Here is a 63266-nt window from a genome sequence, read left to right as displayed (position 1 = left end):
CTTTTTTATTTTGTTTTGTTTTGTTTTTAGTGAATATTGCCTTTAATTAAAAAAAAAAAAAAAAAACACCTAAACGCACATTTCATTATTTTATCGCTTATTGGAGCTACTACTAAGTTTTCCCAAATATATCCATTCTTAATTCTATCATTCATTGTATTGTCTATTATACATCCTTATATCATCATTTTAAATATAATCATTTTATATGCATGTATTGTTTATTGACCACCCAATATTCCATCCTATAAGGTATTATTGGTCTTACAACCATCTTATAAAAATTTATCCATTTATTTCATTCTTATGCAACAATCACAAAAAGGCTCCAAAAGTATATCTCCACTTCATCCAACTGGCTCTAAATCTGCGAGCAACATCTTATTCAATCTCTCATTTTTCGTTGATTGTCGACTAGAGATATTGAAAATAATATATTTTAGATGCTTTTTGCCTATTAATATTGACTAATTTCTAATCTCAACCTTTATACTAAACTTGCATACTATGTATTTTGTCAGTCCAACTAATTTTAAAACATAAAGTTTATATAAGATTGCAACTTTATTTGTAGAAACAAGGTCTCAATAATCTGAACTGCCTATACATTTGGACGGTGTAGATGAGACAGTACCTCTAAACTTTTCAATCAATTATTTAAATAGAAAAATAACTTCAATGATTGACCTCTCTAATAAAAAATAGTGGCAAATCTACAAGGTCCACTTCAAGATAAAGTCATGCAAGCTCTTTCAAGTTTGAATAGATAAATAAATATATATAGAGAGCAGATTGAATTGCAAGAAGCCACCCTACACACGAGAACAAAAATAAGAGAGAAGATGATCCCATCACACACTCCAAAATAGTAGACAGAGTGGAATACTAGAGATAGAGAGACACATCCTTCAAAAGAGAGAAATGGAATGAAATATTTGCTAAAGAGAGACCTACACTGCTGGTTACACCATCCATACTTTAAGAGAGTGAAATGGAGGGAGAATGTAATGTTGGGGGCTACGTTATCATACTACTATACAAAGTTATATCACTTCAAGAGATGGATTTAGGCCATTAACAAGTCGGGTCCGGCCGAGGTCTGTCTTGAGCGGGCCCAGGTCTGTCCTGAGCGGGGCCCAAATTCATGATACCAAGGGCCGAGCCATTCCCAGTTAAAACAAATTTTCTTGCCTCGGGCCAGACATTATATAAGTATTTAAAAATTTACTTTTTATTTACATTTCAAATATTTTCTGTCTAAGGCCAAGCTAGCCCGGACTTGGCTCACAAATATATTGGTCTGAAATATCCTACGAGGCCCCTGTATGTGGCCTTTAACGCATAGCCCATACTTGCCCTAGCCCGGCCTGACACTTTATAACAATTCTGAATGAAGTGTTAGAGAGAGAGAACCACACCAATAAAGGTTATAGAATTTAGATAAATTATCATAAATATATTTTAATTTTAGCCAATTGGAAAAATAACTTCAATATTGGTAAATCTCGTTTACACTATTTTTCATCATTTTTGTTTTTTTTTTACTAAAATAACTTTCACGGTAGTCGTACTACTATAATACATATCACATTTTATACAATATTTTAAATACATTAATAACTTGAAGTAATACTACAGTACTTTAAGTACCGCACAAATCTAACCATGTTATATGGTATTTTTATTACCGTAAGAAGTTGAATTTGTATTATGGCGTTCGAAATGCCGTAATACTATCGACTCTTATAAACCCTAATATGAACCCATTTTCTCCTTTACGGTTATGTTTCTACCGTTTTAGGGCTCTATTATTCCTGCTCACCTCAACATCTATGGCGTACAATCTCTCACGGGGTATCTTTCTCCCTCATTTTCGTCACCTGATCACATATTTGAGATGATAAATATTTCTCAATTTTTTTTTTGTGGAGTATTTTGTAGCATTTCAACCAATTTAGGGTAAATACATAATAAATTGTCTTGATACTTGGGGTATAATTTGACACTTTTGACAAGTGATCATTTAATTGGTCAAATGATGGATCCCCTTAAAAAATATAACTTATATGTCCCTACTTTCATAGAAAGTATGTCAATCATTAAATTTCCTCTCGAAAAAATCACCAAATTGTAAAACAATTTTCATTTTGTTGTCACCTATTATTGTTGCGTACAAGCTCAATCGATGAGAGAGAGGAGAGACTGAGAAAGATTAGAATAAAACAATCATGAAAATATAGTTTTATGATAAATAAATTGCAAAAAAAGGACAGAAAATAATTATGACAGTTTGAGTACCATAACAAAGATTCATGATATTATGGTATTAAAAGTGCAGTATAGAATGCCTATAAAATTATGGTACTTAAAGTACCGGATAAAATACGATATTGATGGTATTTAAAATATTATATAAAATATACTAAACATCATGATACTTAGGGCGTGTTTGATAAGTAGAAGTTTCTGAAAATAGGAGTTAAATGTCCTACTTCCATGTTTGATATTACTGTGTGGAAGCAGTAAAGTGGAAGGGTGATCTTTCATGTAGTTTCTTTTAATGTTCAAATGTGTTCATTTTTAGAAGACCCCTTTTCCATAAAAAAATTAATAGAAGAAGCAATCTTTTATAATTTGCGGAAGAGTCCTTTCCACTCTCAAAAACTCCATGTGTCTTCTACACGATAGGTTATTTTAATAATATATATATATATATAAAATAAGAAAAAAAAAGGTGCACGAGTTTTTTTTTCAATTAAACTAAATTTAAGTTATATTTATGATAATTTATTTAGAATCTAAACCCAAAAATATCACTTCAAGAGAAAGAATATGGATCAATTTTTTAGAGAGAAAAAATGGAGTGAAATGCTGTTGAGATAGAGAAGGTCACAGGGAGATACCAAGTAGTATCCACACTCAAAGATACATCCACCGTCAAAATTAGGGCTAACGCCCATACCACAGTTATCCATTACACCACCATTGTCTCAAATAAATTGTTGAAAGTGGCAAAACCATAACTATATTTAGCCCTGGTTTTTTGATTTTCAACATTAGAATTAGATCGATCTCTCTCTCCTTTCTCTTCCCATTTTCACATTATTTGTCACTCTTAGACATCTTTGCACGTCAATGGTCTAAAGCACTTGGGCGCCCTTCCAGGGCAATTGTGTCTTTCCTTTTCTGTTCCTCTCTTTCCCGCGAAAGTGTTTCCCTCTCTAGGCTTCTGATTTCACCCGAATGACCTCCTCCCGCACATTATTTCACCGTCTAGTTCATCCGTTAACCAGAGAAAACAGCCCTCTCTCTCTCTCTCCTGTACCCATCAACTGTTTATCTGGAGGTATCTCTTCCATCTCCAGTTTCCTGTGCTTATCAGAGATCTAGCACTTTTTAAGCTGCTATAACCTCACTCTCTTTTTTTCTCTCTCTCTACAAGCTATCTATCGAGATCTTGGTTTACTATGCGGGCATCTAAATTGGGTTCGTTTCTCTCTCTCTAACCTGTATGACTTCTCTCTCCCTGTAAACTAGGTCTTCTTCCATTTACTTAAACTGCTTGCCAATATCTTCCTGCATCAAAATTGAGCCATTTAAACCTCTTTTGAGAATGGGTTATGACTGTTGTTCTCTCTAAACTCATTTATCTCCTTTCTTATAGACATTGGATTCCCTCTATCAGTTGACTGGTTCTTCTCTCTCTGTATTTGATGGGTTTCTGCAATGGGTTGTCTCTGGTTGAAATTCGAGTATCTTATGACCCTGTGCTGGGTTTTTTCACGCACCCATGAAAAACCAATGCGCTCATTTTGTTGAATTATGATATATTTGGAGGACCCATATGGAAATCATTGCCTGATTAGGTCATTTCTGCGGTTCTTCCACTGGGTTAGGGTTTTAAGGGTAATTTTTGGGTTATACCCGCCATGTCCGAGGATGTGCTAATGCATTTGTCTTCAAATTCGAACCAGTCTGATCCTTCTTTGCCCACAAAGCTTGCAAAACTCGAAGCTAGAATGGCAGGGAAGGGCGCAACAGTTCAGGTGCCATGGCACTCTGCTTCTTCGGCTAAATCTGGGACCAATGAAGAAATAGCCGAAACTTCAACTTCCACTGATTCAGACGATGACGTGAGTTATCTAATTGCTTGAATGTTATTTTTTTTCAGCTCGATCATTTGGGTTTTGAGGTTTTATCTTAGTTTTGTTGATTGACTCCTTTGTTTATATGGATAACTGTTTTGACAAATATGCCAATATTAATTTTTATTGCAACGGTAAACATAGAGCTTTTCTCTCGTGGGTGCAAATTGTCTTTAGTCCAATTATGTTTAATTGTCCATAGAACATTGTCTTGTATCTTCTTAATCTATATTTGATTGTAATTTGACGCAAGGTTCTGATAACCATTGATTCAGTGATTATGGCGATTTATGTCTTGTTGGGTATGACAATGTACTTTTCTTTTGGACCTCTAACATCATTTTTCTTGTATTGAGCTTTTATTCTTGGCCTTCTGATGATATAAATTATATTTCCAGGTTGGTGATGAATATTTAATACAACCTAACATTCAGAAGAGGCAGAGATGCAATGATGAGGAGCAACCATCCTCTTCTCATCAATCAGAGGCACGTTATCTAGTCTATTCTGTTTAAATTTTTCATTAAGCAACCATGTATGTTTGCATACATGCATGTATGTATGTACGTGCTTTTATTTTTATGCTTATTCATGCAAATATATATATGTTTGTCTGGATTGATATGATTGGAACAATGGGTGTGCGTAATGGGATTTATGTAGATTGCATGAATTGATGGTGCTACCATTTTTTATGTCATTTTGACTACTTATTTACCTTTTGCTCCTACATTAGAGGCCATTACTTTGTATGACTTTTTATTGGATGAACACACATATATGCACACGGACTTCACTAAAGATTTCCTTCGGTCACATTGATCATTCATCCGATAGAACAGAGGCTTTTATCGACCCTGCATTTTCAATTGCATTTATGGTCATTAGGGGCCACAGGGTTGCATAAAATGTCTTGAAGAAAACCTTAATTGTGATTTTTGATTAAAATGTAGACATTGATGAGTTGTTTTGTGCTGATCCAATGCTGCACATTTTACTGAGAAGTTACTCCATGTTTCATTAAAATCGAAGCAGATTATTGTATATTCGTGTAGTATTGGCCTCCTGGCATGATTGTTATGGTGCCGTGAATTGCACTGCTATGTCCCGGGATTGATTCCATCCTGACCTATGATGCAAAGTCGGAAGTCATCCTTTTTTCTCTTTCTGCTTATTGCTACTAAAGCCTATCAATTTATCCCTTATCATGTATAGTAAAGGTTGATTTTTTTTTTTTTTGTCGTTCCATTGTATATCATTGATCAGGGAGTAGTAGATGGTAGAACAAAGATCATGGATACCATGGACCTACAAATAGCTGTGGAAGAATCAAACCGTAAGAAAAATGGTCGTGGCCGGGGTCGCAGTGCGGCAGGGAGGGGGCGTGCTTCAAGGGCAAATGATACAAGCCGTGCAGTTGGGGCTTCTCCAATAACTACATTATCAAATGGCCAAAGCGAGAAATTAGCACATATGGTGAGATAACGAAGGGGACTCAAATGCACCATTATATAGAGTCAGCTCTTGTTTCTCCCTTGATTTCTACCCTTAACATGTCTTCTCCTTCAAAGGAAGTTATATGCGGATTAGGCGATGGGCGGGGAAAAAGATGTATCCCTCTAAAATGTTAGGAATTGACAATAGTTTGTGCATAAAATGAAAAGAATGTTCTATTTTAGTTATTTCTAAATGGTTAAGACTCACCTTTTATGTTTTCTAATAACTCTGAAATGAGAAAGATATTGAAAACCAGACAACACTTACTATGCTATGGGTTTCAGATTCTCTTTCTTGTGTTTTCTTCCTTTTAAATAAGCCTGCATGAACTTTCATTTTTATGCACTCGGATTGGGTTTTGTTGTGAAATCAGGCGATTCAATTTTTTGAACATTTTGTGTTTCATTTGCAGGAGAACTGGTCTAGAGAACAGTTTGACAAGGACGAGAAGGCTTCTTTACATGTATGCCATTTCACCTGAAATTTAAAGTTAATAATATTGTTGAAGATGGGATTTTTCTTTCTTAGAATATATTTGGATGGTTATGCACCTGACACAAGCAGCGCTCTGCTCTCAAATAGACTCGAAATAGTTTTTATGGAAGGATTTGATAATTCATGTCATTCTTTATTGTAAGGATTTCACAACCATTATCATCTTTGAAAACATCCCCACCACCTTTTTGCAATGTGCACTTTTCGATTGAAGTTAAAGCCTTTGATCATTCGCATTGTTTCTTCCTCTTGAGCTGTTATTAGGAGGAGCTGGCATCCTTGAGAGCCAAAAATGCATCCCTAGAAGAAGAACTTCCTAGAGCACGCCAAGAATCAGCTGAGCATCAACAAACATGCTGGCAATTAGAAAAGGTAATGATCAGCATTTGCTCTCCTCTTACTTATTTGGTTATGCTTCAAATGTCCAAAAATTTATTGAAGCAGCATTTTTGGTAGCTCAGCTGAGTGTTATGGTTTTTTCTGTCATATGTACAGGAACTGAGGGAGATAAAAGACCAGGAGCAGCAGATGAAGCCAAAGGTGTTCTAATCCTTGTCCTATACACTTATGCAAAACACTATACGTCTTTTTCCTTCCCCTATTGAATATTTTGAATTTATAAATTGGACATATGAAATACTTTGGCTCCGTTTCAGCTCAGAGTTCATTATCTTGAACGATATTTTTATGTGCATTCTGTGATTGGCTTTTTGTAACTTAACCTGCTTTTCTCAGTTCTTAATCAGATTGTTGCTTGGGACATGATTTAGATCTCTCTCTCTCTCTAGTTTTCTCTTTGGTACTTTTCTTTATTGATAGCGATCGGAAAATGGGTATTCTTATGAATACTTTCAGGTGGGTATTCTTATGAATACTTTCAGGTGTTGTCCTTTGTTCCATCTGTCGAGGTTTCACTGGGGTTTCCCATGATCATGGGCTTCATTTTTAATTTGATCCCTGGCTTTATTGTCATTGATCCCGGTTGTACTTTATAATTAACCGTTGTGTTCTTCCAATTTGTATAACTTTAATTTGCTCGCTTTTTCAGCGAATAAAAGTATTGTCTGATCTGCTGATAGCTGTTGCGAAAGCGGAGAGGCAGGAAGCAAGAATGAAGATACGCCAGGATTCCTTAAGGCTGGGAAATGTTGGCATATTGAGGTATACATATAATGTAATGCACTTTTAAAAGTTCACGATATTTCAGCACAATGATAAGCTTTCACATAGGGAGTTTATTTTGTAATTTTTTTTGACATTTTGGGGCTTGGGGAATTGTCCTCACTTATTCTCCAAGTTTCAGCTATCATATTTGAAAATAGTAAGTTATCTACATTTCCATCTGCATGTAAGAAAACTGCTATATGATCAATTTGTGATTTATGTTTTTTTTGATCATTTTATAAGTTATGAAGAAAGTTTCTAAAGGTTCACTCAATCTGACAGAGCTGGTACTGTTCTATCGGAGACATGGGAGGATGGTCAAGCGCTCAAAGATGTTCAAGCTCATCTTGTATGCTTCTTTTAGTTCTCCTTTTCTTGTGTCCATTCCATCCACTTTTGAAGCTCCCTTGTTTGGAAAAGCATACCATATATTGCATAGTGTATGGTACTCCTAAGTGTCATCTGCTATTCCTGACGAAGGAGATTAACCATACCTGGGTGAATGCCCAGTGGGCCCCACAATGGTTATTTTCGACTGTCAGTTCGCAGGGATGAATGGTCGATAGCTTCTAGGAGTACCATAAGGGCTTAATACTCTTCGAAGTATGGTGTACCTTCCCTCCTCTATTGCATGCTTTTAGGTGAATAATGTTAAGTGCATCATGTGATCTTGCAGCAAAGAGATTCTGGGAATGGTAATCTGTAATTCTTTAACTGAATTTAGCAGCCTAGTGGCATCTATGCTCTGTAATCAAAGTTTTTTGGTTAGTTATGGAGAAAGAAAAGTAGCCTCTGTTCAAGTGGTAGAAAACATCAGATATAGCATCATGAGTAACCATTTTTATGAGCTACCCAAAGAAAAAAATATGTACATTCATGTTGTTTCAACTCATGGTATTCTTGCTTTTTCAGCCACATATTCTTGCTGCAATTGTCACATTATTGATTCATTTACTATATTTTGATTTGGAATGCTAGTTTTGTAACTCAAGTGTAAGGGGCTGTGGAACTAATTTTGTTGCATATCCAATAGAGGTACTTATTGGAAACGAAGGAGGCTATTGAGAGGCACCGGAAATCATTGAAGAAACGACAATCTGGTAAGAATAGGCTCTTCTTATTAGCCTTTATCAATTTAAACTTCATATTTCCATGTCAAATTTGTTCATTGATGCTCACAGGACCATCTCATTGAATGTGGATACTGCTGAATTGGAAAGGACTATTTTTTTTTGATGAAGTTAACATTGTATTAAAGAGAAGGAGAATTGGAAAGGACTATTGTCGATGTGTCCATAAATAAAACAAGTTATGATTCACTAATGGTAATGGTAGCAAAAAACTAACCCTAAAATATGGCAATATAAATCAACTATACATTGTTTTCTCTTTTGGGTAGTTCAGCGGTTGGAAATCAAACTTGGATTGTAAATAGCAAAAGTCAAGAAAAACAAATCAAGCCCAGGCCCAATTCCTAACTATAAATTGCTAAACAGTGTTTTATTTTATTGCATTGTTATTTACAATGTTCATTTTCATTATGAAAATAATTATATATTTAGTGCTATAAGGACACAACTCTTGTCAGTCGCTTGGAGTTCCTACCATGTCATTTCTGCTACCATTTCTGGCATGAGTAGGAATAACCCGAATTTCCAGAATTGGACTATTTATGAATCGTGAATGAGTTATCACTTTACTCCATTAGAGTTTACCTCTCTCAAGATAAAAAAAGAAATGTCTGCTGGTTTATCTTTGCAACGGCATGCTGCTTGTTAATAATTAGTATTTTCCTGTTGACTTAGTGTCCCTGGTTGCTAATGATAGTCATATTTATTTCATGATGATATAACCTATAGATAAGAGTGATGGAAGTGATCATGATGGAGGAGTACCGGAAGAAGACTTTCTTATTCAAGATGAGATATGCAAGTCTCGGCTGCTCAGCATAAAACGGGTAAGCTATGTGAGCCAATGGACTAGTTCATTAGTCATAGTCCTCTGGGCCATAACTGTTGATTGAAATGATGACCATTTATGGAGGGAGTACGAGATCGACAGGAACAGGACATGACCACAGTACTGTGTCCCATTATCTGCCCAACATGTCCATATCAATGGATGGCAATAACCCCTATGGACTATGGTTGTTCATGGTGCATTGGACTAAGTCATGATGGTAATTAGACGACAAGCCCATGGACCATGTGGGAAATCATATTTCACTAGGGTTGTCCTTTTCTAGTGAAATTGTGGAGTGGATCACCATTGGGATCATGTCCTTTTCTGGTGGGTCCAATTCTCTCCATTATCGTCTTTTAATTGGATGGTGATGACCTCAAGGGCCTGTAAGTTCCTCATTGTCCATTGATAATGGTATAACCTTTGTGAATAATTATTGATGTTGACTTGTTGAGCAAATTTTACTATGTGCGACGTGCGACATTTTGCTTTCTTTTTATAGGAGGAAGAGATGTCACTGAGAGAGAGGGATCGCTATGAACTAGAAAAAGGAAGGCATATTCGGGAGATGAAGCGCATTCGAGATGAGGATGGATCTCGATTCAACAATTATCAAATTTTAAACCACCGATATGCTCTTCTAAATCTTCTTGGAAGGGGAGGATTTAGCGAGGTTTACAAGGTAAATCTCTTGTTCTGTTCTCTCCCATGTATTCTATCGTAGCCTTATGTTCATATAGCTTCTCCATTATTCTGTTTTACTAGAAAAAGAAAAGGAAGTAATGCCAAATGCATCTCAATTGGCAATTTTTCTAGCGCATTAAAAATGATGAGGAATTAATTCCAAATGCATCATATATTGAAATAGCCTTAGGGGATTCACAGCCTTGAAATTATTCTCTCATAAAAACAGACCTATGATCTATAAATTGCCTATAAAGGCATTCGTGAGATTATACTTTTTTGCAGTGATTTGAAGTGCGAAATGTCAAGCAGGCATATGATTTGGTGGAGTACAGATATGTGGCATGTAAGCTTCACGGCTTGAATGCACAGTGGAGTGAGGAGAAGAAGCAGAGCTACATTCGGCATGCAATTCGAGAGTACAACATCCATAAGACACTGGTGCATCCACATATTGTGCGTCTGTGGGACATCTTTGAGATTGACCACAACACATTCTGTACAGTCTTAGAGTATTGCAGTGGTATGCCAACTTCCTTCAAGTGAATGCTTTGCTATAGGCCAATGGGATACCGAAACTACAGTTCATTGGGATTAATGCCATCTGATGAAATGCTGGTCGGTAATGGAGATGGAGTGAGAGCCATCATAACTGGACTCCATTTGTATGGTTGCCGTCATTTTCTCTCTATCATTTTATTGGATGGTGATGAACCCAATGGGCTATGACTTCTCATGGTCCATTGAACTATGTTGTAGATATCTATACTCAAATACTTTGAAATCTATTGTATATTATCCTATAGGAGGGAGAGTATCATATAATCCAATAGAGTATGGTGCATGATACCTGGAAGAGGCATCCACCATTTGTTCCCAAAGATGGAAAGTGGAGATTGAATGCACCAGGTTGAATGTCCATGTGGGTCCCACTATGGTTAATATCCACTTTCTATAATCAGGAATGGTTGGTCATACCTCTTTGGAGTAATGTAGACCACAGTCCATTAGATTATAGTATATACTTTCCTCATATGCTGCAATGCATTGGGATCAGATCATTTATTGCTCTGATTTCTTTCAGGAAAAGATCTTGATGCGGTGCTAAAGGCTACCCCAGTTTTGCCGGAAAGGGAAGCTCGTATAATAATTGTTCAAATATTTCAAGGACTTGTATACTTGAATAAGAGACCACAGAAAATTATTCATTATGATTTGAAGCCAGGGAATGTTCTCTTTGATGAGGTTGGTGTTGCAAAAGTGACTGATTTTGGTCTGAGCAAGGTAATGGAAGATGATGTTGGATCCCAAGGTATGGAGCTTACTTCTCAAGGAGCTGGAACATATTGGTATGCATACTTCTTTTTTCCTTTTCCTATTAGGATCTTTATTTATTTATTTATGGGGTTAGTCCAGCAGTAGGAATCAAACTTGGGGTTAAATTCTTTGCTCTGTTTGAATGTTGACCTCAAAAAATTGTCTGTTGTCTGGTTTTGGATTGGGCTGATTATGAGCTTACTGTTTCATGTATTTCTTTAGGTACTTGCCTCCAGAGTGCTTTGAGCTCAACAAGACACCGCTTATATCATCAAAGGTGGGTAGTTGCTTTTTATTTCTCCTTTAAGGCTAGCATACCATTTCATCATGACAACTCTCTCGACCTCTCTCACACACTTGGATTTCTCCCACTAGATTCTTTTTAGAGCCTGGCATCTTGTCAAAAAGAAGAGAAGAGAGAGAGAGAGATGAAAAACAGGGCGGATTTTCATCCCCCTTTTAAAGAGAGAGCAATGAAAAAAGGGAGCATATTTCTACCCCGTTTTGGAGAGAGGGAGAAGTCTTCTTTTTACAATTAGTGCCAGTTTTTTGTTAAGTCCTTTAGGATTAGAGGAACTCTATTTCTATATTATCTGCCGTGTTTCTAAACAAGTTTAAATTAGTGCCCCCTTTGTAGCCTTGTAATTTGTAGAAATGTTTTGTATCTGCAACCTCTCTCTCTCTCTCTTTCTGGTTTTCTTAAATTGCTATTGTTTTGGAGCATAGGTTGATGTTTGGTCAGCTGGTGTTTTACTCTACCAAATGCTCTTTGGTAAACGCCCATTTGGCCATGACCAGACCCAGGAAAGGATCTTACGGGAAGACACAATTATAAAGGCCCGCAAGGTGGAGTTTCCATCACGCCCCTCGGTGTCAAATGAGGCAAAGGTGAAACCATTATTATCTCATACATTTATTTATTTATCTTGTCAGATATAAAGGAAAATGAATTAGGCCTTCCAGGGGCACTTATTTCCTGACGAAGAGATGGAAACCTCACCTTGTCAAGTTTTGGCAGTTCCATTTTTACTTCTGGTCTCAACTGGGCTTAAAATTTCATCTTTGGTTTCAAAAGATCTCACTCTCACTAAGGGTTTTTGAAATATTTTCTAGATTACCTCTAATATGGAAATCCATGCCTGCTACTAATTCCTTTTTTTTGTCCTTTTTCTTTTTTTGATGGCTATATTACCACTCTGCACTTTTGTAAGAGAGAGAGAGAGGCTAGATAATGAAAGTTACACATGAAGATTTGTGACCATATACTTTCAGCTCGTCTTCACTTCCATTACTCTCTATTTTCAGGACCTCATTCGGCGATGCTTGACATATAACCAGGCCGAGAGACCAGATGTTCTGACCATTGCCCAAGATCCATATTTCTCATATACTAAGAGATAACACCACTCAGCAGGATTGCAGGGGAGAGAGAGGGTTATTTTTGGGAAGGGAGAGTATTTGACTTTGTTTTTGGTTAAGGTGATGTAGTCCTCACATCCAGTTTGTGGGTTCTGCTCACCTGGCAATCTGCAATTTCCTCTTCAAATTTCTGTACAGTTTGTAAATTCTTTTGTTGCCTCCATATTTAAACTCAGTTTCATCTTTTTAGAGCCAGATTTGCGGGTTCCTTGAGATCTAGAATGTGTTAGCATTGTGATGCGGTAAACAATATGTTTGCAAATTTAGGCACTCCTACAAAAGTAATTCTAGAGAGAGACCGAAAAATCATTGAGATTTGACATTCAGTTTGAAACTTTCAAATTTATATATTGTCAGTGGAGTTGCCTCAGCAAACCCCCAAGTGACTAAAATTGACCTAACAATCTAACATAGATTATGAATATGAATAAGGATTGTATATTGTGAGATTATTTATATTTGTATAAAGTCATGATTGCTCCTGGTCATTATATGATAAATTGAATGGTTTTGGGAGTATTTTTTTTTTTTTTTTTTTGAATTTTGAGTCTATGACACTTATATAATCACCCAATTCGAAATCTATCTGATAAAGATTGGACCTTTTTGTATAAAAAAGAAAGGGTCTCTTTGTGTACTTTTTTCTTATGAATGACGTTCGCTTGATTCTAAGTTTCTAACAAAGACAGTATAACAATAAATTGCGTTGTTACATTGCGCCCATTTTCAATATTTGTCCCCAATTTCACTTTAAAGGCTTTAGTGCCGTGCATATAGCCGGGGAGAGAGAGAGATGGAACCCGTGAAAAAAAAAGAAAAAGAAAAAGAAAATAGAAAATAAAGCTCATCCAAGCACAAAGAGGGGGGAACCAAGCAGCAAATATTTTGAGAGAAAGCAAAAGAATAATACGCAGCAAAAAATATTTAGAGAGAGAGGAATCCAAATTATTTTAATTTTAATTATTTTAAAATTTGGAGTGTCCACTCTTTATATCAAAGTGAACTTAATAAAATATTTTAAAAAATATTCATAACAAATAAATTGACCATAATATTCATGTAACTTTTAGAGGTAATTTAATTAATTTAGTTTTTTTTGTAAATTATTTTTTAATATTTTTATTAGGTTCATCTATTTTTCAATAGTAGACTTTCAAAATTTCAAACTAATTGAATTTATAAAAACAATTAGAATTTAAATATAAAATACAGGGCCAAATTGAATTTGGACTATTGGGTGTTTACTGTGGTGTAGTGCTCAAGTAGAGGACTGATCTCAATCTCTATAGAGAGAGAGGACCCAACAGATGAACAAAAACAAAATGAAGCAGCAAAGTATTTAGAGCCACCCAAACAAAGAAACCATCTACCTTACCTCTATCAGAAACATGGCTTCATTTCCATATCCAAACACAATCTCATCCTACGCCAACCTCCTTCCCACCCTAACCCTGCAACTTCCTGCATCTCCAAACACTCGAAAAATGAGTATAATTACAAAATGTGAGGCTCCGGAAAGAGAGAGAAAGAGTGAGCTAAGCATCGGATCGCCTATCATATTTGTGGAGGCACCACCCACTTTGAAGACTGCAGATTCTATGCCTTCTCTCAAGATTAACAATGGTTTTGTTAAGCCTGGTGATGTAGGGAGGTAGGGACTCTCTCTCTCTTTGTGGATAATATTTGTTTAATTCTATGATATTCTGTCTAATTGCTCGCTATCTATGCAAAATTTTTCTGTTTAATTCTTTGATATTGCTCTCTGTATCTCTATTAAAAAAAAAACAAAACAAAGGAACCACAAAGATAGAAGAAAGAGAGGGATTGGGTAACCCTTACCTTCCCCTATTCAATCCATTTTACTGTAGCAATCAAATTCTCTCTCAGGAAAAAAAAAAAAAAGAAAGGAAATTTATTTGATAAGAAAATCAACCTCTATATTTTGTTTGCTACTGTTTTTTTTTTTTAATTCAGGTTTTAAATAGAAGTACTTTATTAATTAATTATTTTTTATTTGAATCTGGATTTATTTTGAAATAAATGGAAACCTGTTTCTAAGAAAATCAATCTCTCCATGAGTTCTTTGCCACTGAAACTTTGTTCAATGAAATTTCGGGATTTAGATAGAAACAATTTCCTAATGCATAATTATTTTATGGGCAGAATTGTTGCAAGAAAGCCCAAGGATGTGTGGGCAGTGCGGCTCACCATTGGCACTTTCCTTATGGATGCCAAGTATTTCAGGCCCCTAGATCTCGATGGTTGAACGGCTAGGATTTGCATTTCAAGGGGCTACATGCATGGTCCAATAAAATCTAGAGATATATTCCTATTTGTTTTCCCATAGACAGATGCAGTTTTTAATCTTTCGTTCGTTTATGTACTCGTGGTTATTAAAACGCAAAAAGGAAAATACCATTAAAGTAGGAAGTTCACCCAAGTCTGTATATTATATTTTCTTTGAAATAGAATAGCAAGGTGTATTTCTTTTCAACGAGTAAAAGGAAAACACTTAAAAACACTCACGAATGCCGTTGTATTGTATTCCACTCATGTGTTCGTCACCGTTTAAAGTCAATCGAATGGTCACGATTGTTTAATGGTATTCAAATTTTACATAATTTTTTTACAAATATAATTAACTTTAAATTTAGTGGGTATATGCATCTTAGTGAAGAACACCTAAATAAATTATAAAAAAATATTTAAAATCATAAAAATGACCAAATTACTGCTAATAAATATTTTTTGGGGTATTTTTTTTTTAATACTAATCTTTAGATATTTTAAGTGCGAATTAGTTAGATATATTGACTCCCCAAGTTTCAGATAATTAGACTTATAAAAATATTAAAATTCAAATATTATTGGATAATTATGACCAACAGTAGATAATGATGAATCATGAATTAAGTATTGTAGAAATTCAATCAAGAGTATTTTTAAGTGTTATCCTAAATAAACTATTATTAAAAAGTTGGCTTATGCAGCGATTGAGTTCTTGATTCCCTTGTGATCTTTAACCACTCAAGTTCAATTATATATATATATATAGAGAGAGAGAGCTAGCTGAGGCTCTAAACAATCAAATTTGAGCCTACCTCAAAAATTTTACTAGAAGAGGTTGTTTTGATGCTCAAATATCTTCAAATATCAAGATGCATGGACATGAGAAAAACTAGATTTCAAGTTTTAAAAATAGTGTATTTTGTAACGCATTTTTGAATCGTCAATTTTCAAGATTTTCATAGATCTGTCGATCTACACTATTTTTGAAGATTTAAACTTCATAAATAAATATAAAAATATATTTTAAGCATATCACAAAGATTTCCAATACTGAAACTACATTTTTCGATACTATTTGAAGGTAAGCTCTAATTTGATTGTTTAGAGCCATGACTCTCTCTTTCTCTCTCTCTCTCTCTCTCTCTCTCTATATATATATATATATATATATATATATATATATATATATATATATATATATATATATATATATATATATATATATATATATGGAAAAAGTTTATATAAGGATGCAACCTTATAATGTAGAACTACGGATGCACCTTAAAAATCCATCGAAAAAGGTAGTTTTAATGTTAGAAAACCCTTTGATTGATCATCTCGACATCGAGATGTATGACCATGAAAAATAAAATGATTTTAAGTCTAAAAAACAGTGCATGTTACAACATATTATGTACATCGTCCATTTTCAAGATTTTCGTATGTTTATAGATCTACTTGATTTTAACCATTTTTTAAATTTAAAATTTTATAATTAGATATAAAATAGATTTTGAGATGATCCTAATAACATTTTACATCAAAATTATATACCATGATAAAATTTGAAGGTGCACCTTACCTCTACAGCGACGGATGCATCCGTATGCCAACTGCACTATATATATATAATGGGTTTTGTTAGGCTACACCAATTGGTCATCAAAATAAAAAAAAAACCTTACCTCATAAGTCATCGAAAATTCCAATTCAAGCAATGGAAAATGTTTATATTGATCATCTCAGCTTGAACATTATGGTTATGAAAAAAAAAAGGATTTTTAGTTTAAAAATAGTGTATATTGTAACAAATTATCTATGCTATCATTTCATTCTAAAAATAAGGGTGTGCCTATCTGCAAGATCTGTATTATTTTTTGAGTATCAAATTTTATTATCATAATCGAAAATTGATTTTAGAAACATCATAGAGATTTTTCTTGCCGAAAATACTTTCTGGACGAAGACTTGAAAGTGAGGCTTTATTTTGTTTTTATAAAGCCTAGGCCTTGTATAAGGTACCTATCTTACACTATATAAGTAACATATACCTTTAAATTTTGCCAGAAGATGTAGTTCTAGCATTAAAAACCTTATGAAAACTTGAAAATCCATGCTAAACTTTAATTATGAAATTTAAAATTTAAAAAATAGTGCAGATCAAGTATATTTATAAATACTTAAAAATCTTGAAAACAGACTTTCCAACTTCAAAACACTATTATTATTTTTCTTTATATCCATGCATCTCCAAGTAGAGATGATCAATTGAAAGCCTTTCCAACTTCTAAACTAATTTTTGAGATGTACCTTACTTCTATTGTATAAGTTGCAACCTTACATACCAACTCATGTTAAATAGTTTATTTCTCATAGGTATTTTTTATTTTAAAAATTAAAACGAGAAGAAGAAAAATTGTTTCATGCGAGCTGGACGTATTTCTACAATATGTGGTCCAAATTCTAAAGCATCCATTTTAAAGATGTATGCAGATAGGTGGTCCATCATAAAACAATTGTAACTAACAGTCCAAATGCTGTTTTAATATAATTATTATTTCTAGTTTTCAATTTTTTTGTTTTCATATTCATGATCTCCATATTAAATGTTATATATAATCTAAAAATTAGGATCAAATTATATTTAAAAGTATATTTATTACAAAGCCGGCATTTCTACAATATGCGGGCTAGCCGGATGCTAATCGCGTCCTCAGAAGAAATCAGTCAAGAAAGTAGGTTTCCATAGATCCAAATCGCCCACCCATCGGCCATTTTTAATTAAATCCTTGGCCAGAATGAAGAAGCAATTCGTCCATGAATTTATGCAGAGAGCTTATGGGAAATTTAGTAAAATATAAGTAAGATATGGATTATTCAATATTTTTCCTATTTGGAACTATTCCAACTCATGATAATTTAGACGTGTATTTTAAAATCAAATAAAAAAAATCTGGTACACATATAAATTCCGATAGTGTTCCAAATTTGGCATGAATCCAAAATTTGCCGGCCGCTTCTCGTATCTGCCGTCCAAATCAAAGATGAAATGTCTCGTTCACTGATTAACTTAGAAAAAAAACTCTCGCTCTCTAACCCAAATATTTCATACTCCTGAGGTAGCATACTGTCTATTCACTCCCTCAAGCAAAATCAATTTTGGATTATTTTTAGGACTCCAAATTTTGGGCTGTAACCTCTTCAGCCCACGTGATATATTCAGGAAAAGGATATTTCAAATGGTTTTTTTCCAAATTGCATGCTCTACGGGATTGAAAAAATAATGTATGAATAAGATCTAAGTGCTATAAAACTCAAAATTCAAATTCTGTTATTTTAAATATAATTTAGTTGGTTCCTAAACTTCGGATCAAAAAAATCATCTAATTTTAGATAAAGATAACACTTAATAAATATTATAGGAGATATAACTTACTAGATACCTACAAATCTTAGGAGCTACAAGAAGCCCCCCTAAAGTTTATGGATCCCAATTTTAGGAGGTGCCTCCTAAAATATGTGTATGCCAATTTTGCAGAGAGCAATAATTTTTAGTTATAATTTGAAATAGTTATAATTAATTTATATAAATTATAATATATGTTATAAATATTTTGTTACAATTAACTTTGTAATTATATTAAAATACAAATAATATATGAATAGTATTTCAAATACTTCAATTATAATCTGATAGAATATAGATTTATTATAACATGTATTATTATTAGGGATTGCTTATAAAGAGACTATTTATCTTTATTACAAAAAGGTCACAATTATTCTCACTCATTAGATGTCAAATTGGATGATTTAGAGTGAGTCATGAAATTAAAATTTTTTTTTTGGAACTTTGTGTCTATTCAATGATACTCTTATAATCACTAATTTTGAAATTTAATGGACAAAAGTGATTGTGATTTAATTGTACAAAAGATAAATGATTTATTATAAACTTATTATTATTTTAATATTTATATAATATTATATAATATATTTTTATAATTAATTAATTTATTTTTTATCGAGTCCCAAAATATATTAAAAATACCTTCTATTAGCAATTTTGTGATATTATTTACTTTTCATAACTTTAAAGTAGCTTTAAAAGTAGAAGTCTAGCTTTTAAGTTATCAAGCTTAAATAACATTAAAAGATCCTAATTACTTGAGGAAAAACTAAAATAATTAATTGAAAAAAAACTAAAATAACGATGATGAACTGTTATGAGAAAGATGTGTTATTATTCAATTTTTAACCCAGATCACTATAATTATTATTGACTTATTGAACTTTGTTTTTATATATCATTCTGATAAATGAGATTATCTAACCTTTCGAGCAACCCCCGATCACCTTCTAATTGAAAGTCAACTATCTCTCTGGAAAACTTCTCCTGGGAAAATTCTCCCTCTCTCTCTCTCTCTCTCTCTCTCTATAAACATTTGAGCACAAGAATGGGGAATGCACTCCCTCTCATCGCCTTTTGCAGACCATGCGTCCTTCTCATCCTGGCCTCAATGGCCTCCCCAAGATATTCTACTTCATACCCACAATCCTTGCTCTCGTAACATCTCTCTGCATCATTTACTGCATCAATCTCACGTCAAATTACACTGGTTTTCTTCTCGGGAAACCCTATATCGGCTCTTTCCTAATTCAAAAAAGGATCCCTTTTTTACAAATACCCAATTCAATCGATATCAAAACTAAGGTACCTTTGCCTGATTCAGGCAACAGTGAAAGGTTATCAGAGGGGGAACTTGACTTGAATATTGGTAAAGGTAAGTGGGTTTTGCTCTTGTTCTTCTAATTTCTTATCAGTAAGACTTTACTTCGATGGCTTACCAGAGAAAAGAAAAGGTTGTGTTTTTTTGGAAGGAAAATAATAGGAAAAGGAAATGGGAAGAAATTTTGGGTTTTGATGCTTTGATGCTCATAACAACTCTTTTATGTTTGTTCAATGATATTTTAGAACTGTTGTGATAATATATGGATACCCCATATATCTGACTGTGTTTTATGCTCTATTCTCTTTGAAGCATAGAACATGAAAAAATTTGCAGGTTACTTAAAACTACTTACTTTTTTGTTTCAGAGAAGAAATATAGTTCAAACCCATTCTGTCCCTTTGTTTAAATACGAATGACACTGTTGTTTGTTCATCTATGTTTCCCTCTAATGAAATAGTGATGAAAAATGCCTCACTAATTTCACAGTGTAGAAAGGCCTTCCCGCTAATATCATCATCATCATCATGGCATCTTCTCAATTAATTGCTAGACAGATCCTAGTAGCTTTATTAGGGATCCTCAGGTATTTTCTCGCTACTTCTAACCTTGTCCTTTTGAGCCTTCCATTTAAACTAACTTGCAATTCTTAACTGCTGTACTGGGTTTGAGCCACGCATGACCAGCCCACCTAAGTCTACTCTCTTTTATCTAATCACCTTAGATGCCGATAATATCTCTATAGTAATAATTGCTCCATGTATGCATGCGAAGTATGAGAGTTTTAGGCTTTTAGCAAAGAAGCAATATCATGTAAATTATATGAAATTATGAATAATGAGAGTACCTTTTAGAATGTATGAAGCTGTTTAACAAGGACTGTAATTTTGAGGGAAATCAAAGTATGATAAAATTTGATGTGGGTAAGAATGGTAAAGCAGTCTTTTGGGCTCTTGGGTAGTGGGATTTGGGACCAATCCAATTGGAATTAGAAATCAGCTTCTAACTTCACCTTAAACTACCTTCTGTCACATGAACTTCTTGCAATAATAGTGTTTCAAATCTTCCAATCATATTTCTTCATAAGACCAAAAGTTGAAGTATGAAGACACAAGGGCTTCTTTTGGGGTCTTCCATTCTCGCGCTATTCCTGCACGAGTATGCCTAATTTTTTTTTTCACAATGACAATTACAGTTAAATAGGTGTTACATCCTTATTTTTCTGTGCAGAAAACAATATCAACAATGGCGTTTTCCATGATAAAATGGTCTTCCTCGAAGATTACAAAGCCATGAACAAGAGTTTAAAGATTTATGTTTACCCACATAGCAAAGATGATAGCTTTGCCAATGTGCTATTACCTGTGGATTTCAAACCAGGTGGAAACTATGCTAGTGAAAGCTACTTTAAAAAGTGCCTCATGAAAAGCCACTTCATCACAAAGGACCCCAAAGAGGCCCATCTTTTCTTCTTACCTTTCTCAATCGCAAGTCTTCGTCATGACCCACGAGTTGGGGTACATGGAATTCAGGATTTTGTGAGGTCCTACATATATAACATTAGCCAGGCCTATCCTTATTGGAATCGAAGTGGAGGAGCTGATCACTTTTATGTTGCTTGCCATTCAATTGGGAGGTCGGCCATGGAAAAAGCAGTTGACGTGAAATTCAACGCAATTCAAGTCGTGTGTTCTGCTAGCTATTATTTATCTGGATATGTGGCTCATAAAGATGCATCCATGCCTCAGATATGGCCAAGAGAAGGAGACCCTCCAAAAGCAGGTTCAACAAAAAGGTATATGATAGATCCCGTTTGTAACAATCTGTGATAGGTACTTCTTCATTTGATTGAGCATCTGAGCTGATCTCCGTTTTAGACTTATGTTGTTGGATTTTTAGACACTTTTGCTTGCTTTCATCATCTGCCAATTGTAAATTATTGTAGTGTTGAGCCTCGTAACATCCACAGAAATATATGCATATATTTGCATCTCTCCAGCTTGTCTGTGCAGGTGCTTACACACACAAACAGAGAGCCTATTGTAGATGATCCTGGTTATATATAATATTTAAGGCTCACTTTGATCCAGCTTTGGTTAGTTTCACAGTGTAGAGCCATGGGCTCTGGTTTGATGGAGATCTCACTGGTTTTCTTTGAGTTCCATGAATGTGGGATTACAAACGAACCATTATTTGGTAGTGTAGTGCTGCTGCCCTGCCAGGGATTTGAAGCGACGTTTCGTTTCCCTTTTAGATGATTTCGTTCTTTACTCACTAATTCTTGGATCGACAACTTACAAGGTCACATATTGTGTGTCCAAGGATGAATGACTACATTACTATTTTACAAATATAAGGATACAAGTATCTCAGACATATAGGAGTGTCAAAAATGCTAAGCCTGAAGTTTTCCTTTTAGGCGCGACACGTCCATTCATCATTTAGAGCTGGGGTATTGATGGGAGCTCTGGGTAATTTATGGTGATATTTGAACAAAATAATATCAAGGATAGGTGTCTAAGTTTATGAGTATCAGACACGGGTATTATGTCCATGGTGTGTCAACACATGTTGAACCATTTGATAGAACTTAAGTGTGATTCCAATAGGCGATAAAATGAGAGAAAATAGATTTAGGTGGGCTGGCCATTTGTAGCAAGACCCAATACAACATCTGTTAGGAGGTGCTAGTTGGTTTAAGTGGAAGGCTCAAAAGGAGCGAAGGGTAAGGCCAAAAAGAAATGGTTGGAAGTAATGAGAAAATGTGTTAGGACTTAGGACCTCACTGAGGGTATGACCCTTGATAAAGCAGAATGGCGAATCGAGATTCGTGTAGCTGACACTAAATAGTTGGGAAAAGACTCTGATATATATATATATATATATATATATATATATATATATATATATATATATATATATATATATATAGAGAGAGAGAGAGAGAGAGAGAGAGAGAGAGAGAGAGGGAATTGCGTCCATTAGTATCAATCGATCTTGTACTTAAAAAGAGTGCATTTTAGCAGAGTTGTTTGTGGTTCACTTGAAAACTCCCATTGTGGTATTTCCCATATTCAATCTAAAGGTCAAGAACTGAGTGACAGGAATCATGTCTCTCTTATGTGGAATTTCCATTATTAAAGTTGATACGTTACAGATAAGAAAGAGTTTCAACAATTTTCAATTAGCAGATTCTCATCAGAATGAAATAGGTTTCTGAATTTTTCCTTCATGAATCAATGATATTGCTTACTCATGATATCTATACTCTTTTCTTGATAATTAACTTCCATGACAAATTGAGGAGAAAGCTATTTCATCATCGTCCGAGCCTTATCGCAAATATTTCTCATTTGTTTCAGGGACAAACTAGCCTTTTTCGCAGGGTCAAATAACTCACCAGTGCGCCAAAATCTTCTTGAACATTGGAGAAATGACTCTGAAATTTCTGTCCATTTTGGGAATCTCTCAATCCCATATTCCAAAGCTTTATCACACAGCAAATTCTGCCTCCATGTTAAAGGCTTTGAAGTAAACACAGCACGAATTGCAGACGCGCTCTTTTATGGTTGTGTTCCTATAGTCATAGCCAACCATTACGATCTCCCTTTCACTGATATTCTAGACTGGAAGAAGTTTTCTTTGGTTGTTGCTACCCTTGATATTCCTCTGTTAAAAGAAATTCTACATGAAATAAGCTTTGAAGACTACGAAGAGTTGCAGCGGAATGTGCTCGAAGTTCGAAAGCATTTTCAGTGGCATAAGGTACCAGAAAATTATGATGCTTTCTATATGGTTATGTATGAATTGTGGCTTCGAAGAGGGTTGGCCAGAATTCCGGTGCCTGAATCCAACCAACTGTACTTTTAGAGAAAATTTCATGTAATATGTTGACTCTAGTTCTCAAAAATGATTTTGTTGTGTTGTTCATGTGTGTGTATATCATCATCATCATGATAGCCCTTTTCCCAACTGTGTGTGTGTATATATGACACAGAGTGATCCAATCAAGCAAAATAGAGAAATTGGAAGAAGCATTAGCCAGTAACAAAATTGGAGCATCCTAGGAATAACCAGAAATTATTCCTTACATAATCAAATATGAGAGAAAAGGATACAGGAACCCCAAGCACAAAAAGGCAAGAAAGCTCAAGCTACATTCCCTTGTTACAATCTTCAAAAACTATGGAGAAAAACTCAAATGACATTCATGGTCTAAGGACCACTGCAAGCCTGACCATCGTACTGTTTTCAATGGCTCCTGCATCAGCCTCTACATAGACTTTCATGGTCTAAGGACCATGGCGAGCCCGACCTTTGTGGTCTTTTCAATGGCTCCTGCATCAGCCTCGACAGAGATGGTCATAAGTGACTTTGGCCTCCATCCATGTTGAATCAGTGCACTCGCTTTGCCATAGTTGTTGATTTTTGCTTTAAATGTGGTTAGTGGGTCGAAGGCCTGCATCATGCCCAAGGTTAGGGTATCGTCACTTTTAGAGAAAGTATGTGAGAGCTCAGCTCCAACTGCTGTGTTTTTGAGGGGGTTCACAGTGTGAAAGTATGAGGCTATCAGTGTATCTCCCTTATTGTTCCTGGTTTTTGGAGAAAGCCCCAAAAAAGAGATCAGGAATTAATTTGATAAAGTAATTGACAGGCAGCTTGATGAATGTAAGAGAGAGAGAGAGAGAGAGAGAGAGAGAGAGAAATTTCCATGACTCACAAGTTCAGTGAGGCAATTATATCTGCTTGAGAGAAGCTTAGGCCTACATTACACTTGGTGAAGGCCCCAGTGGCCGAGTCGAAAGAGACATCAGTACCGAAGGCAAATTCTCCAGTCCCTACAGTGGTACTGAAATTCACCATAGGGTTTGCCGTCAAGCCGACGCTCGTTGTGACCCCTACATACTCATGTAAGAACTGAAGCTCTGCCTGCAGTCACAGGCCACAATACTTTTAAGAGTGTGTGTGTGTGTGTGAGAGAGAGAGAGAGAGAGAGAGAGAGAGAGGGAGAGATGTAATGGCATAATTTCCGAACCAATATTAGTGCCAAGTTGATTATGACAGAAGTGAGATGCAAGTTTTAGGCCTACTGATAAATTTTGAACTCTGGTCTTGCAACAATGGTGTTACCTTGGCGGATCTTTGATCAGGAATTGCATAGCTAAGTATGGCCTTCGCCCCAGGCGCTGGTTCATCAACCGTCATGGTAGCAAAGAGCTGGAAAATGCAAATCCATTAGTTATCCCAGAATCGAAATACTCATATAATGCTAGTTAGAGAAACTGAGAGCAAAAAACATGTAGAAGAAGAAAAAATAGAAGAAAGAGAAGAAGAGGGAAAAATGTGAATTATTGGATGTATTACATTGGAGTTTATGTCAACTTTGATATCTGTGGTAATGTTCTTCTTTCTAAGCTGAGTGCTCAGATCAGCTACAAAGAGGTCTCCTATCTTTGCCCCAGTTGTTGTAACTGTCTGCAAATTGAACAGAGAGAGAGAGAGAGAGAGCCAGGGCAGGGTAAGATTCAATTAAAGAGCTCCACCAACTTCTTAAAACAAAGAATTTGATTGCAGGGTATAGTCATATGACATATCATACAAACTGTATGATCATGGGGTGAAAGAAACCCTTCTTTAAAAAAGAGTATGTGTTTCATTGGGTTCGTACTTGTTAGCCTCAGTGTCGTGGTCTCATAGAAAGAATTAAAGATCACTATAAGCTACCCTGTTTTCCTTGTGAAAATCTCTCTCTCTCTGTTGAATGTCACTTTGCTACCTCTCTTCCATGTTAAGATCTCTGACTCTGTTTAAAATGTCATCAAGCTACCTGCTTTCCATGTTAATCTGTGTGTGTGTGAAGTGCCAATAAACAACGTATTACTGATATTCATGTTCAGGATAGAAGAAATAAGAAGTCATTCATAGAATTAGTCATCGAAAACCTAAAAAAGAAAGACTTAGTCGTTGATGCAAAATCCTTGAGAATTCTGTTTTAAGCAAAATTATGGTAGGATCGACGCTATATCGCCCATCAATTCCATCATTAAATCATATAAAGAGAAATTAAATAAAGGGAGAATATCCTTGTACTTTTTAGTTTTGGTTTTCATATCTGATAGACCAAAATATGCAAAATATATCTCCTAATTCTTGACCAACTTTTCTCACTTTTAACAAATTATTTAGCCCTAACAAATATAAAAAAGGGATGTTCATTTTAAATCCTCCTATTTACTCTTTTATCTCTTTAATGGGAATATAAAAAAGGCATGCTCATTCTAAATCCTCCTCTTTACTCTTTTATCTCTTTAATGGAGAGAAAGAGTGAGAGACACCGGAGAGAATGCTGGAAAATAGGTAGAGAGAGATTTAGGAGAAAATCAAAGAGAGAAAAAGGATGTGTTTAGAAATGATACGTGTTTTTTATATTTATTTGGGGGTAAAAATATTAGGTTAGAATTTTTATGACCAAGTTAAGGTTTACCTTGAGATATAAAACTTAAAAAAACAGATAATTTGGAATCTTAAAAAAACTTCTAATGTTGAACTTTGATACATATCTAAGGAAAATTTAATCACTAATCGGTCTTTTTTGGACAGATATAATCAATCCATGAATGATTTCAAGTTTTCGGCAAAACCCAAAAGAAAATTAGATCTGTACTGAAAAAATTAATCAGAGTTTGTAACCAAACAAATAAAAAATAACCAAACAATCAGAAATTGTACAAAAAGCACAAAAATTTTAAAAAATAAAGAAAACCCATTTAAGAAATGCAAAAAATTACCACTCCTGTTGGTGTGCAGGTTGTAAGAACAAACTTCTGATCAGTCTGGTAATCCCTATACAGAAGATCTGAAAAAGAAAAGTAAATAAATAATAAATAAACAAATAAATAAATGACAAATTGGTGAAGAAAACTCAGTAATTATAATTCCTCATGCAAGAATTTCACAACTGAAAAACATATGGGAGAAAAAATGAAACCAAAATGAAAATTACTGATATTTCATAATTTCATATAAATACCTCTAGCTTTTTTCCCAATTTCAGAGTAAAGTCCAGGACCCATTTCTTTTTTGGGGTTTGATTTTTTAAAAAGGCCTGATTTTTCACAGGGATAGATTTGATGAAAGAGATTCAGGTTTGCTTTTTGATGGATATATTTTTGATTCAGATTCCATTGGAGTATTTCTTTTATATCACTTTCAAAAAAATTATTAAAAAATTAAAGGTCCGAAATTTCGGGTTTTGTTTGGCATGCCTGAAATTTCGGCAACAGCAACATGGAATTTGGGGTGGCAGTTACTCGTTGATTTCGTGGGAGATGGAGCGCGAAATTTCGCCGAAATTCATATGTCAAGAGCTTAAAAGGGTCACAGTTTAATGATCATCGCTCTCTTTCTCTCTCCAAAGCTGATTGCAATGTGTCGAAATGAGATATCAATCTACGGCATGCAACTACGCTTTTCTCTCACTCATGTGGCATCTCTGGATTCAATCCTCTCTACTAAAAAAATGTGTACATAGATGTTACAAAACTTAAAAATAAATTGCTAAATTTTCCCTCAATAAAATTTGGAAAGAATGATAAAAATAAAAACCTTGATAATTCATCTAATCGTATTAAGAAAAAAATTATATAAAATTACAACCTTAAAATGTAGAATTAAAATACACCTAAAAAATCCACCGGAAAAACTCGTTTTGATGTTAAAAAGCTTGATAATTAATCATCTTGACATCTAAATATATGGACATAAAAAAAAAAAGAAGATTTCAAATATAAAAAATTGTATGATTTGCAACATATTATCTAGACTGTCTATTTTCAAAATTTTCATGTGTTTATTAATCTACTTGATTTGAACTATTTTTAGAGTTCAAAATTTTATAACTAGAGATTAAAATAGATTTTCAAATCATCCTAAAAAATTGACACCAAAATTATATCTCATAATAAAATTTAGTAGTGCGTACTAATTTAATTATTTAAAATTACAACCTTATACGAACCGCATCAATTACATTATTACCCTTTTTTCCCTGTAGTCCTGCTACCTACCCAACCACGAAGCATTAGCTGGGGCATGGCTTCGTCAACACCACACCTGAAGAACCACCAAACGGAAATATGAACTTTACGTACCCCCTCCCTCGCTTCTCTCTCCGAATAAAATTATGAATATATGAACACGAACCACGAAACAGAAATATGAGCTTTACGTGCTCCCTCCCTCGCTTCTCTCTCGGAATAAAATTATGAATATATGAACACTTCAACTACATGCTCTGTCTCTCTCTCTAAAATCACATACGTTTCACCGTGAAAGTCTAGAGCACAAATCGGTTTATCGATATGTGCTTTTCAGATGGGTCTGCCATCCGAAAGAATATGAATGAAAAAGTCGAATATAAGTAGGTTTTGTTGAAAGAGACTATTTATTTTTTTGTACATGAAACTCACAATCATTTTCACTCATTAGATGTCAAATTAGATGACTTGGAATGAGTGATGAAATCTGATAATTTTCTTTTAGAATTTTGTGTCTATTCAATGACACTCTTAACTACCCATTTTAAAATTTAAAAGACAAGAATGAATGTGACTTTTATGCACAAAAGATAATGATAATATTTTTTGGATCTTTGTGTATATTCGATGACATTATTACATTTAAAAGACAAAAACGATTGTGACCTCTATGTACAAAAGATAATTGTACTTTTTGTAAACAATCTCATATAAATAAGGATCACATGGAGACGAAAATCTTGGCACAATCGTTTCAGGCAGAGCTACAACTAGAGGTGCAACTAGACCACGCCGGCCAGGCGCTTTTGAAGGCTCAACCTGTCCTGGGTTAGGGCTCCTTCATGGGTCCCATCGGACCAGGCTGAGATTGCAATCAAGGCCCATAAGCTCAACAAAGTAGGTCTCAGGTCTTTTAGCCGTGGCGTAGGCCCCAAGCTCTAACCTGACATCGGGAGTTCCATTTCTGCCCGTTCGAAGTTGCCATAAAAACAAATCAAGCACCGTGTGCGCGTAGTCACATGGGCGCTTGAAATGGACTTTGTTCGTAGAGCTACACGACTGTTATCGATTTCTAATCTCGCATTTCAGCTCCACTGGAATCCAAATAGGACCCTTTCAAGACAAAAAAAATTCTCCCACGTAGAAAAAAAAAAGAATAGAAAAAGAATCCAAGAACCGACTACCAAAATTCCACCACCCAAAATACTAACTTATGTGTACTAGTGGTCTATTCATAGTTAGCAAGTTGGAAAATAATAATATATCAACAAACTAAAACATCGGTAATAAATTAGTTTTGCTCCAAAAAAAGGTAGGCCAAAAATATGGATCATCAAAAATTAGGTAAGAGAGTCATGAATATTTCATATTTGGATAAAAAAAACGGAGTGAAAAAGTTGCATATGTAAAGATAACAAAGTATAAGATTATGAGTTACCATTATTCTACAAAAGTCTAAATACATTAAAGCCATTGAAAAATAACTTTATATCCTTATATAGTCATATTCGATAAATATTTTTTTAAAACTTCCAATAAATACAACATGGTTTACTCTTTCATCATGACACAAAACATATAATAGATTTATTAGGAGAATAAAATGAAACAACAACAATAATACTAAACACAAAACAAACCATATTAGCAAACAACAACAACGATAATTCAATATATACGATTGTTGTTCAAAGAAAAAAAAAAAAAACCAATATAAAATTCTTGTTAACTAAAACACAAAATCCAAAATGTAAAATAGTAATCCATCCAAAATGTTATGTATGTTGTAAAAACAAATGAAAAAAAAATGGAAATATTAAATCAATAATACTTCTGCATGCATAAAGAAAACAACAAATTTTTTTAAGCAAATCCAAATATTGGAAATACACCTGAATTCCTGGCTATCTAAATCTTTAGCTATCATTGATCGTGTCTCTTGCTCTTTGTAATGAACCTTTGTTTATAGGCATATATTAGTAAAAATTTGTACAATTTTTTTTGTTAAATTAAGATCCGCACTTTACTCCCACTTTTAATGTCAAGATTCAAAGATATTAAATTAATAAAAAAATAAACCTATTAGGAAGAAATCTTTGAAAATATTTTTTGAGAAAAGATAAAATACAAATTTATATTGACTGCATTAAAAAAATACAAATATTTGAAGATCATTTAAAAACCTCTAAGAGTTCATGGATTTCAAAAAATTGAAGATTTATTTAAAAATTTGTGTATGGGTTCTGTTGTTATTCGGCTAGAAGTAACCAAAAACCAATTTATACTCCAAAAAAATTGTAAACCACGTTTCCATTACACATCACCCTCGTCAATCCAACCAACTACAGTACATAAAAAGGCGAAGAGCAAGAGGAAATAATCAAACAGAATGACCTTCTCATAAACAAAATAAAAATAAAGCAAATTACAAGCCGCCATAATCATTGATACTTGTCCCCTGACCCCCTCAAGAGAGAAAGAGAGAGGAGAGAAAGAGAGAGGAGAGAGAGAGGGGGAGAGAGAGAGCTTCAGGTGCCAACCTGAGTGGGAGCTCAGGGTTTCAAACTTAACCCAACAGAAGAATAAACAGGAAAGATTGATGTGTGCATGTGTGTGAGAGAGGGAAAAAAAATATTAACACCAAAATAGTGAGAGACGAGAGGACTATGAACTCTTGCTGCTGTTCCATGGTTTGAGGACCCCAACAACAACGATCGCAACAATAATGAGGAGAATGATGATGGCGATACACATCCATTTGCGAGAGTTCCTCTGAAGACGCTTTGCTTTCTGAAGAGCAACGGTACCTGACTGGACATGGTCCACTGCATTGGTTACCTGGCACAGAGAGAAGAAAACAATGCTAAGTCAAAAATAATTACAAGGAAAAGTATTACCTGGTGAAGAGAGAAGACAACAATGCGATGTCAAAAATAATTACAAGGAAAAGTATTACAAAGAGATCATTTACTTTTAACACAAGAAGGTCACAATCACTCATGTCTTTTAGATATCAAATTGGGTGGTTATGAGCATGTCATTGATTAGACTCAAAGTTCAAAAACATTTTCTTGAATTTCGTGGCACACCTTGCCAATCAAAAAAATAAATAAATAAAAATTTCGTGGCACACCCCAAGCCATCCTATTTAACATATGATAGCTAGAAATAATGGTGACCTCCTTGTAAGAAAGATAAATAGTCTCATAATATACAATCCCTAATTAAAATGAGGAACTTTTGGACTAATTTAGATCAAGAATTTAGTGCTGAGAAACATGGTTTCGATATTAGAAAAGGGAGACTCTAATTTCAAGAAATTTCAAGACCAGGAAATACAGCGAAAGTTCAGCACTAATAAAAGGATATTGCATAAACATTTTTTGTTTCTAGGGAATGTCGAGAGAAAATATTGGGTCAACAATTAATGAAAGGGGTTGCCTTTCGCACCCATGAATTCATTATATAGAGCCATCCGAGTGGGTGCAGATTAAAGCCAACATATTGTTCCAGCTGTTCCTTCCCGTTTTGGATAGGAGCAGCAAAAACATGGAAGCAAGTGCACAAAAATCCCCATGGTTAATTGTCAAAATTCAAGGTAAAACTGTCTCCAAGCTGTGGTCCCCAAAAACACCATCTCTCCTCCCAAAGGAGAAAACTTAAACAAAAATCAAAACCAAAACCAAAACCAAAACCAAATCTCTCTCTCTCTCTCTCTCTCTCTCTCCACATGCAATCTACGAACTTCAAAATCGGTGTATCCTAATCAAATATCACTATAAACTCAATGTTGTAGCCAAGTGCATCATATCTGGGCATCCAAGATGAATTGGTTAGTCATGTGCACAGGTTCTATTGATACTGTAATGTCTCAAATTACTAAAAGTTAATTAAACAAGAAAGTATTTGTCATTGAAATTTAGGGAATTTCATCTTGCAAGTAGGGTCAATATGACACTTATTTTACCCTCAGAGCTTTAAGTAATAAATTAACCACTGAACTAAAATCTTACCTGAGTCTCAATATTATCCAACATTTCTCCTTGCGCTTCAACTAGTACCGCCATATCTAAGAAAACCTATTGAAATGCCAAAGATGTGAATAGAAAAAAAATTGAAGAGACCCATTTAAGTAATCCATCACAAAATGAAGTGACCCATTTGTGTGTGTGTAAGAGAGAGAGAGAGAGAGAGAGATAGAACTAAGTACCTGATGCAAGTCTAGAAGCTTTTTCTCTAGATCTCTTACTGCATCATGCCGCTCCTGAATTTCTGCAAGTGTATCCATTATCTGAACACAACACAAGCAAACAGCTTAATATACCAGTCTTGAATACCGGGGAGAACCACAAACAAAAAATTGACATTCAAAAGGAGAAAAATGAAGTGTTTGCGTGATTGATAGCCAGCCATTAATTTAAAATTCCAATGCATAAACTGATGAAAAGAGCATTGCGCACGACTATGTTTGTCTGTTCTTAATGAGCAATTAGATGTAATCAATTTCCCTCGATCATTGACATTGTCACGAAAGGAAAAGAGCACTACCCATTGTTGAAGCAATAATGTGAATAAAAAGTAGTCTTGATTGACTTGTCTTCCTGTCACACTATCTAATTCTCCAAAAAGATTTTAAGAAAAGAGGTGAAGTTTATGAGGAAATGGATTCTTCCATGTACACTTTCCCTTCCGATCGCTTCCTTTTCAAATATAGCATCCTCTCTTGGACATCATGGTCGTTACCAAACAACTTAGAATGGTCACCATTACTACAAGAAATCTTGGGCTAAAGTTAAATCAGTTTTGGTCATTTTGGATGAACCAAAAGAATATATAATAGCTGATGTCCACGTGACTGTTATTCATAATATGAGATGGTTCAAAATCAACAGAAATAAATAAAATATTTTCCAGATGTTGTAGAAATCAAATCCAGATATCCAGATTTGGCTAATTTTCCTTTTTTTCAAAATTGACTTTTTTCACAAGGAAAAATCACCCAAAGTTTGTTCCAAATCCAAACTTATAGTCTCCCACCATAAACTAACCCAAATTTAAAGAAATTTGAACATTGAGATTAACTAACCTGGCCTCGCCCACCATGTTCTTGAATTGCTTTTTGGAAGATCTGCTCACTGTTTCCGGTCTCTATCAGATGATCAATTGTCTATAGAGGATCCAGCTTTCACAACATTATAAAATGCCAAAGCATTCCACATAAACAACACAAAAAATCTTTATAAGGAACTCTAAACATCAGAAAAGCCTTGAGCTAAACAAAAAAGAAGCTCACCTCTTCATCAGCTCTGGTACCAGTCACTGGAAGAAGGTCCAATAGGTGAATGAAATAGATGACAAGTCCAACTTCAGTATCAGCAGATAGATAAAAATAATTTCTATAATTCAAATACAGGCAGCAGCAGAGTACCTGTAAAGACCCTTCTCTCAACAACCTCGCGATATTCTTCGTGGATGTTTTGCCTCAGAGTCTGCAAAACCAAATCTGAGAAATCTGAGTGTGTGTGTGTATGAGAGGAGGTGGAGCGAGGGCGGGGGTTCAGTCTAGAATGTAAACCTGGAAGTCAGTCATCTTGTCCTTCAACTTCTTCTTCAAGGACCTGGGTCAGAAAACATAACAGTTGTAAGAACAATTTGGGCCATAAAACAATATTCAGGAAGTTCAAGAAATGTAGTTTAGTGTCCTACACAGTCATGGCTGTTCTTGAACGGTCCACACCAGTTCCCTTCCCACATCCAGGCCTCTGCCTGTTGGCTAAGTTCTGAATGACAAAAACAAAAATGAATTTCAGCACTAATAAAGCAACCCCCACGGAATCCAATAATAGCATCAAATCCAAAAATGAGATGCATTATCCTCATTGAATAATTATACAAGAGAAATTAAAAATAGAACCACTAAAATAAGACATACATCTTTGTCTAGTTCTTCAAGCTTCGATTTAATATTACGTGCTATTCTTCCCACTTCATCCACATCTTTCTCCATTCTCTGCTTAATTGCTGCAATAGACAAAAGAAGTTTCAATTCAGCAAATTTCGAGTTATCATGCCTGAAATGAAATAAATGCGAAGTAGAGGAGGTCCTCTCACATTTCATAGCAGAAGCTTTGGTGACTGACTTGGTCTCCTCATTGGCTTCCTGCACGTGGTTCAAATACAAACGTACTTTCCAATCATCATATAACATTGAGTGGAACAAATGAATCACTTGGACGAAAAATAACAAATTGCAGTCCTGACAACAACAGGAATTATTCTAGAATAAAACTTAAAAAATTATAAAAGAAACACCATCTAAAGAAAATGTATCACTACAAGGAGGGAAAATAGAAAAAGGAAAGTGAAGACTCACAATATCATTGAATCAAATAGAAACAGATGAATGAAAACCATATTTAATCATGTTTATTGCTCTTGTACAATTCATGCTTCTGATTAATCAAGAACGCTTGCTTACATCTATAAATACACTATCATCTATTTACATTAAAAAATAATAAAGGTTATGTTAATCAGTTCCAAAGCAATGAGATAACATACTCTGAAGAGAGCCATTACAAGAAGAGTGCGGAAACAATGAAGTTGGACCGAAATGGATTAGTGATTCATTTATAAGTTAGCTCTAAAAGGGAAACTAATGAAAGATAAGCAGTGGCAAAAAGAGATCTGATCAAACCTTGCACCAAACCATGAAACAAGGTTCCAGACAAGATAATGACTACAGTGGGAAGGTTCTGGCTTTTAATAAATCTCCATAAATTTGATAGCACTAAATCAGTGTTTTAAATGCGGCATGCAGTCCCGATGCGGTCGGGGGGCCAATGCGGCGATGCGGTCCAGGTGCAAGTGCATCAGCCTGATGCGGTCAATAAATATAAAAAAAAACTCAAAAAATAGGTTAATGCATCCACAAAGAGTACAAACAACACAATTTTGGTCTTTCGGAAGAAGACATTGCCCCAAAAAAAGTTATTACTGTATTATAAAAACTTAATGATTAATTGAAGAAAATATCGATATCTTCTCAGCCTTGGAACACTCAATATGTTGTCAAATCTTCACTCAAAACTTCTTCAAATCAACACCCAAACTAATCCCTATCAACAAGCAAAAATCCACCAAGACCAAATCGAAATATTTTCTCAAAAACAATTTCCGCTCATTTTTTTTTATGTTTTCAAGGGGGGGGTAACACCCCCCCCCCCTTCTTTTTGGGGGGAAATTGCTTAAGTATCCATTTTTGTGGGGTCTATTTTTGCCATCACCATGCGCGACGTATGCGCTATATGGCCGCATATGCAATGGTATGCGGCACATCCCTCCAAAGCACATATGAACTGTTTTGCAATGCGCCTCCTGGTGCATATCGCATGATGCAGTCGCATTTTAAAACAATGCACTAAATCCTCACCAACAAAGTCCCAATAGAGATAACTATAGCTCATTAAATGACAAGTACAAATTGTGCTCCAAATTACAAAAGATGACGATACTGTCCTACCATTTTGAGTAATAAAAAGATCTTAATCGAAGAAGATACCTGAAGTTTCTGCAACAGCTTAGCGATCTTATCGATTTGCTTCTCAATCTCTCGTACCTAACAAAAAAAGGCCCAAAAGATATCAAAAAATAGATATGGAAAGAAGAAGCTTATATCACCTTAAAGAATAAAGTTCAAAATTTTTAAAATGTGCAATTACCTGTTTGAAGAAATCTTCCATTCCCAAATCTGAGGCATTAGCTGGAACTTGCATTCCCATTTCAATATCTGGCTCCCTTTGGGGTTTCCTAGGGACCTCAAAGGAATCCTGAAAGCTCACCATCACAACAAGAAGAACATGAAATCCTTGTCAATTGAAGAAAATAAATACACATAAAGGCAACAGTTGCAACACTATTCCCCCATATAAACCAATACCAAAGTAGTGCATATCAACCAGACGACATACAGCTTACACTCAATATAAACCAAAAGCAAAGTAGTGCATATCTACCAGAGGCCAACATGAACTACACATATAGCTTAAAATCAATAGCAGGCTTGATAAGACATATTAGTCATGAAGGCCAATAAGGCATTGTAATCGCAAAGGCCTCAAAAACCTGCATCATTAACATGAACCTACTGATCAGTTGTCACAAAAAAAAATAATCCCCTGATCCATAACCAATATACATATGCCATATAACTTGCCTCCCTCCCTCCCCCCCTCTCTCTCACATACACACACATGCGCATGCATACACACAAAAAGAAATATGCCGACCTTGAAGCATAGGAGGCAAATGTTGAGGCCTGTAAGGCATCATCATCATCATCATCATCATAGCGTTTTCCCAATTAATTGGGGTAAGGCCTGTAAGGCATAAACTTTCAAAATTTAATGTCTAGCAGCACACCTCAAGAATTTTGAGATGTGCCTATCCATCCAAATTTGAAACAGTTTTCCACTCTATGTTTTTCAGGAATTTGCACCTCCCTTAAAATAGAGATGAATGTTTCCTCCATTCTATTGTGTCGAAACCATTCTACTCCACCTCACCTAAAGTTCATCAGTAACAAATAGGGTAAGAATTGCCTCAATAAGGTGAATCTGTAGTGCTCCATGTGGTAGCAATGTCTTCCCTAAATGTTGGTTGCTTTTGGACAGCCAGCCATTAAAGCCATAATCGTGAAGAGGAACTACCTTTATGACAAGGTTTTCTTACCTCCAAATTTCTATAAACTTTTAATGGATGTCACCTCAAACTAGAGAATCATTTCTCAGATGAGGCTCACATTTGAGGCTCTTCAATGCATGATTCATCGCTTAGATGCTCATCTTTATAACCTATGCCTTGTCTTCATTAACCATGAAAGCTTTATGAATGACTGAAACTCATTAGTTAAATGAATGCATCCAATGGCATTTTCCAATGATACAAAATGTAGGGCAACCCTAATACATAAGATTTCTTATGGGGGTATATAGCAGGGAAAGAGTTTGCCTCTGCCATATGTTGTGCAAATGTCCAAGGTTTTAGTTTCATTGGGTCTAGTCTTTCAGCTTCAAGACAGCTAGCCGGAACATTGTGATGTGCCTGACCTATCATGCAGCCTTTGAAAATGTGATGAATACCAATATCTACCTCACACAACAGTTAACACTTCCAAAAAAATAAAAAATTCTACCTCACACAAAATCCAGAATGGTCAATGACCAGCACATTGAACAATTATTTGCCAGGTTTGAGGTTAACTCCCTTTCAGAGTGCACGATACATGACCGCTGGCTCCTGGATCAAACCTTAAGTATAATCGAGAACTTAATAAACTATCAGCTTTACACAAAGGCAGCCATTTAGCAATTCGAAGATATATGTAGTTGTCATTAGATACTGCTCTATCAGTTGATTTTCTCAGCATTTTCTCACCTACATCCCCACTTGGTCACTTTACTGAAACTGGACACCAAACAATAGTATTCATAGTTTCAAGGATCTGTATACGCCAGCTATATCCTCGACATCTACAAACATTTGTGGGTCAACCACCCAGAAAATACACATTTCCAAAGGACAGAACGAGAGCCCCCCATCTTCTTTCTGGCATAAGAGACTAACACTACCCCCAGCTTTTCATTCAAATGCGAGCTTGTCTTTATCTGGGAACATCAATGACCAGGTTTTCTGCTTAGACAGAAAGCACACATAGAAACCCAAGGAGGAATTCGAATGACACCTTGGATGTTTGAATGGCATCAAAAGCGGGAAACTTTATCCAATCATTATAAAGGTTGCCATAGCCTTTGAATAGCCAGAGAAAGTCCACAATTGCATCTGTTATTATGTTTAACTGATGAATTTTGGTCTCCTGAAGAACAATAGGACTGGTGAAGACAAGCTACAAGTTAAGAAGATTAGCACATACATAATGGGTTGTGTATTGGTAGAAATTAAGAAGTGCACCTTATCCACATGGTCTAAAGAAGGATGAGAAGAGTTGAAGCCATCAACCAAGAGAAGCAAATCTGAACATCAAGTTCAGATCAGTCCTAGCCTAACCAATGGAATCACAAGTGCTTCTCTCCCCTAAGGTAGAACGACTAGACACTGCCATTGAGCAAGAGTGTTTCTATATTGTAAAAAATGCCAAATTTCGTGATCTCTTTTTCCTCTTCAAAATACTAGAAATAGTTTTTTATATGAGAATGAAATTTGTTTCCTAGGTTTGCTAAATTCCTTATTCCCACTATGAGTGTGTTTACCCCTCATCTCTATCCAATTTTGGTACTTTCACTTATTGAGCCAAGGTTTGTGTTGGAGAGAGAGTGGGCATTGTTTCATACATTTGTTTTAAATAGCCAAAACACTAAGCCCCTTCACTCAAGGAATTTTGAGTGCTTAAGTACAGAGAGGTAAACTTTACCATCTGCATGGTGGACTCACATTGTTCAATACATTGTGGCTCAGACACGGAGAAGATTTTCACTGTGGAAGCTCCTTTTAAGCTGTTATGGTTTATTTTCTGGAGCAACAGTCCAGAGAAGCCAAGAAGTAATAAATCCCAAATTAAAGAACTCTGATGTTTTTAAGCTCCAAGTAAAAGCTGGGAAATCACTTCGCATATGTGGTTAACGAGCATTTCATGATAGAATTTCATAAAAAAAACTGAAAATAGAAAATAACGGGAATGCATAGAGCCACAATAAAAGTTCCCTAGCATCTCAAAAGAAAGAATTTTGAATTTCCTTTTTTCTCCAAACAAGGAATCCACCTAGATGCAAAATCAACTGATACATCTCGACAAAAGAACGGCCAAGACCTACTTATTGCTCAGACAATATAAACACAAATAGAATCAGAAGCTAGCTACGTCAGAAAATCATCCAATTTCTTGATGAAAACACAGTTATTTCACAATAAGGAGATTTACGTTAGCAAAATATAGACTAATACAGTATGTTCAACTCAATTTCAACTTTAATCTGTTCCAACAGATCGACAAAAAAATAACCAGAATAAATTTAATCACAATAAGATAAAATAAGTCAACATTCTTCAGTTTTGTCTAGATTACTTTCGAGAAATCATTGATTGAAATTTGAAATCCAATCACAAGACAAAAAACAAACACAAAATGGTTGCTGAATTTTAAATTCAATACTAATATTTTACCAAAAGATCAGTATAAATACAACTAGTACTAACAAAAAATGAAAGGAAAAAAAAAAAAACATAAACACAAAGGAAACAGAAGATTAAATTGAGTAGATCGAATCCGAATAACACAGTATAATACAAATTAGGAGATAAGGAAGAAAAATCACCGTTAAAAGGTCGTTCATCTTGACCAGAGCCTAAAATCTGAGTAGTAGCGTTTTGATGAGAAGAAATCAGGCTCTTCTGAAGCAGATGAATTGCGGGTTTGAAGCAGAGAAATTAGAGTTCTTGTCCAAAAAAGAATTAGAGATTTGATGCATACAAATGTGGAGCTCAAATATGGGAAAATCAAGGCTAGGGTTTCAGGAGAGAGAGTGGAGGGGGCCTCTTCTCTCTCTTCCTTCTTCTCGTTTACGGGGTTTGCATTGGGTGCTTACGGCAAAAGTGAGATGTGGGCCCCCACGATGCAAAAATGAACAGAAGTGATGTGGGGCCGTACTATGCAACAATTAATTATTATTTTCTTTTTTTCTTTGGGGGAAAATTACCAATTCTCGTTTATAGATTAGGGTATGGACCATAGTTAGAAAGTCGGAAAATAATAAAAAAATCAGCAAGCCAAAACATAGGTAACAACTCGTTTTTGTTCCAAAAAGTCCATCGAAAATTTATTATCCAAACTTTCAGTAAGTCCAACAACAGTGTTTATTATGTTGTCGCACGAAACATATCATAGATTTATTTAAAATATAAAATAAAATATAAATAACTCAAAAACTATATTAGTAGATAACAATAACTATAAACTAAGATATATGGTTATTATTTGAAGAATAAAAAAACACAAAAAAAGACCTTTAGTATAGGATTGCAATTAACTAAAACAAATTACATGCATAAATACGTAAAATAGTAGTCCATCCAAAATGCTATGTTATATACACCAATGAATTAAAAAATAAAAAATATAATCAATCAAACTTCTCTATATATGAAAAAAGCAACAAAATGCTTAAACAAAATAGAGTTTCATACTGAATTCCTGGCTACTTAGATCTTTTGTATGCAAAATCTTTAAGCAAATTATAATCTCACACAAAATGCTCTTTATAAGGATGCACATGGTTTAAAGAAAAAAAAACATTTTTCATTGGGTTAGTCTTCTAACTCTGCTTATTATTTTGAGATATACAATTGGTATGATATCTTGTTTTTTAGAGAATATATTGTTTGTAATTTTTTGTAAAAAATTTTTTCAAGGAAAGTTATTGGTGAAACATTTTATGGAATTTTATTTTAAATCAAGATTCTTAATTTACTCCTACTCTTAATTTGCTTTCTTTAAATAAAAATTCAATAATGTTAAGTTAATGAAGAAATAAAGTTATAAGGAAGAGGTTTTTTTTTAAAAAAGATAAAACACAGGTCCACATCGGTTCTATGAAAAAACATGATTTTCTGAAGATCTTTTGAAAAGTCAGAGCTCTAAACGGATTTAAAAAAATCAGAGATTTTTTGAAAAAATCATGTTTTAGACGGAGACTTGCTAACTATGGTATGGACCGACCATAGCAAATTGGGGAATAATAAGATATCGGGTGACCAAAACATCAGTAACAGTTTTATTTCAAAAAATCGGACGAAAAATCAGGTAAAAAATACGGATCATCAAAAAATAATATAAGCTATAGAATCGTGAATATTTCGGATTCGGTTCAAAAAAATATAGTAAAAAAATCGGATATATAAAAATGACACGGTATAGGATTATGATCACCTATTGTATTGATATACTAAAGCTATTAAACAATAATTGTTTAGCCTTATTCACCCATAAATAATAAATTTATAGCCTTACTAGTGTCATTAGAGTAATATTTAACCATTTTAGTGTTGAAACTTTCAATAAATCCAACACTAGCGCTTACTCGGTTGTCGCATCACAAAGAAAATCGCAGATTAATTGGAAGCGCAAAATGAAAAAAAGACAAAAATATTAAACAAAATAACTAATCAACAAATAACAAGAATTGTGAACCAAGGTATATGATTGTTTTTCAAAAAGAAAAACCCTCAATATATACAAAGATTCAAATATGTAAAATAGTCGTACATCCAAAATGCAATGTTTATATACCAATAAAATACAAAAATAAAAAATAAAATTAATCAAAGTTCCCTATGCATAAAAAAATAACAAAATGTTTAAGATAATTTGAATATTGCAATGAATTCCTAGCTACCTAAATATTTAATATCATTGAACTATCTCTTGCTCAATATAAGGACGTTATGGGTTTAAAGAAAAAAAAATAGATTTTTCATTAAGTTACTCTTCTTCTAATTTTTCCTATTATTTTAAGATATACAATTATTTTAAACAAAAATTTCAATAATATATTGCTTGCATTTTTTCGTACACTGTTTTTAAGGGAACTCATTGGTAAAAAATTTTATAGAATTTTTTTATTAATTTAAGATTCATAATTTACTCTCACTATTAATGTACTTATCTTTAAACCAAAATTCAATAATATTAAGTTTATGAAGAATTAAAGTTATATGGAATAAGATTTTTTGAATTTTTTTTTTTGAAAAAAAGATAAAATATGGACGATGATGTAGTCGATGATTCGTGTAGCCGACCCCAATTAATTGGAAAAAGGCTATGGTGATGATAAAATACGGATTTATATCGTTTCCATTAAAAAAGTGATTTTTGGATATCTTTTGAAGATGATGATGATAAAATACGGATTTATATCGTTTCCGTTAACAAAGTGATTTTTTGATAGCTTTTGGAAAACTCGGAATTCTAAACGGATTCCAAAAAACATAGATTTTTTGAAAAAATCGTGTTTTAAACGGAGATTAGCTGACTATGGGACTAACCCAACCCAACTAGGTCTAAGGTAGACCCGGATTTGACCTAGACCTAGCTTAATATTTTATATATTTTTAATTGGGTGTGTTTTGTATAAGGCTGAGGCTCTAAACAATCAAAGTAAGGCGCACCTTCAAATAGTCTTGAAAGATGTTGTTTCAATACTACAAATCTTCATGATGACCGAAAAATTTAGTTTCATATATAAATATAAAATTTAAAACTTCAAAAGTAGTGTAGACCGAGTATATATATAAATACTTTAAAATATTGAAAATTGACGTTCCAAAAAAACAGTACAACATGCACTTGTTTAAGACTTGAAATCCATTTTTTCTCATATATATATATATATATATATATATATCTTGAGGTCGAGATGATCAATTTGAGGATTTTTGGGCTTTAAAACAACATCTTTCAACGAATTTTTGAAGTGCGCCCTAAATCGATTGTTTAGTGCCTTGGCCTTATATAAACATGTTTATTTTTAATTGTAACAAGTACGATAGACCATTCACGTTTGTTACAAATAGGTCACAAATACTCCAACCCATCTTATTTTCAATTGGGCAACTTGAGTTGTTTCACAAAGTTTGTGAATTTGTTTTTTGAAATTTGAACTTAGTCAATGATTCTCATCTATAGTGCTCCAACTATTTGTTTATCACACTTAAAATGCTCTTAATTTAGATTTCAAATTATGTTCTATGGGTCCAACCCAAATGATCACCTATTTTTCAGTTATAATGAGATCATTTATCTTTAGTATAAGATGGTCACAATTAATCTTGATCATTGGATGTGAAATTGAGTGGTTGCATTTACTTCATTTATTAAGCTCAAAGTTCAAAAAAAACTTTTTCGAATTTTGTGATACACCCAAGCTTTCAGATTTCATATCAGATAGTTGTAAATAATTATGATATTCTTGTATCAAAGGCAAAAGGGCTCATTGTATTTCATCTAAAAATTGAATTCCACCCAAAAAAAACCTGAAGTAAAAAACAAGGAGTGATAGTTAGCGGCACTCTTATTAGAGAGCGAGAGAGAGAACTTTTATCTAGAATGTGTCATTCTTTTAAATGGTTGAGGATGTGTCATTCTTTAGGTATACAGTCTAAAACAAAAATCTTCAAATGTTGTAATACTCTTTTATTGATTGGATTTCACATCCAATAGATAAAAGTCATGGTGACCTCCTAGTATAAAAATAATAATAAACGGTCTCAAGTATACAATCCCAATGAGCCAGAGAGGGGTGGACTGGAGGTTGCCTAAATTATTTGGGTATTTTCTAGTGGGTGGTCATTTTTTGGTGGGTGTTAAATCTCCCTAATTTTCAGCTCTTAATGCATTTGCCAGCACTACTTCAATAGAGAGAGAGAGAGATCCATTAGTTTATTATTTTTTATGCATTTGATACAGCTGCTCCAGATGAGAGAGGAGGGTTGGGAAAGGGCCATGAGAGAGACAGAGAGAGAGAGTTCAAATGGGGGAGGTGGGTGTTGAGGAGGTTGGGGAAACAGCCTGGCCACAAGAAAATGTTTAAAAGTGATTCCACCATGTTCATCATATTTTTAAGGGAACAGTATTTATTATAATATGACTACTCGGCAACACCTTTTCTTTTTGTGTGATATTTTGAATGAAAGAGCTTTCAATGTTGTGTTTGAAATAGTTTTATAAATGGGACATGTTTGTAAATTAAAATAGCATATTCTAGTGTTCTAAAACCCAGAATCGTATATTGAATTGCCCACTCGTTGTATCAATATGGATCGGTAGGATTGGCAACTTTGATCACCCGTCTAGCGAATTCAATTTGGATCGACGATTCCTTATCCAGATTAACGAGTTTTATAACCTGATATTTTCAATGATATATATAGACTTTTATAATTGAGGCATCCATAATTGAGGAGGGGATACTTGCATGTTCATACAGCACAACCCATGTGACTGGAGGAGCCAAATGCTAGTATCCAACCAATTCTCATCATTGTCGAGGGCACAAAACTTAGGGGTGGCAATAGACCCTGATGTGACACAAGACTCGAGAGGTAAACCCAATTTGAGTCCGAGTATAGGTTAAAAATTTGGACCCGTTGGGTCGGGTTTGGATTCAAAACTTGGAATTGAACTTTATTCGGATCTGATAGGGTAAAGTTGAGGTCCCGGTCTGAGTCCCACACTATTTTTCAATTCCTAAGTCCAGCCGCAGCTGATCCGTTGCCACCCCTAACAAAACTTGTTTCTGCCTTGCCAAGAAATTTGCATAATTTATTAACGCAAATGTCCGGTGCAAAACGGACAAATTTCATCTCACCAATTCGAACATGTCAGCCACTATACATAGCATTTTTCAGTGGGGTGGTGCCCCACCTCATTACTCTACTTTCTTTATATTTTTTTGCCACTATCCTTTCGAATCTTTTGTTAAAATATTAAATATATCAAAAACAATCCATTCAAAGTTGTTTAATGTTTACATTGGAAGCCAATAGAAAACAAAGCCAACTTCAATATCTTTGTCAATCTAGATAAAGGAAATAATTTTTATATGATATTAATTTTATATGATAAATCTTATTGGAAAATGTCATTTTGATGTTGGAAAATTCTCAAATCGATGATCTCATCTAATCTCATCCTCATATGTGAAAAGAAAAAAAAAAAAAACAAAAAATTTATAAGTCTTAAAAGTAGTGCACATTACTAGATCTAGTCGACTTCAAATAGTTGGATAAGACTTAGAATATAATATAGATCTGCGTGATCGATATTATTTTTGAAGCTTTAAATTTCGTATTAGGATGAAAAATGGGTCTTCAAACTACATTAAGAGTTTTCGATAAACTGCATCTTGAGATAATGATTAGATATGTATTAATTTAATTATTTAAAGCATAGTTATCAAAGCCTCCGATCTAAAGTACAAACTTAATTTAATAACAAACCAATCAATCAGTGTTTAACTAGTTTCAGTCCGATTGATTTGGATCGGTTCAACTTTTTTTTACATTTTTAAATGAGTCAGATTGATTTGGAGTGGTTCGACTTTTTTTACATTATTAAATGGGTTATGTTAGAGTGTTTACAGCGGAGTATTTTATTATTGTACTCAACAAAATTTGAACACATATATACCGGTATATAGTTTTTTTTAGTAAGGGCATTTTTTATAATTAGGAGAGGTGTAACGTCATTTATATGAGTGTGATATCACTCACATGGAGCACACTAGTGACATTTAATGCTTCATATGGGTGATGGCACACTCTATGTGGATGCCATTTATAGATAATGTCACATCTTATGTAAATAACTCACACCCTTATTAATGATAAAAAATATTTTTTTTTAAAAAATGATATGGGTGTGACACCACTCACATGGAGCACATTAGTGACATTTAATGCTCCATGTGGGTGATATCCCACCCCATGTAGATGGCATTTATAAATAATGTCACATCCTATGTAAATAACTCACACGCCCGTTAATGATAAAAAATATCTTTTTTGAAAAAATGATTCGAGCATAAAACAAGGATATAAAAATATTCAAAATTATTGAATACAATAATAAAGTACTCACTAATATAAAATTTTTTAAATTAGTATTTATATTATTTTATATTTAAAAATTCAATCAAATTGATTCGTCCATTTAGACAGACCAAACCCTTCATCAATTCGATAATTTGATCTATACAACCATTGTTTAGAGGTGTTACCATTCCTCCTTATGCCCCAAACAGCCGAGGAGTAAAAGAAGAAAGAAAAGTACATGTGGCAACATCTCATTCGCAAAAGAATGCGAGTGCGTTACCACGTGGCATCCAATCCAGTCGCCACCGTATTCACCGTCATCGACCAAGTGGCACTGCACCGTCAAAGACCCGGCACGCGAGTCAATGGCGGTTCAGTGTAGGCAATGCGAAGGTGCCATGTGGCACGCTGTGGAAACCTAAACATCTCCCTAAGCCTCATATAATTCACTGAAAACTTGCTTTCACGGATGGAGCAGAGATCTCATTTGATCAAACGTCTAGGGTTTCGGGTTTCCATTTTTGGCAAATTTTGAGAGGGAGAGGTATCCATGATCGATGATTGGGTGAAAGGCGCTACCTTTTCCAGAACCCCTACAAAAATTGTGGAGAATTTGGGTACTTATTGATATTTCGACATTGTTTTGCTTTAAACCCATAGAAATATGCAAGTCTGAGAAGGTTTCCGTCACTGGAAGTTGATTTTGTATCGGAGCCAGGTGAAAAGGTTAGTTTTTTCAGTATCTTTCTTGATTGATGGATCTTTTACTGTGCTTTCCTGGTGATTGATGGATATGGCTGTTAAGACTATTGGCAATGAACTCTTTCTTTTTAGTTTTTCTTCATTTTGCTTTTGGAGCTGATTTTGTTTGGAAGTGAAATTTCTTTTGGTGATCTAGAAAGAGGACTACTGCACAGTGACTTTTTTTTTGTTTTTAATGCAAAATGTGATGATCACATATGCTAATGAGCTGGTTTTCCTTCGAAATGACTGAAATTACAGATTGAGGGGAAGTTTGTTGAAATATGATCATTTTCAGCTGCTCATTTGTAAAACGCTACTGATTAAATCAAGGCTCTGTATATTTGTCCTAGATCTATCATGAACAATTCACTTTTCTTTAAGTGGAGAATTGGTTGCTTTTAAGTATTGATTAGCAGATACCGTGAAAGGGTTTGCTTTCCGAGGGAAAATGACGATAAGCTTGTTGCAACTTTGCGAGCTATGAGGGTTGATTGATTTATGGTTCACTTTTCCAAATTTTGTCTAAATCAATAGTTCAAAGCCATTTGCTGAATAAATAATTTTAGTTGGTCAAGACCAATATTATTGCCCTTCTCTATCTCATTGATTTGTAACAAGAAAAACAATAATCCAAAGAATGCCTGATCTAGCTAAATTCAAACATGGAAAGACATCCCAAATGACCTGGCTTTAATTTTGGAAAATTTGAGCATTAGGCAGATTAGCAGAGATTGAAGCTAGAAAGAAGGAACTGAAATCTGAAGCTTGGCCAATTGATACTACCCAATTTTTCAGCAGTTGGTTTATGTTATGAGTAGAAAAAATGATCTCTTGACCTAACATCACGAGGAATTTGCTTCAAATCTTTCCTAATTGGTATAAATTATATGCATGATGGTTGGTAATGACATATCAAACATGGGCTTCCGTTGATATTATCCCACTCTCAGAAGTTTTACTTCTTTGTTCATTTTCTTCTCTCCTCTCTTCCCCTCCACCCCATCTATAAGTTCCATTGATGCCTCTGTATAATTAATTGTTGTTACATATTTTCCAGTGGGGTCTAGTGGTAAACTAATTAATCATCACTAGGAGTGTGATTCGAGATTAAAATTTGAAGATCAGTACCTGCCGTTATTCATGTTGATTTTGCAGCTGACACTGGGGAAATAATACAAATGAAATACAAAAACTGCCTTATTATCGCCAAACACCATTGTTAGCTTGTGCTTTTAATGAATAGAGCTGTTTTTCATGATAGAGGAACTGTTTATGGGTTTTGTCTAGCTTTTTGTTTTTTTGGATGCAGTTGTTTAGAAGGATACAGATGTCCTCATTGCAATATATTATTTATGTGTTCTCATTGTGGTTTGGAAAACCAGTTTGGCCTTCGGTGAACGCGAATTGTCTCATAAATTCTGTTGAGCAGTTTCTATATGAAAGAAAAGATAAAGATCAAGGTTGAGAAGGAAGAAAAGGAAGATAAGGAAGAGCTGCATATCAAAGTCGAGAGTAAAGAAGTAGAGCCCAAGATGGACAAGGTAGAGGAGAAGGAAAGTGAACTAGAAATTAAGACCAAGTGTGTGGAGAAAGACAAGGAAGAGTATAATGAGGGTGGGGATGGTAAATCCAAAGAAAAGAACGAGAAACACAAGAAGGAAAAAGATCGGTTAAAGGAGAAGGAAGATGGAAATGTGAAGGAAAAAAAAGAGGACAAGGAAGAGAAGAAAAAGAAACAGAAGAAGGACAAGGATGACGAGGCCGAGGAGGAGCAAGGTGATATGGAGGGGAAGGAAAAAAACAAAAAGAAAGACAAGAAGAAGGATAAAAATCTAGAGAATGAACATAAGGAGTTGAAGGAAAAGAAAAAAGAGAAAGATAAGGAGAAGGATAAAAATGAAGAGAAGGAAGAGAAGAAAAAGAAACTCGAGAAGAATGATAGAGATGAGGAGTTGAAGGGAGAGGAAGGCGAAATAGAGGGTAAAGAAAAGAAAGAGAAAGACAAGAAGGATAGGGATGAACAAAAAGAAGCTAAGAAGAGTCAAGAATTATCGAAGGAAGAAGATGAAGCGAAGGGGCATGAAAAGGAAAAAGAGAAAGACAAGAAGGTAAAAGATGAAGAGAAGGATGAGAAGAAAGAGAAAGTCGAGAAGCTAAAAGATGAAGAGAAGGAAGAAAAGAAAGAGAAAGGCTATAAAGGAAAAGATAATGAGAAAGAAGAGAAGAAAGAGAAAAAGAAGGCAGCTAAAGAAGGAGAGCAGGAAGAAATGGCCAAAATCGATAATGATGAAAAGAAGAAAGAGAAAGATAAGAAGAAAGATAAGGATGAAAAGAAAGAAGAAAAGAAGGAGAAACACAAAAAGAATGATACAGATGGGAAGGAGAAGGAAGATGAAGGGGAGTCTGATAATAAGAACAAAGAGAAAGACAAGAAGAACAAGAAAGATGAGGATGAAGACATAGCAAGGGAGGGGAAGATGAAAGTGAAAGGCAAGAAGAAAGGGAAAGATGAGGAACCAAAAGAAGAAAAACACCAACCAGAGAAGAAGGAAGAGGAAAAGAATGGAGATGGAGACAGGCAATTAAAGGTAAATGTCGATGAAGCAGATGGGAAATATGAGAATAAACTCAAGGAGAGTAAACCCAAGAACAAAGATGCGGAGCACATAGAGAAGAAGAAAGAGAAAGACACAGATAAGGACTCAAAATTGAAGGAAGATGAAGATGAAGATGAAGAAAAGGACAAGGAGGAAAAGAAGGAGAAGAGGGAGAAGGAAAAAGACAAAGATGAGAAATCAGAGAAGAAGAAGAAGAAAAAGGATAAAGATGGTGAATGCAATAAAACTGTAGAAGGAAAGAAGAAAGAGAAGGATAAGGAAGGTAAGGAGAAGGATGAGAAGAAGAGGAAGAAGAAAGATGGGAAAGAGAAGACTAAGGATGTTGGGAAATTGAAGCTGAAGCTAGAGAAAATCGATACCAAAGTGGATGCTTTGTTGTCTGAAAAAGCAGAAATCTTGAGAATAATCAAAGAAGCCGAGGAAAACAATAGTGTGACCCAAGAAGCCAAAGTGGAAGTAAAGACTGATATGGCTAAGTGAGTCGCCAGATCAAATATACAGCCAAAAACTGTAGTCGCAAAGTGCTGATGAGTTTAGAAAAGGAAGTGTGAAGTTAATATCTAGATGTTGTAAGATATGACTTAAGATACAGAATTCCCATGGGTGTTCAACAGGCTTGTGTCATGAGCAATTCATTGCTCATAATAATGGTTTTTCAATAGGTTTTATCATGAGCAATTCATTGCTCAGAATAATGATTTGGACTTTTGAGAGTATGATCTGGCAGTTCCTAGGACTCTCTGTGCATCTAGCATCTCTCTCTCTCTCTCTCTCTCTCTGCAGTTTGCTTATTATCAACATTGGATTTGAAAATGGGTACTGTAAGTACAACTTGAGAAAAGCCAAAGTTATAAAAAGGGGGAATTCTTGGGTAACTATGGCCAACTTCCAAATTGTTGGTTTTTGTGTAGTTTTTGACGATGTAGAAGGGATGGCCTAGATTTACTTATATCATACTTCCTTGAACCAAAGGAAAACATTGCTTCCATTTGATTACAATACATAAAAATAGCCAAAAGATTGTGTGCTGGTTATATGCTTCCATCCCCGGGTAATACCTCATTAAAGAGTCCTTTTCGGACCCCAGATTTTGGGATATAAGCAGCTCAAATTAATAAACAATCTCGAAAATGGAAAAAAAAAAATGTATTCTTGTGGATGAAATCAATAATGTCCCAAGGTTGAACAAAGACTATCAATTTTTGGACCCTTAGATCTAAGGGTAAGAACAAAATCCGATTTTCTTTTTTGACAATACCCATTTGTGATTCTAAAAGTGGGTTTCAAATCCTAAAGAGGTTCTTTGCTCAAGCAAGAAAGTGTATAATGTGCTGCCATGGGGTACGCCGCAAGCATTCTTAAATAACAATACACAGTCAATGACTTAAGAGAATGCGAACTTGCTTGAAATACTGAGTCACTGACGAAGAGAACACCAAGAAAACTGCTCAAATTTGAAGGGAAGCCATACATGAATCTCGATGAAACTGTGCCCGTAAACTTCATCCAAGAAAAAAGGAAAAAATAAAAAAAATTGTAATTGTTAAATAAACAACGGTAAATTCCTAGTTTACGTATGTAATACACTCCAATGAGGTCGGAAGATTCAGCAAAGAACCCCTCGCTAGTAAGCATGTGTTTGACATTCAATCTAAAGACTGCCAAATTTTGTTGCTTCAGACTGTCAAAAGTTGTAGAATCGCTACTGAATCTCAACTGCTCTTTTTGTTTTGTGGGTGTCTGAGTGAGAGAGAGAGAGAGAGAGAGAGAGGACTGACAGAAAAGACTGTTATTTCTTAGTAAAAGCATATACTCTTATTTCTTAGTAGAAGTCTGTAAATATGCCCTTTTCTCTGCATTCATGCTGCTGAAGGATTATTTGGATCCCACCATAGAAAAAGGAAACCTTCACTTGCCAATAATAAATCAAAAGCAAAAAATAAAGACACCCCTTTTACAGAGAGAGAGAGAAGCGAGAGGAGGCCCATTGCGAGTAAATAACGACATTGTCTTTGAATTGGGAAGACGTGTCAGAAAGAAACGGAAAAGCAGTACAATGGTTCACATTGTTTTCTTACAATCCCAAATTAATTATCACAACACATCCATATTGTTTATATATTAGCTGCTCAAATATGAGGGAATACTGTGAATAAATAATAATAAATGCAACAACAGAAACATGGTCATAAAGTAAAATATGGCATCACCCCTCATCGCCTTTCCAACAACACCAGAGTGGACCAACCTACACATATGACATGAAACATCACAATAAGCAACCCGCATAAACCAAACCACCAAACCAAAAAAAAGTTTTGGGCAATCTCATGAAGAACCAAAACAACAAACTCATAATCCTTTTAATCCTCTTAATCCAATCAATTTTTAACCAAATAAAGCTGTAAAACAAATTTGCTTTTCCATTCCTGTCTGAAAGTTCAGAAGCAATGCCCCGTATCGAAGTTGATCAAATTTCTAGCCTAAATAATCCCAACCCAAAAAATAAGGAAGTAAAAGAATGCAATCCTTGACTAAATCAAGAAAGAGAGCTCCTACGATGCATCCGAGATATCAGTGGTGAGACTGAAACCGAAGGGAAAGAGTGGGTCATAATGCTTGTCTCCAACATTCATAGGAAGCTGATTCACCGATTTGAACCATGTTCGAGGAAGCTTGCCTGAAAATGGATAGAACCCAAAGAGCACATCGGCCAAACCTTGGCCTTCAGTTCCCGGAAGCCATGCAGCCACCAATGCATCCATATATGGCACGTATGGCTCCAAGACTATGGGTCTTCCTGATACCACAACAACTACACACTTCATAGAAGCACAAACATTTTTTATGATGGTTGGGCCTGGCTCTATCATCGTTAGGGTGGTGCTATCACCATCAAACTCGGCATAGGGCAGCTCACCCACCACTACGATTCCATAGGAGTAGTCATTTGCCTTGAGAGAGGACGGATCAGGGTTCTCTTGGTAGACCACCTCCGTATGGGGGTCCACTGTAGATCGAATGGCGCTAAGAATCGTCGTTCCTGAGACCAAAATACAAAGAAAGGAACTCTCACTCATTCTTTCAATAAATTATGATTCATTAAAGAATGATCCATGCAACTAGTAATGCTAATATCTCTCTCTTGGTTTTTTGATAAATTGTGTTTCACTGAGCACTATTGTACACGTCTGCTTGCACCAATGATCTATTGCTGAATACATTGAGAGAGAGAGAGAGAGAGAGAGAGAGATTACCTATTGTGGTATTTCCACTTCCTCCCTGCCATGTAATAGTCCATCCACCACATTGGTAACCCAAATTATCAGCATGAGTTCCTGCAACAAGAATCTTGGGAGCTTTTTTATCAACAGGCAACAATGGCTTGTCACCATCCTTCCCATTCTTCAGTAGAACAAGAGATTTCCTCACCGCTTCTCTAGCCAATTCTCTATGCTTCTGCTCAAATGAAAACACAACCTTTTCAGCTACTTTTTTCAATAACTACCAGCTAAGGTAATAGAGTTTCGAAAATGTTTGAGAATAAAAAGTACTAGAATATAAAAAATAGAGAAATAACTGTCAATATTCAGAGACATGGGGGAAATAACTAAGCAAATGAATATAGGTTATTATTAATGAAAACTACTGCCAATATTCAGAGAACATGGGGGAAATAACTAAGCAAATGAATATAGGTTATTATTAATGAAAACTACTAAAAGTATAAGGAGATATTCATAAACAACAGACCCGACTGCCAAAGTGGTCTTTCAAGCTGAGGTCGGCCATGGGGTTCTCAAAAAGACCCATTTGAAACTTGACTCTCAGTATCCTTCTTACAGCGTCATCAATCCGGCTCATTGGGATGGACTTGCTGTTGACTTGGTCAGTTAAATCATTAATAAAATCGGTGTAGTTATAAGGAACCATGATCTGTCAATGAAAGGAAAAAGTCAATTATCAATAAAAATTTCTGCACAAAATTTTATCATCTTTGTCTAGGATTATTCTAGGAATATATCTAGAGAAATATGAAGTAATAAATCTTTCTATCAAAGAAAATGCACTACCAAAATAAAACAAGGGAAAAAATGTTCTAAAACTCTAGATACTGGTTTGATTTATCTGCGCAATTCAATCCATTTTCACACTAGCTAGTGCATGCAAGGAAAGTCGTGTAAGAATTGAACTTCCATTTCCCCATTTAATGTATTCATAAGCACAATGAATTTTAAAAATGGAAAAGTATTGGGCACTGACCATGTCAATACCGGCATTGACGCCAGCATGGACAGAAAACATATAGTTGGAGCCAGGAGGACTTGTAATGCGATCAATACCTTGCCAATCAGAGATGACAAAACCCTGAAACTCAAGCAAGAATTAGATTAGTCAAGATCCATATGAGTGAGCAAATCAAATGAGCCACAAAACATTCAAACCAGACAAGTGACATATCTGCCCAATGTACTTGAAACTGTTTCCCAGATACCCCGAGCTCTTAGTAATCTAAGCTTAACGTGTGTTGATGTATCAAATTGGGCAGCTGGTTCTCTCTCTCTTTTTTTTTTTTCGTGAGGTGGTGGGGTGGTATAAGATTATTCTATGTGTATTGAAAAAAGAATTTATTTGGAAGAAAGACAAGGGTTTCAGGTATGTTTTTACTTATTGCCAACGCAGGTTTCCAAGCACAGAGAGATGGGTTCAGGTTAATGTTTTGTTACTCTATGCTGTTTCCAAGCACAGAGAGATGGATTCAGGTTAATGTTTTGTTACTCTATGCTGTCGATTAGGTTTGCTTAGAAAGAAAAGCGGGGGAGGTGGCTCTTACCCTGAAACGAAGGGTGCTTTTGAGTAAACCAGTGACCAATTTGCGATTGGAATGCATCTTGACCCCATTCCAGCTAGAATATGAAACCATCACACTTGAGACTCCTTTAATTATGGCTCGATAGTAAGGGCGCAAGTGTATGGAAAGCAAATCATGGTAATCAATTACAGTGTTGTTCTCGTCAATGCCTCTGACCGTCCCTCCATCACCCACAAAATGCTTGGCAGTAGCCGCAACACTTTGCCTGAGCAACAACATCATGTGAGTTAATACAATGAATACATTTGACTTCAGAAAAGAAAAAAACAGATACATTTCTTTATTTCTTTATGCAAATTTTCTTTTAATTTACAGAAACTAGCAGACCAACTAAAACTCTGACCTACTTTAAGCTTAAGAATTTATTAGGTTATTCATTTATTGCATACTTGGTCTAAGATGGTAGACTTACTTTCCAGTCACAAAAGGGGTTCCCTTCTGAGATGGTTCTCCTCCTTGCAACCCCACAATTACCTCAGTCATTGCCTCAACAATTTCGGGATTCTCACTGAAACTCTCATAGCATCGACCCCATCGAGGATCTCTGCAAACCTAAATAAAAACAAACTTTTATAAAATCTAAAGCTTTGATACCCAATTCACAACATAAACTTTTCGGGATACATGCTACAAGCACCAACTATCATCTCTGTTCACATGCAAGCAGGCATAGATACGTACGCTAAACACATGATCATATGCTAATAATAACATTGGATTATAATGTTTGGTCACATCTTACCGCAAGGCATGGTGCAAAAACATAAGGAATGCCAGTTGCTCGGACTTCCAAAGCGGTTGCAACACCGATCCTCTTTGCCAGCTCAGGGTCCCTATATAGTCTCAATTGTTACTATAGAAACAAAACCAAAACCCGGATTCTTAAAAGTATTTCAATATTAACTCTTTCATTAATTCTTCAAAAACAGAAAATGAAAAGAAGTCCTTTTACAATGCTGGAGTAAAGCAAATATGCAAGTTTAAAGCTCGAGCTATCTAAAAAACATTGCAAAGTCTTGAGTTGCAATTACCAGACAACAATAGAACACTCAAATGTACAAGCGACAGTCCGAGAACGAATGTTAAAGTCCAATTACAAATTTGTAGCTCATTTCTTCCAACTTAAAACCAAACTTACCTGGTAGCTCCAAGACCAATATTGTGAGGGAATATGGTAGCCCCATAGACATTATTATGGCCATGAACAGCATCAATTCCATAGATCATAGGAATCTGTAGACGAGATGATAATGCACCTTTTTGAAAATCATTGACCATATTAACCCAATCTTCAACGGTGGCATTAGGTTTAGGAATACTCCCCCCTCCACTCAAGACGCTTCCTGTGGGCACAAAAAAAAAACCATAAAATAAAAAACAAGAGTTTCTCCAAGCATCAAATTAGAGTACTCTTTCCTCACAAAATCAAATCCCTATTAGTAATGAAAATAAAATGCACACTGAGGATCTTCGCTCCTGGCTTAGTGGTTTAGAGAGAGAGAGAGAGTAATTAGAAGAGAGTGGTGCTCACAGGTGCCCAAATAACAAGATCCATAAAAAACTTATTACACCATAGAATATAGAAAAAAAGGAGTACCTATTGAATAGTTCTTCATCACATCTTGCGTTGCAACTGAGCGATCAATTTGGGTCATTTGTCCAATCTTTTCAGCAAGAGTCATCTGCTTCAAAAGATCTTCGATACGAGATTGAAGAGGTGCCTTGGGATCTTTGTACGTCAAAGTGGCTGATTCACTTGTTACCACCAAACATATAAACAACAGAAGTCTGATACAAATCTTTTGAAGCTGTGCCATTTTTTGGGTCTTCTGTTGATTCACAATCGAATATAAAAAAAAAATCTCAGCGTATGAATAGATGAATGAATATTTTGAAACATCGATTAACCAGGTAAGAAATGTTTTGAGTTTCGTTCTCCAGACTTTTATATACCTGAAGAATTGGCCAACAACAGTTCAACAAACAAAAGAAGATCAGAAAGGAAAAAGTGAGCTCTATAAGTCTACATACATATTGGAGTTATGCAATATTCAAAACTTGGGCAGCCCAAATCCTTACTACAAATAGGGGTTATTTCTTGACATGCATACCATCAAATCTCTCCCCATAACTTTGAACTCAATTTCTTTTGATTTGGAACTCGCTTCTTATACAGGAGTGTTTTCTTTTAATAAATAACTTCCCTTATAATTATGGTGTTTTACTCTGTCATGAAATTGAGCCTTACATAGGCCAGAGTTCAATGTGAGGTACTCAAAAAGAAAAAGAAAAAGAAAAAAAAAAAGATGAAAACAGGAGCTTTATAAATTATAAGTTTAAATAGATTGTGAGGAATGAAAGAGGTGTTATTTTATTATACATTATTGATCAGGAAAAGGAACAGCCTATATTCAGCTTCAATACTGGACTTAGCTTGTTTCATAAGTCATAAAAATAAGAAGCATGATTACAAGCAAATGCAAGAGCTAAACACCACTATTCATGGTGCGTCCTCCATAATGTTGAAGAGAAAAGGAGAAATTTTTTTATATCCTTTATATGAATCAAAAGCTTTGAGGTGATTGCCTAAGCATGATTTCTCACTGTCAAAAATAAAAATCATGGTTTCTAACTATGGCAAATGATCTTGATATTTTTGTAATAATGGACTAGACAAAGCAACTAGTTTTAGAACCTAATCAATGTATGAACCTGAGATCCCCAAAGCTAGATTACCAGAATCCTAAACTAAGATTACTCCAGTAAGGAGAACTGAAATTAAACAGTATATGAAGTTTTTATTTGATAATCAAAGTACATTATATGTAGTTATATTGGCTACTTCATCAATATTAGTATAAAAACAATAAAATACAAAAAAGTAAATAAAATACTGATGTTTTTGTCTGACAATCAGAGTAAATTCAATTCTCCATTTCATTGCTTTCTCCTCTCTCTCTCCAAAACTCATGCAAAATCAGTCTACTAACAGAGAGCAATAAACTCATAGAAATATGCCTTCATATAAAAACCAGAGCACGAAAGCAAGATCACTGTTAGTAATGCACAAATGTGCGTCAACAGAAAAACCCAAAAGCCCAAGAGAGAGCTTAGAGTAAAAGCATAGAGAAAACAGAGTGCTTAGCCCAAGTGAGAGAAAGAGAGAGCTTACACTAAAAACCAAGAGATAAAGAAGAGAGAGAGAGCTTAGCCCGAGAGAGAGAAAGAGAGAGCTTGCAATAAAACCCAAGAGAGAAAGACAGAGAGAACTTATACGTCCTTTGCCTCTGCAATGGGGAAAAAAGCTCACAAACCTTTAAGTCAAGGATAATGCTTTTACCTCAGAGAAAGCATCTATAGAGGGAAAAAAAGGAAGGGAAAAAAGAAGGCCATGGGCGCATCTCTTTTATCATAGTAAAATATCTTTCAGCAAGCAAAATTACAATTATACCTATTATAGTTTACGTTATTATCGTTATATAAGGTCGATTATTATCACGTCAAAACGAAAATTTAACCAAAAATAATTTTATTTATTTTTTGTTATTGAATAACCAAATTCAAAGTATTTTCAATTATTCAATAACCAGGCCAATTTCATTTTTGGATAACCAAAAATTTAAAATTTTATGTTCTTTAACAATAAATTTTTTTTTTCTCTCTTATAGGTTGTGTATCCTCTTTCTATCTCTCTCCCTATATCACATGGATAAAAATAGTTTTTTTTTTAAACTCTCTTCTAACCTCCTAATCTCATAATCCTTAAGATTTTTCCTAAATTTAAGGGTTCAAACTAGTTCCCTTGATTTTATCGGATAACTATAATTTAAAAAAGGTCGAGAGAGAATACGCCCCAAGATTTTCCCTAACTTTCTAATCTTATAATCTTTAATATTTCTCCTAAATTGAAGGGCTCAAACTAGTTATTCCCCTTTAATTTTATCGGATAAATATGATTTACGGGTTGTTCCTTTTTGATTTTATAGGATAAATATGATTTACTAGTTGTTCTCTTTTGATTTATTGGATAAATATGACTTCTGAGAGATAGAGAAAATACATCAAGAGAGAGAACATTTTTATGTTCGTGACGAACAGAAAATTTAACAATTCTTCAACAATAAAAGATTTTAAATTTTCGGTTCTGAATTGTAATTAGTGTATTTTCTGTTCAATAAATAAAATAAATAAAATCATTTCTTTTTTTTTAATTTCCGTTTTGAAATGAAAAAACTAACATTAGAAAGAATCTTAAATAACCGAATGGGTAACTTCCAATAAACTCTTAGTCCGTATTTCTGTCTCTTCAGATATATCCCTGCTTCTCTCTCTTCAGGTAAACTAGAGAGAGAATCTTAAATAACCAAATAGGTGACTTCGAATAAACTCCTTGTCCGTATTTCTCTCTCTTCAGATAAGTCCCTGTTTCTCTCTCTCCACATAAACTTCATTGCTGTTTCTCTCTTCAGATAAATAGGGTTTTATGTGTCAACTTTGCTATTTTTAAACTTACCCCAGGAACTTCCAAATTTCGGAAGTCCTTCTGATGTGGAACCCTAATCATTAGGGGCGGCCATGGACCCGGACCGGAGCCCAACCTAGGATCTAATGGGTAGACCGGATTTGGGTCCCACTCTAGGTCCAAATATTAGACCCGATGGGTCAGGTCCAAGTCTAAATTTTGGCTCCGAACACTGTTCGGGTCCATGTCTAAGTCGAGATTGGAGTATGAGTCTGGTAATATTTTTCAGATTGCAATATATGAAAAATATTTGAATATAGTTAAATACATAGATATTTTAACTTTTGCGTCGGGTTTGGGTCCTCCATTACATTTTTAGGTTTAGGTTTGGGTTTGGATCCAGTGAATTTGGGTTCGTTTCGGTCCGCATCCGAGTTCAATATCATTTTTTCAGGTCCAGGTCGAGTGGACCCGACGCGACCCTTTGCCACCCCTACTATGCAGGAAAGATCATTGGTATTTCGGAAAAAGCATGTCATAATTGCCTTTGGCAGTTGATGTGAGATCTGAGAAAGCTTGAGAAAAAATATACATGAGTTTTGAGCTTGATTAATAACACACCCCTAACCATCCGATCTCACATCGAATGATTATAACCTTGTTGTACTAAACGTAAATGTTTTTGACATAGACATATGTCTGTCTCTTTTTTTATAAGATGATTCATATGTAGTTTTCTTTGAAAGTTGAGATAATCCATATGTAGTTAGGGAAAGCAATTAGGTTTAATGATTAATTACTCATTTTCTATTTACCCTCAAAAGACGAGTACAGAGCCTTCAGGTTGCATTGTTCAATGGCATGTTTGTTTGGAGGAAGTTCTAGTTTCCAAAGCTGAAACGTCTAAAGTCTAAACGTTTCGACTTCATAGACGGAAGGGGAGGCTTTTATATTTTTCCTTTCGACTTCATAGACGGAAGGGGAGGCTTTTATATTTTTCCTTACTTTCGGAACTTCTGGTTCAAAAAGTTGGCGAAAAAATAGAAGTCATCCCTTCCATGCCCTTAACAGAGTAAAAAAGTTGGAAGTTTTGGCTTTTAAGGCTAGAACTTCTTCCAGACAAACATGTCTTTAGAGATACTATATGAGTTTCATGACTTTTTCAATTACCCTTGGGAAGGGGAATTGGGGATTATTTTCTCCTATAGTAATTTGTTGTTTCATAACCTTTGGGAAGGGGAATTGGGGATTATTTTCTCCTATAGTAATTTGTTGTTTCATAGAGAGTTTAAATATGAGTGCCATTTTAAATAGGAAAAAGATTATATGAAAGTGAGGCCCTAAACATTTCAAAAATTCATTAGAAGAGGTTGTTTTCATGCTCAAAAATCCTCAAATGAATCATCTCTACCTCAAGATATATGAACATGAGAAAAAAATGGATTTTCTAGTCTTAAAAATACTGCATATAGTAATGCATTTTCTAGACAATCAAATCTCAAGATTTTCAAGTGTTCATAGATTTGCTCAATCTACATTATTTTTTAAGCTTTAAACTTTATAATTAGAGATAAAAATAAAATTTCAAACTATAACAAAGTTTTTCATTAGTAAAACAACATCTTTCGACACCATTTGAAGGAGTCCCTTACTTTAATTATTTAGAGCCTCAGCTTTATACATGCTATACCTTGTTAAACATGGAATCTTTTAGGTTACCTTACATTCTCGCCATCCTTGCTCATAAGAAGGGTTAAAATGTATTTATATTCACCTAATCTAGTCTTTATTAACATTAACCTTTTTATCTCTTAATAATGAAAATTTTATTAAATAAGATCTAAGATTTGAACTATTTAACCATTTACCCATATTTTATGTTCTAATATTAATAGTGGAAAATTGATCAAACCACATCTACGATTTGAACTATTTAACATCTATCCATATTTTATGTTCTAATTTCACACTGCCAATCATTCTTTTGATCAAATTTGGAATAGCCCAAATGAATTTTGAAGTTTATTATATTATACATAGGATAAAATATTAAATAGATAAACTTTTGGATACATTATGATGAATTCCCTTTTAGTAATCTAACGTCTAATGTTGTAATTCAATGTGACTCTCAATGTGAATACCAATAAAACCCTTTCATTATCTTACCGAAAGAGAAGGAATGACCTCCCTGGGCGAGCTTACTGATATGATGGTTGAGAGTGAAGCCACAACAAAGTTATATATATGGGGTGCGGTTTGTATAGAGCCTAGGCTCTAAACAATCAAATTAGAGCCTACCTTCAAATAGTGTCGAGAAATATGGTTTTAATATTGAAAATCTTTGTAATAGCCTTAAAATATATTTTTATATTCATTTATAAAGTTTAAAGCTTCAAAAATAGTATAGATCGACAGATCTATGAAAACTTGAAAATCTTGAAAATTGAGGGTCCAAAGGCGCGTTACAAAATACACTATTTTCAAAACATGAAATCCATTTTTTTTTCATGTCCATGCATCTTGATGTTGAGATGATCGATTTGAAGATATTTGGACATCAAAACAACCTCTTCTAGTGAAATTTTTGAGATAAACTCAAATTTGATTGTTTAGAGCCTCGGCTCTACATAAAGTTTTCCCTTACATATATGACGAGTAACCATCCAATTTAATGGGATGGTTGATATCCTTGATAAAAAACCGACAATAATATCACATGTTAATTTGAGCGGATGAGAATACTTGTGATATTTATTACCAACTCACTCCTAACTGTCTAATCCAAATCTTTGTGTTTCTTGTGCTTTTTTTTATTTCTATCAATTCTACCACAAGCAAATCCGACAACAATGCCTCTTACTATACATAAGAGAACTCAACAAGTCAACAAACTTTTTTTCTTAATAATGCATATATAGAACTCATTCATTTCCTTTGAAACTCAATAAATTAAAATGTATTCTTCATCCTTTACACCAATATCCTGAGAAATAAGTGATTAATCCCCTTCACCCCGACTTACAACAAACAAACTCCCAGTTTCTCTACCTTGAAGTCTTCTCAGTTGTGAACCCAAAACCAAAAGGAAACAAGGGATCATAGTGCTTATCACCTACATTCATGGGCAATTGGTCTACACTCTTGAACCACGTCCTAGCAAGCTTTCCAGTAAATGGGTAGTCCCCAAAAAGATTATCAGCCACTCCTTGGCCCTCAGTACCAGGAAGCCAAGCTGCAACCAATGCGTCAACATATTGTAGGAAAGGCTGGAGTACAATAGGCCTTCCTGATATCACCACAACAACGCACTTCACTGATCCACACACATTTTTTATGATTGTGGGACCGGGTTCGGGCATGGTCAGATTCATGCTGTCACCGTTTGTCTCGGCGTAAGGGGGCTCACCCACAACCACGACAGCATAATCATAGTCCTGGCCCTTAAGGGAGCTCGCGCTTGGGTTTTCTTCAAAGACCACTTGGGTTGAGGGGCTCACAGTGGACTTGATGGCGTTGAGGATTGTGGTACCTGACATGGGAATTTGACTAATTAGAGAGAGAGAGAGAGAGAGGAAGCATTTAAAAAATAAGAGTGTATACCTTTGGTGGTATTCCCACTTTGTCCCTGCCATTGGATGGTCCAACCACCACACTGGTAACCCAAGTTGTCGGCGTGGGTTCCTGCAAGTAGAATCTTGGGAGCTTTCTTATCAAGAGGCAACAAAGGATTGTCACCTTCTTTCCCATTCTTCAGTAGCACGAGAGATTTCCTCACTGCTTCCCTTGCCAACTCCCTGTGCTCCTGCTCAAAAACAAAACATGGCCTATTCAAATACTGTTGACTTCAAAAGATCATCAAGGGGAGGGAGGGAGGGAGGGAAGGAGGGAGAGAGTGAGATAGAGAGAGATCATATTACACATCACATTACTATCTACATTTAATTTTTTGTTGAATGAAATTATATTAGCAATGTCTCCCTATCTTCCTCATAATCTTCTCCCTAAAAGGAAAAGAAAAAGAAAAAAGAAAGAAAGAAAAAAGCAGAGGGTCGCAAGTATCTCCCCATCTTCCTCATATCTTCTCTCACAAAAAAAAGGGGGGGAAAAGCAGAGTGACTGATCTCTCTCTCTCTCTCTCTCTCTCTCTCTCATCCTTTTATGATTCTATGAGGAAAAGAAGACTTACATAATATGCAAATAAAATGAAATTGTGCATAGATTATGAACAGTGGATATTTTGGGAATTAATGGATAAACTAACCTGGCTGCCAAGTTGGTCTGCCAAGCTGAGATCAGCCAAGGGATTCTCAAAAAGGCCCATTTGGAACTTGACCCTCAAAATCCTTCTCACCGCATCATCGATCCGGCTCATGGGAATGGACTTATTGTTAACTTGTTCAGTCAAATCATTGATGAACTCCGTGAAATTGTTAGGAACCATAATCTACAAAAGGAACAGCAGAGAACAAGGAAACACTACATGACCATGGTATTTCTCATACTTCCTAATAATTGTACTAAATTGAGGTGAGAAGTAATCCTCACTATATTACAGTTCAGTTCTGAGTAGGATTAATAGTGTGATAAAAGAAGAAGATATTTCAGAGGCAATACTAACCATGTCAATGCCAGCATTAACTCCGGCATAGACAGAGTAAGGATAGTTGGAGCCGGCTGGACTTGTGATCCGGTCAATACCCTGCCAGTCGGAGATTACAAAACCCTGAAAAAGCAGTCAAGTCACAATGCATTAGTTAAAGGACACGGTTAGCATGCAGCGAGCCCACATATTGTAGAAATGCAGGCTTGGCAATAAATATATTTTTTAAATATAATTTGATCCTAATTTTTAGAGAATATATAATATTTAATATGGAGATCATGAATATGAAAAAAAAAATTGAAAACTAGAAATAATAATTATATTAAGAAAACAATTGGACCGTTAGTTACAATTGTTTTTAGATGGACCGCCTATTTGCATCCATCTTTAAGATGGATGCTTTATACCTCTAGGCCGCATATTGAAGAAATGCAGTCCAGCCCGAATGAAACAATTGTTTGTAGTTAAAGGCCTATTACATAAAACTTATAGTGCATCAAGTACTAATGACTACTAGAAACTACAGATTTAGTTCAGCAGCAGCAGCACTTGCTGTAGGCAATAGCTACTACAAGTAGGCGCTCGTAACAACCAAGTACTTAATTAATAATTGAAAGGATT

At 34.9% G+C, this 63266-nt stretch overlaps 8 protein-coding genes across 29 annotated transcripts in view; 4 read left to right on the top strand and 4 right to left on the bottom strand.

Annotated features, from left to right (window-relative positions):
* Positions 1 to 3461: 3461 nt before the first annotated feature.
* TSL (Protein kinase superfamily protein) lies at positions 3462 to 12878 on the top strand. Of its 2 annotated transcripts, none has more exons than XR_016052064.1 (16): positions 3462 to 4133; positions 4544 to 4633; positions 5412 to 5621; positions 6055 to 6105; positions 6402 to 6509; positions 6633 to 6677; positions 7186 to 7298; positions 7584 to 7650; positions 8335 to 8401; positions 9161 to 9258; positions 9766 to 9945; positions 10233 to 10470; positions 11032 to 11296; positions 11487 to 11541; positions 11991 to 12152; positions 12570 to 12878. XR_016052064.1 is itself a non-coding variant. In XM_020676372.2 (16 exons), exons 1-16 carry the CDS (start codon positions 3930 to 3932, stop codon positions 12663 to 12665), a joined length of 2022 nt encoding a protein of 673 aa, XP_020532031.1. In that variant the 5' UTR covers positions 3462 to 3929; the 3' UTR covers positions 12666 to 12878. The 2 variants fall into 2 exon arrangements, 1 of the variants encoding a protein (XP_020532031.1); XM_020676372.2 differs by having other exon boundaries at positions 10260 to 10470.
* Positions 12879 to 13554: 676 nt separating this feature from the next.
* On the top strand, positions 13555 to 15177 carry CRR42 (DUF3148 family protein). Its single transcript, XM_006826311.4, has 2 exons — positions 13555 to 14334; positions 14847 to 15177. Exons 1-2 carry the CDS (start codon positions 14072 to 14074, stop codon positions 14947 to 14949), a joined length of 366 nt encoding a protein of 121 aa, XP_006826374.1. The 5' UTR covers positions 13555 to 14071; the 3' UTR covers positions 14950 to 15177.
* A 4059-nt stretch (positions 15178 to 19236) lies between these two features.
* On the top strand, positions 19237 to 23635 carry LOC18421565 (putative glycosyltransferase At5g11130). Of its 2 annotated transcripts, none has more exons than XM_006826310.4 (3): positions 19237 to 19759; positions 20936 to 21500; positions 23068 to 23635. In XM_006826310.4, exons 1-3 carry the CDS (start codon positions 19471 to 19473, stop codon positions 23573 to 23575), a joined length of 1362 nt encoding a protein of 453 aa, XP_006826373.1. In that variant the 5' UTR covers positions 19237 to 19470; the 3' UTR covers positions 23576 to 23635. The 2 variants fall into 2 exon arrangements, with proteins under 2 accessions (XP_006826373.1, XP_088718130.1); XM_088862004.1 differs by lacking the exon at positions 19237 to 19759 and adding an exon at positions 20200 to 20291.
* Positions 23636 to 23730: 95 nt separating this feature from the next.
* Positions 23731 to 26986, bottom strand: LOC18421563 (mitochondrial outer membrane protein porin of 34 kDa). 4 transcript variants are annotated; one of them, XM_088862005.1, is made up of 6 exons: positions 26736 to 26986; positions 26494 to 26561; positions 25070 to 25180; positions 24836 to 24922; positions 24426 to 24634; positions 23731 to 24297 (listed from the first exon to the last, which is right to left on the bottom strand). In XM_088862005.1, exons 1-6 carry the CDS (start codon positions 26776 to 26778, stop codon positions 23991 to 23993), a joined length of 825 nt encoding a protein of 274 aa, XP_088718131.1. In that variant the 5' UTR covers positions 26779 to 26986; the 3' UTR covers positions 23731 to 23990. The 4 variants fall into 4 exon arrangements, with proteins under 4 accessions (XP_088718131.1, XP_088718133.1, XP_088718134.1 ...); XM_088862007.1 differs by having other exon boundaries at positions 23731 to 24164; positions 26736 to 26982; XM_088862008.1 differs by lacking the exon at positions 24426 to 24634 and having other exon boundaries at positions 23731 to 24164; positions 26736 to 26906.
* Positions 26987 to 30118: 3132 nt separating this feature from the next.
* Positions 30119 to 39297, bottom strand: SYP132 (syntaxin of plants 132). The gene is made up of 13 exons (XM_006826307.4): positions 39072 to 39297; positions 35463 to 35570; positions 35303 to 35359; positions 33853 to 33901; positions 33674 to 33762; positions 33448 to 33521; positions 33317 to 33359; positions 33170 to 33230; positions 33035 to 33060; positions 32828 to 32908; positions 31952 to 32032; positions 31755 to 31820; positions 30119 to 30579 (listed from the first exon to the last, which is right to left on the bottom strand). Exons 1-13 carry the CDS (start codon positions 39087 to 39089, stop codon positions 30406 to 30408), a joined length of 927 nt encoding a protein of 308 aa, XP_006826370.1. The 5' UTR covers positions 39090 to 39297; the 3' UTR covers positions 30119 to 30405.
* A 6527-nt stretch (positions 39298 to 45824) lies between these two features.
* On the top strand, positions 45825 to 49579 carry LOC105421136 (uncharacterized). 2 transcript variants are annotated; one of them, XM_011627501.3, is made up of 2 exons: positions 45825 to 46068; positions 47469 to 49579. In XM_011627501.3, the coding sequence occupies exon 2, from the start codon at positions 47523 to 47525 to the stop codon at positions 49182 to 49184; it is 1662 nt and encodes a 553-aa protein (XP_011625803.1). In that variant the 5' UTR covers positions 45825 to 46068; positions 47469 to 47522; the 3' UTR covers positions 49185 to 49579. The 2 variants fall into 2 exon arrangements, with proteins under 2 accessions (XP_011625803.1, XP_011625769.1); XM_011627467.3 differs by having other exon boundaries at positions 47396 to 49579.
* A 1112-nt stretch (positions 49580 to 50691) lies between these two features.
* Positions 50692 to 57030, bottom strand: LOC18421561 (uncharacterized). Of its 10 annotated transcripts, none has more exons than XM_020666988.2 (11): positions 56918 to 57030; positions 55175 to 55406; positions 54716 to 54920; positions 54320 to 54410; positions 53990 to 54129; positions 53539 to 53782; positions 52968 to 53072; positions 52458 to 52640; positions 51962 to 52163; positions 51264 to 51747; positions 50692 to 50952 (listed from the first exon to the last, which is right to left on the bottom strand). In XM_020666988.2, the coding sequence occupies exons 2-11, from the start codon at positions 55392 to 55394 to the stop codon at positions 50826 to 50828; spliced, it is 2001 nt and encodes a 666-aa protein (XP_020522647.1). In that variant the 5' UTR covers positions 55395 to 55406; positions 56918 to 57030; the 3' UTR covers positions 50692 to 50825. The 10 variants fall into 10 exon arrangements, with proteins under 10 accessions (XP_020522647.1, XP_020522565.1, XP_020522529.1 ...); XM_020666906.2 differs by having other exon boundaries at positions 56892 to 56990; XM_020666870.2 differs by having other exon boundaries at positions 56750 to 56955.
* Positions 57031 to 60881: 3851 nt separating this feature from the next.
* Positions 60882 to 63266, bottom strand: part of LOC18430014 (uncharacterized) — a 6935-nt gene continuing 4550 nt past the window's right edge. For all 7 annotated transcript variants that reach the window (XM_088861991.1, XM_088861996.1, XM_088861993.1 and 4 more), the window contains 4 exons: positions 62661 to 62765; positions 62304 to 62486; positions 61643 to 61844; positions 60882 to 61571 (listed from right to left, as the gene is read on the bottom strand). In XM_088861991.1, coding sequence (XP_088718117.1) covers positions 61087 to 61571; positions 61643 to 61844; positions 62304 to 62486; positions 62661 to 62765 — 975 coding nt within the window. In that variant the 3' untranslated portion in view covers positions 60882 to 61086. The remainder of the gene's footprint in view (positions 61572 to 61642; positions 61845 to 62303; positions 62487 to 62660; positions 62766 to 63266) is intronic.

The sequence above is a fragment of the Amborella trichopoda genome, chromosome 3, assembly GCF_054954075.1.
Source record: "Amborella trichopoda isolate Santa Cruz 75 chromosome 3, AtrichopodaSantaCruz75HAP2 v2.0, whole genome shotgun sequence".
NCBI classification, from domain to species: Eukaryota; Viridiplantae; Streptophyta; class Magnoliopsida; order Amborellales; family Amborellaceae; genus Amborella; species Amborella trichopoda.
The sequence above is the reverse complement of the archived record's forward strand: the minus strand, read 5'-3'. Positions and strand labels throughout refer to the sequence as shown.

Coding starts and splice junctions, on each gene's coding strand:
- TSL (XM_020676372.2), top strand. CDS start 3,930: ATGTCCGAGGATGTGCTAATGCATTTGTCTTCAAATTCGAACCAGTCT. Junction 7,651..8,334: donor AAGATGTTCAAGCTCATCTT/GTATGCTTCTTT, acceptor CATATCCAATAG/AGGTACTTATTGGAAACGAA. Junction 10,471..11,031: donor AGTCTTAGAGTATTGCAGTG/GTATGCCAACTT, acceptor GATTTCTTTCAG/GAAAAGATCTTGATGCGGTG.
- LOC18421561 (XM_020666988.2), bottom strand. CDS start 55,394: ATGGCACAGCTTCAAAAGATTTGTATCAGACTTCTGTTGTTTATATGT. Junction 53,783..53,989: donor ACCCCTTTTGTGACTGGAAA/GTAAGTCTACCA, acceptor GTTGTTGCTCAG/GCAAAGTGTTGCGGCTACTG. Junction 52,164..52,457: donor AAGACCACTTTGGCAGTCGG/GTCTGTTGTTTA, acceptor TCATTTGAGCAG/AAGCATAGAGAATTGGCTAG.
- CRR42 (XM_006826311.4), top strand. CDS start 14,072: ATGGCTTCATTTCCATATCCAAACACAATCTCATCCTACGCCAACCTC. Junction 14,335..14,846: donor AAGCCTGGTGATGTAGGGAG/GTAGGGACTCTC, acceptor TTTTATGGGCAG/AATTGTTGCAAGAAAGCCCA.
- LOC105421136 (XM_011627501.3), top strand. CDS start 47,523: ATGAAAGAAAAGATAAAGATCAAGGTTGAGAAGGAAGAAAAGGAAGAT.
- LOC18421563 (XM_088862005.1), bottom strand. CDS start 26,778: ATGGGTCCTGGACTTTACTCTGAAATTGGGAAAAAAGCTAGAG. Junction 26,562..26,735: donor AATTGGGAAAAAAGCTAGAG/GTATTTATATGA, acceptor TTTCTTTTTCAG/ATCTTCTGTATAGGGATTAC. Junction 25,181..26,493: donor CCTGCACACCAACAGGAGTG/GTAATTTTTTGC, acceptor TTCAATTTGCAG/ACAGTTACAACAACTGGGGC.
- SYP132 (XM_006826307.4), bottom strand. Junction 33,902..35,302: donor AGCTGTTGCAGAAACTTCAG/GTATCTTCTTCG, acceptor AACCACGTGCAG/GAAGCCAATGAGGAGACCAA. Junction 33,360..33,447: donor TCAAGAACAGCCATGACTGT/GTAGGACACTAA, acceptor TTTCTGACCCAG/GTCCTTGAAGAAGAAGTTGA.
- LOC18421565 (XM_006826310.4), top strand. CDS start 19,471: ATGCGTCCTTCTCATCCTGGCCTCAATGGCCTCCCCAAGATATTCTAC. Junction 19,760..20,935: donor TGACTTGAATATTGGTAAAG/GTAAGTGGGTTT, acceptor TTTTCTGTGCAG/AAAACAATATCAACAATGGC. Junction 21,501..23,067: donor AAAGCAGGTTCAACAAAAAG/GTATATGATAGA, acceptor CATTTGTTTCAG/GGACAAACTAGCCTTTTTCG.